Here is a 64,859-nt window from a genome sequence, read left to right as displayed (position 1 = left end):
ATTTGTTCAGACTCACTGAGTTTCTTTTCTTGATAAAGTTTCAAGCGATCATAGTAAACCATCATTTCGGAATCGATTGACACCTCCAGTCTGTACATCAAACACTGTATCAAGTGTGCCCCCTGTGAGTCCGAATTTTTCATCAGATAAGAAAGGTAAGGTGCTCTGCTTTTACTATCACAAAGTAGGGCATAACATCTCTGAATGTAACGCTTTAAAGAAGTTTGCTAAGCCAGTTGAATTGGTTGGGCTTGAACCGCTGGAGATTCATGTTCCTCAACAGAATTCTGAGATTAGGAAGGGGATCTCAACACAGGTAGATGTTAGGGACAATTATACAGAGTATGCTCAATTTATTACTAACTGCATTGTGTCACTGCCAGGACAAGAGGAAAAGGTTTCTGTGAAGATCCTGACTCAGGAGCTTCTCAATCGTTTTCGCTAGGAGTTCTTCCAGTCTCAGGTGCAACCGCAACCGGGAAGGATGTATTGATTAGGGGGATAGAAATGACCTTCTTAAAAGTCCCCTTACACAAGGTACATCTTACCTCTGATCTTGTTACTTGTGATGTTATTGTTGGATTACGATCTTCCCGTCTTGTGCCAGGTGTTTCTTTTATTCTGGGGAACGATCTTGCTCAGGAAAATGTCTGGGGAACATCAAAATCTGTACCATCTACTGTCGTAGTGTGTCTGCAGATGTTCCTAATGAATGTGGTCAGAAATTTCCCCATGTGTTTCCTTCCTGTGCTGTCACCCGAGCCAGAGGAAAACAACAAGTTAACCGACTGTGTGAAGGTGTAGTTTCTTTACATCCTGACAGTGAGGTAACCATGGAGAAGATGTTACCCATTCATTCTGAGCAAGATGTAAACGGGTTTGGTTTTGTTCCATCAAAACAGGTTGATGGTGGGACAGTTGAAGGTGAACCACTTGGTATGACCTTGGCAGATAACAGATTTATTTTCTGAGGAGTCTGTCTCTCAGGAGAAAGGAGTATCAGAGGATCTTTTATCCTGTATTTTTCATGTCTCTCGAGAGAACCTGATTCAAGAACAGTTAGCTGATGCAACTCATAAACCTTGTTCTCAATGGTTTGTGTCGAGGGAGATATTGAGATTCAGCTACCCTCTAGCTACTTCTTGCTAGATTGGATGTTGCTTAGACGGTGGGTCAGTGAATCTGAACCCATTACTAAAGTTTATGTTCAAGTGGTAGTTCCTCTTAAAGGCCATGGTGCAGGTTAAACACCACTGTCGATTAATGGGTAGATAAAGCAGTCAAGATATGTATATAAAGTCAGAAATGTCTCCAAAATGGTGTTAAAGTCTAGTTTTTGTAGTTTTTGGTTAGTAACGGTTATTTTTTACGCAATTCGGCGATGACGTCACATGAGGTAGACGCGGTGGAATGTAGCCTTAGCCGTTCTCAGCTACTTGAACTAATTCTAGCAGACTGGCACTGACTACTATGGCGTCTAACTGGGATGAGGAAAAGGTGGCAAGACCCACAGTTAACATTTATGATGGCCCACAGCCATACAATTTCGAACCGTTTAGACGTGAGAGGGCGAATGAGGAAATACCGAGAGCCGATGGCCGTCAAAGACAAATAAATGCATGGTCAGAGGAGAATGAATGGAGAGTTGGTGTAGTGTCCTGGTGAGTTGCTACCATTTAGAAACGCAGCAATGACCGCTGGAGCTAGTAGTCAATGAACAGCAGTGCATACAATAATTTTTTTTTTTTTTACTGTCAGTGAATGTCTTTTTTAAAACGTGAAAGTCAACGTTTTCTTTTTATCCAGTGACAGTGATTATGTCGTTGGCTCAGAAAAGTAACGTTACCCTAAACTTAGTCAGAAGATCTATAAATAGAGGCATATAATGCAAGCTTGACAGTCCCACCTGTGAGTGTTTATTTCTAAACTTTTACCTCTTTCTCCGGTGAAAATGTTGTTTCACCGTAGCCGACGCCGAGTAGGCTGGTCATGTCTTCAGTGTGATTTTTGTTGATAGTGCCAACTCGTTTTCCTCGCGATTAATTGTCATTGACACAGTCAGGCTTACCGGGAGAGGGAGTGAGTAGTAAGCGTCTGTGTCGCTGTGTTTGGCAGGTGTCTGTGTGGGCGGTGTCGTCCCATGGAAACTGTGGTGGAGAGCTTGCGTTTTGGTCGCTGGTCGAGGACCTCACCCCGCGGCCAGCAGATGTAACGTGCCTAACGCAGCATCCTGGATTTGAGGCATGCTGCCTAAATCCGTTTGTGCTACAAAAAGCATATTCACACTTCAGGCAGGATCATGGCCTCCTTCAAGCCAGCACGCACGAGTATGTTCATGGTTTATGTTTACTTTACCAATCTTTTTACAGGGAGTCCTTTGAACAACAGCTATAGGTGACAAGAGATGTGTTGCATGCACAAACATGCATAAGAGACAGGCTTCAAATGACGTTTCCAACCTACTAACTGAGTTTAAAACTTACGAATCTTTCCTACTTATCCCTAGGCAATACCGGTACACTGCGTACAGGCAGGCTATACGCTGGGCTTATGGAGTTTTAGGGAGGAGTATAAGGAAGCCTCTACCCTCTTGTGTGGTTTCAACCATAAGGCAAAACTTCCAAAGTGGTGACCAGACCTATCAGGGCTTTCAATGGCCTCGTTTGAATGAGAATGAATAAAAATAATTCTGTAAATAAATATTAATAAATAAATATTCTGTTGTGATCGCCCAATTGCCCTTAAAATGTTATAAAGTACACAGAACACATGAATTTTAATAAGTAAAAACAGTTTATTGGCATTGCTTGTAAGGGTTACTAAACATTTATTGAACAAGGACAAAGATTACTGAACAAAGACACAGGTTGCAAGTAAACAAATCTATATAAAAAAGCCCACTGATGAAGGGCTAGACCTGATACCTTTCATAAATAATAATAATAATAAACATTTATTTGTATAGCACTTTTCATACATGGAATGCAACGCGTCAATTTCATTAGTACTCTGGCAGAAGCATTATGTATCAATTGTAGCTTTGCTAAAGAACTCTTCGAAAGGCCAGTGTACATAGCATTGCAGTAATCAAGATGAGAGAAAATAAAAATATGTATGAGTTGCTTAGCATCATCCAAGGATAAAAATGGTCGAATCTTGGCTATATTTCTCAGATGCCTGCAAAAGTGTGGTCTTACCTGAGGGTCAACTGATGGTTCTCGTACTCACTCACACTCACTTACACACACGCACGCACACACAGTCACACACACAGTCACACTTTCATGAATGCATATGCAGTGATACATGCAAAAGCACATCAAGCTGACACACAGTGAGCCCAGACAACACCGCACACAGACGTTGACAAGGCACAGGTAAAATGATTGATAAATTATTTTGAATTACATACAACAAATTTCATGCAAATAACAGACAGAGGAGCAGACATGCAGCATGCAGGACCCCGTGAATGGGGTACAGCGACAGTTATTGCCACTTACAAAGACGAAGAAATGTAATGATTTAGTGCAAAGTAAAACCAAAGCAACAGCACACAAAGAAAAAACAAAACAGGCAGAATACAGGAAACCACCACCAAATGAGATGACAGGGACAGAAGGAAAGAAGATAACTAAATAAATACTTACTAAAATAAATTAAAATAAAATAAATAATTACAACTAAATCATTGGAATTGTCTGTGGAAAAAAAAAATAATAATAATGTGAATTTAGGTTCTCTTGTAGCGTGACTGCCGGGCTAGGAAGAGGCTGACGGCCTCCTCCTTAGGAACCTGTTCAAAGGATTTGGCGATGGGGGCGGGTGCATCGGAGGACAAATTAGCGCTAACCTCTCGAAGAGCTGCAGGTGAATGGGTGTAGCTTTCCTGAAGGGCCTTCAACAATGATGTTGCATAACCTGCAGACATAATAATAATAATAATACTTAATAAAGATGATTGCCAGTGATCACAGATGTCTCGTGAGCAATCTCAAAATATGATAGAACTGCATGACACTGCTTACCGTATGAGGCTGCCTCTTTGATGGGACGCACCACATGGGCACCTTTTCTGAATCGCGGATACCGCACGCAGTACTTCTCCGTCCCATCACTTCTCCGTGCTGTCTCCCGGTTGGCATTGTGATTATAATGCAGCGCCGCTAAGAGAAGCCTACAAAATAACACACTTGAGAATTTTTTTTGAAACTTGGTTTATGTATGACAAAATACTAGGCAGGATAATAGGTACTATTATTACTATAAAAGGCATAATAATTGGCTGTATTATTCCATTGGATAGCACTGACCTGCTAAACATCCCAAGGTATGAAAACCCTGTGTGCTTGGGCGCGAAGTGCAAGATGAGGGAGTGGTAAGCCTCAAGGGAGAAGGTCTGGTGCTGTGGAGACAGCTGTCGAACATCTTTCAGTAAGGCAGTCCTCGCGATTATGTTCTCCAACTTTACTGCTGCCAATGAGCCTGCAAAGACCAAGACAGGTAGGCAGGGAGGCAGACAGACAGACACACACACAGATGGAAAACGTATAAATAGACAAGAAGATAGATTCAGACAAAAAAAAACAATGGTCCTGCATATGAATTATAGCAAACATAAACAGTAAACAGAATGTTATGAGATTGCCAGGGAATGAAAAAATTATTTAATCATCATAGGTCACATGTCAAAGCACTCAGACAGCAAATACAACAAAACTGTAGAGCGTACATAATACCACATGCTGTGTGTGCTGTACCTGGGTCCAGCCACTCTTTAGCCCCTTTCACACAGCGCTTTGAACCCGGCAAATTGCCCGAGTGCCTTCTGTGTGAACGCAAACACGACCCGGGATTGATGCCGGGATCGATGCCGGGTTGGGGACCTAGTAACATTGCCGTGTTCAGACCCGGAACGCGCGCTGTGTGAACAAAAGCCAGAACCAATGCCGTATAAGGGGTGTGTCGTAGTGATGATTCACGAGCCTTTGCAATGACGTAGTTATCGTGCGACTCAGTTACTCTAGAAGAAAGTTTGTGTTCGTCATCGATACAAGAAAGAACGAAAAAATGTCTGCAAACTGGACTGAAGTAGAGACCCGTCACATCCGACGTCACGCGTCTTTCCGGAACATACACGGGTTGTGTGTGAACGCGCTCTCTGATTCCGGCAAATCACTGGCAGTATGAATGAAGCAAAATCAAACGAACCCGGGTCAAATCATCCGTGTATTTTCCGGAATCTCTGTGTGAAAGGGGCTTTTGTTGCGCTGTTCCCCGTCTAGAGAGCCATGAGCACAACTGGAGAAGGCAGGGGTGTCATGGTCATGGATGTCCTGGATGTGGTTGACTAAACTTTTCCATTTAGCCTCCATGACTGCTGGGTTGCCGTCTGGGGTTGAGGCTGCAGTCCAATAGAGGTGATTCACTATAGCAGGCCTGCACAGCTGTAGTTGGTCACACTCTTTTGAAGCTGCATCCAAGGCCTTCCCCAGACCTGTTTTAGAACAAATGGTATTAATTGATATGCACTAACAAAAACTGCTTCAAGGTTCCAACAATGGATACATACTTTTGGCAATGTGCCACACATCAAAATAATGCTGTGTCCCTTCAGGGCACAGCTCCTCTCGCACCCATTTGGCAACCTAAGGAGAAATAAACAAACTTTTGTGGATGATTGACCTGTGTGGCCCTCCGTGTATCAGCAAACCACAAACATCCAGCTTCAGTGCAATTCAGATGTTTACATTCTATACTGCATTTTTATTGTAAATACCTGGCGATGACGGTCCGTGATCAGCGTTGCCAAATGCAGGTCCTTTCCCCTCAGCAGGCCAACACTGCGCTTGAGCCCTTCAAGCTCACACCATGAGCTGTTGGGGACCTCTGAGCTCTGCAACATGACATAACAGTGTAAGTGTAGAATGCTGGTGTTGTTGAAGGAGGCGTGAATGAACCGACGCGTTGCTGGTCCAAGCATTACGATACACTGCACTCTAGTTAGGCAATACACAAAGCTCTAAGGATCGTTGTACTAGTGGAAAGATGTTATATTAATATACAATCAGTTTACTAAATTGCAGAGTTCATTTCTTTGTCTATTAACATCAGGTTTACCTGAACAAGCTGAACATCCACCACCTTGTTCACTCTGTCCTCGATCAGAGAGTAGGATCCATACTTTGCGCAGTGCCCAGGAGAATCTGACCTGGAATTAATTACAAATTTGAATTAGGTTTCAAGTTTTTAATAACCAAGGTCTGTAAAGACCATCCACCATGTCATCTGCAAATGCCAAATAAAGCCACCCTACTGGATAACAAATAACAAAATCAAAATGTGCAACTGGTCTATGAGCTCTCACACTGGTTTACCTGCAGTCACCAGCAAGAACTAGCCCACCATCCATTGCCCGTAGGTCACTAAAATTCTTCGCTTGATCGTTTTGCCAGGCCTGAACGATTACTGGGATGGTGTAGCGGCGCTGATGGCGAAAGTAACTGCTCGCACTGATGCACTGCAGGCCAAACAGAGTCAACATTCTTAATGTCTGGGTGGCCAAACATCCATTGAAATGAATGGCCCCGCTTAACAGGAGGTTGCAGGTTGGCATGTTCCTCTGCAGCATTGGCTGGTTTTGCCAGAATTGGTGGTAGCCACATGATGCACAGACCTGGATATGTCCAAAAAAAAAGAAAAAAGAAAAAAAGAGTAATCAACAGTATATCAGGATTCAATATAGATTAAGTACTGTACATTACTGGTCAAAGATTTCATGTTTTCAATGAAATACACATGACCAATACAGTATAACACCCAAATATGTTGCCATCACAAACCAATAGACTAAAGCCAGCCTGGTACATACATTGTAAATTAACTGGCAAGACAGTCAGAGCTATCAGATTGTAATTAGATATTCTGATTTTCTAATCAGATGGCCTGCTGCGTAAACAAAACCGTACCTGCTTGATCTTTAGAAAAGTTCCTTCCTGCTGCACGATGCTCCTATCTGACCTCTCACAACAGACCGGACAGATGTCAAAAAGACACATCAGCTCCTCTTGGCAAACAATGAATTTGTCAATGCCACTACAACAACAAAAAAATTTGGGGGGGGGGGTGCATTCAAAAATGAGCATTCAAAATAGTCTATGTTGGTTTTAAATGATCTCACTTGTGGTGGGGGTCACACGTGTAAGGTTGCTCATCAAACAAGTCCTCCTCATGCTCCTCATGCATCGGCTCTTCGAGCACCCATGATAAGTCACTGATGACAGAGGCATTATCATCATCTTCATCTGTCTGTTCAGGACTAGCGAGGGGAGTGGAGGTTTGTGGGCAGAATGATGTCTGTGTGCCCACACTGTGCCTACACAGCTGTGGAGAGGCAGTAAACACCCAAACATGTGACAATCATGGCAAATCTAAACGGCTATGTTTTTTGGTGTAGGCTATGTATTAATTTAATCAATGTGTATGGAAATGTTCTGATTGCATAGATACTGGCAATGTTTTAGACTATATGATAATATCTACCCCTTAAAATACCCAAGTTTTACCGTGAGACCATCGGGGCGGCTTCAAAGAACACTGTGTCCCAGCGTCAGAAGTGGAGGAGGGCAAGGGCTGATCCCCAGTATAGACACTCTCCACAGTGTCTACACTGTCCACAGTCTCCTGCTGTGAGGCGTCTATCAACATCTTGCAAAAACAAATAGCAAAATGCAAGGGTGTAGTGGTGAAATAAGAGGTGGGTATACTATGAATACTTAGAAGTGATTCGCAAACACATTGGGTGCACAAGCACATTGCAGGAGCACATTAAACATTTAATCATTTATTTTCAACTTGGAAGTATTGAGAATTATTTACTTATCTTTGAAATTCCAAGACGATAAGTAAATATTCCCAGTCATTTCATAAGTCCATCAATAAAATGGGACGTGTGTGCTACAACTAACGTTAGTTTCCCAGTGGAAACAATAACCTATAGCACAGCCTTACCAAAATCAAAACAGTGCGAGTGAGTGAGAAAAATGCTAAGAGGGTACACAAGAGAAAAAAGGTTGGGAACCACTGACTTAGATTACAGTACAGTGGACCCAGATATGCGATACTAAATTTTTATTCGTGAATCACGAAATATGCTCTTCTAATGTCAGAGTGATCGTGCTTGTAAATTAGTGGAGGCTGTGTCAAAGGGAGCACGGTATACAAAATACACACAGAGCTAGCTAACACGCAGCTTGTAAACATTAACGTTAGCATGATGCTTACCGTGGCAATTTCTCGCTTGCGGCAGACGGTGTCTCTCGACCTCGGGACAGGGCAAGCAAAGAGGTTTGCGTTCACAGACGGCACGGCGGTAGGAAGTAATTTAGAACTTCTCTCACTCTTTAAACCAAGTGAGACCATCTTGGCGTCCCCTGAGTTGTAATCCTCCTCTTTGAAATGCGCGCTGCATATTCTCGAGTAGGCGGTGACAGAGCTAGCTGAAAAATCTGCCCGCCTAATCTTCACAAACTGCACCCAGCTTCGGAAGATCCCTTTGTCCTTGGGGAAGGAATGGACCCTATGTCCAGTTTTGCTGGAGTTCTTGCACCCGCCACAAACACAAAGTGACTTATAAATCTGTCACTGTCACTCTTTCACTAGCTAGCTACTCCTCCTCGTATCACTCTACCTCAATGGTAAGGCGGGCCGCGGGCTTTCGTCTGTCGTCCAACAGTCAGCGAGTACCTCATGTGACGTCATGGAATGCATCGTGGGAGAAATAAGAATCATCGCTAAGCTGTAGCTAAATACTTACATATCACCTAATTTTCCGTAGTATATTTAAATTTTTGCGTACCCTACAACATCAAATACAATGGATAACTGTTTAAATATTTATTACCAACTAGAAAATTGCCACAAAAAAAAAAAAAAAAAAAACCTGCACCATGGCCTTTAAAGGGTTAGTTCACCCAAAAATGAAAATTCTGTCAGTAATTACTCACTCTCATGTTGTTCCAACCCCGTAAGACTTTCGTTCATCTTCGGAACACGAATTAAGAAATTTTTAATTAAATCTGAGAGCTGTATCACTCCATAGGCTTCTTAAGGCGTCAACCAGGTACTCGAGCTGGAGTATTTACGTGCCATGTTATCATAACAGTCCTATTCATTTTAAACATCGTGGTTATCGCCAATACCGGTATATCGCCACACTCTAAATTAACACGATGTCGATATTTCATGCTTTGAATATCAACATTATCGTCAACACCGGTATATTGCGACACCCCTAATACTGGGTTACCTCCCTCCCCCATAAGGTCAGAATCAGATGGAGTTATCTTTCATGAGCACATACTAGTTTAAATATGGCTACTTTCCTTGTGTACTGGTTTGGCAAGTGAGGGTGTACCAGAAGGTATGTGTAGTTCAAAGCTAGACTAAAAACACATCTCTTTGACCTAGCATACACATAACACATTATAGACTTCTACAATTCAATGTTAGGCTGCATAGATTAGGTCAGCCGGAACCGGGAACACTTCCCATAAATCCTGATGTACTCGTTACATCATAAAGAAGAATGGCGTCTACGTTATAGTCTCTCTGTTTATCCCGAGGTTTACCGCAATCCGCCGGATTCAGGCCGTATCCAGATCTGATGAAGGATCTGCGCCTGCCGCCTGGATACGATGACAATGCAGTCCTGAATTGTCAACTAGTTTCTCCCCTGTGAAGGCCTCTATCCCTTCCCTTTACCTCTGGAATTATTTTGACAGCGTTTTATCTGTACAGTTCACATGGCTATGTGGAAGCGATAAATAATTCTGTATTATAATTCTTTAAGGCCAGACAAGTAATTTGTTGAGGTCAATTTGTAAAGAAAGACTAGGTATGCGCGTTTGAATATATATCTGCGCAGACGTGTATAGACTAAACACGTAATGCGCATGTGCACGCTGTCAGCGTTTTCACGGGTTTGCGTTTTTAAAGTTTGCGCAGAGATAACTTTGTTATAATTTTTCAAGACTTGCACCTTGGAACCTATTTCAAGGTTTGCGTTCTCGAGCCACCAGGCACTGTTTTGTGCGGATGAGCGGGTCGGAGCGCGTTGAGGGTTTTCTGTTAGAATGGTGTCGTGTAAGCGGCCCTTAAGTTTATAACTAATGATCTTTGCAACTGAAGTGAAGCAATCAAAACTAATTTTAGCTAGACAATAACTTTACTCTAGAGCTGCTGTAAAGCCAAACAAATCTGTTACTTTAATTTCCTATTATCACTGTAAAGCTGCTTTGAAACAATCTATATTGTTAAAAGCGCTATATATATGAAGGTGACTTGACTTAACCATTTTCCCTTGACATTAAACACATCCAGGGCAGTGAAAATGTCATTGCTGATGCCCTATCCTGAGCATGAGGTTGTATAGATTGCTTTCTCTTCTCTTCCAATCATGTTTTCTAGGGCCCAGGAAGCTGGAACCAAGTGGAGTGGGATCAATGGTGGAAATGTCAATTTGTCTTTTTTTCTCTATTTTTTTTGCATTCCTGGCTTAGAGGAATACTTTTGTACTTGTTTTTCTGTGCAGACGTTAGCTGGGCAACAGGTGCATTCAATCTCAAATTAATTTTTAACACAGGCCCATATATGAGCTCTCTCACTTCTCTCCCATTCGTCTCATTTTATTGAAATTTATTGAAAAGATTTCTGGTACAGGATATACTATCCTCTATTCCAGACTCTAAAAAACACAACAAATATATATTTACATATAAATTCACATTTTAACATTTTATAAAAACACATTAATTTCATAATTTAAGTTTTTTTTTTTTACAATCATAAATAAATGACATAAAATTAATTACATTAGTTATTGACAAGCTTTATAATTATACATAACACCTTTTGACAGGCAAAATGCATCCAACCTGTTCTTAAAGGAATTAATAGAAGGGGAACACACCACTTCTTCAGGAAGTTCATTCCATGATTTTACCGCACGGAGTGTAAAAAAGTTCTTTCTCTTTTCAGAAAAAGTTCTTACATATTTATTTTCAGTGCCAGAGATTGTTTATTTATTTCCCACACGCACGTGTTTTCCCCCCTAGATGTCGGTTTTCTTTTGATTGTTAGATAATTGTTTGCTTCGTTTGTAAATAAATTGGTTTATTGTTAAAGCATTTGTTGTTTGCCTCTTTTATGTTGCGGCATATGAGCCAGCCGTAACAACAAGCCATGGTTAATTTGCTCTGCCTTAGGATTGCAATTGTCCTGGGACAGGTGAGGCTGTGAGTGGTAAACCCACTGCTGAAACTTGGCCCTGGTTTGTCCTGAGATGCTATACATAATTTAACAACAATTTCTGTGCAATGTTTATTTTTGTTATGCAACTTGATGTGGTGGGCTGTGAAATAAAAAGGAATTGTTCTGTACATTGCTTATTTTTTTAATGACAGGTGTAAATTGGACAAAATCGTCATTAATTTTTTTATTAAAATTTGTAAATAACGGATAAATAACTCTATACACAAAGTACGTTACACAACTATTTACAACATAACTTATGCTAAACATCTGAAAAACAACTTTCATTCAGCTGAGCAGGGAGACCCTGTTGGTGCTGCTGGACCTGGGTGGGCTCCACAATAGAGACGCTGGTAAGGCCTCTCTGCCGCTGGGACATCATCTAGGATGGTCTCCAGAGTGTTTGACTGCATATTTCCACTGTCCACTGCATTGTATACCAATAGGTTTGCAGGGCTGACTCAATCGACGGCTGCCATCTCACTGAGATCATTTCAAAAAGAGGGAAGAATAAAAGAAATGAACTCACATCCTCAAATCAAAGCGTAAAATATTTCAACATGGCAAACCCATTCTATGGACATTTAATTTTTGGTCTCGGGCATTGTAGCTTTACAGTTCTCTGACTTGCCTGTTACAAATAGTCGTGGTCAATGGGAACCTCCTCCAGGGCAGACACCTCTGCAGTCAGCTGGTCTCGCCAGAGGCCAAAACATGCTCCCCCTCATCCTCATCATGCTCATCCTCCGGGGCCATTATGTCACCAACCCCAAGACAGATGTTGTAGAGGATGGCACAGGCTGTGATGACCGGAAATGAAACAACAAAACAAAAAATTATTTTTATGTTTTTTGCAAATGTATTTTCAATTCACTTACATGTGGTACAAAGGTGTGGTGCATAATGATGGAGACTAAAGCGCTGGGCTCCCACACCTCGTACTGGCCTCTTGTAGGAAGTGATGAGGGGGAGTGGGTGTTGGAGACATGGGTACCCTCCGTCTGCGAGGATGAAGTGCCCTGGAGGAGGGTACACTGACCTCCTGAACAGTGGGCTGTAGTGGAGCACTCGTGCGTCATGCACTAACCCGGGCCAGCCCACGTAGATTTCAATGAAGCGGCCCTGATGGTCACAAACAGCCTGCAGGAAAATAGACAGGAAGGGCCATTTGGAGGCTTGTTTCGGACATGGCAACCGTCGATTGCTCCTGCAGCTTTCAAGAAAGCTCTGTCTGGCCAGCCCTGCAAACCCATGGCAAACTGCCTCCAGATCTTCTGGGGTGTTCGGGAAGTGAATGACTTGGTGGCGAATGGCCACCACTTCCTCACTGACAGGTTGACAATGCGGTGGACAGTGCAACGAGGCATGTCAAACACTCCGGAGACGACTCTGTATGATGTACCACACGCCAGCCAGAAAATAAATTCCAGGGTCTCTATTGTGGAACCCCATCCATGTCGCCGTTCACTTCTCAACTGGTAGAAGGAAGATAGGAGTGAGATTAGTGGATCACTAGATTTATGACATTTTCATATGTCATAAATCTGAGATCAGAATGCAGCTTTCGGATGGTATCAGTTAGCCATGGGTGACGCTTGTTTGGTAGATAGAGGACACAGCCTGTCCAAACATTGAGCTTAGTGTAGAGCAGAGGGACTCTGTGGCATCATTGACCTCTGAGGAAAATGTGTCAAGGGGTAGAGTGGAGGCGACCAATGAGAAGTGGGTGGGAGAAAGGTTGCAGTGGAAATAAACCACTAGTGGTGGAACATGGAGGCACACAGTGAACTGAATGAAACAGTGGTCAGAGATGTGTAGAGGCGTGACCATTAGGCATTCTGTGGCACAGCTTGGGTGAGAATGAGATCAAGTTCCTTACCTGCTTTGTGTGGCAGAGGGCTGCAAACCTGTTTTAGGTCAAATGAGCATATCAGCCACAGAAAATTGAATACAAATCATCATACAAATCATACATATCATACAAATTATGCCAGCTTTTAGGACATTTGTGTTGTCTACACGGTTCCCTTTATTCCTCAAAAGATCCAGATTAATCCTTCTTTCTTTAGACCCCCTTTGGAAAAGAAAGAGCCTTTGCTACCTCCACCTCATTCTTATGAACTTGGGCCAAGTGTCTTGCCATTTTGCAGAATGGTTTGGAGCAGTAAACACACACACACACACACACACACACACACACACACACACACACACACACACACACACACACACACACACAGGTAATTTATAATCTGTTAATTTTATTTTACTTTTTTAATCCAGATTGAGGAGGTTGAGCATATAGAGGAGGAAATTGAGGTTGTGGGGGTTACAGAAATTGACAACACCTGCCACATACTAAGCAACAATGACGAAATTTACAGGGTTCCCTCATAGCTGTACTCAGGTACCATTGAAGACATTATCAAGCAGCTTCCAATGAAAGTTTTCCTGCTTCAAAGCAGAATATTAATGATATCTGTGTGCCCTATTTCGTTGGTACAAACAGTAGGCCATTCTCTCATCAGATGCTTGAGTTGTGACCTGTATTCTGGAGATGTTTCTGCACTGGTAACAAGTTGATGGATAAATGTTTGCGTTTCAGGTGACTTCTGGTAGGGGTAAGGCAAGGTAGAAAGACAGCAATGCATTGGGGGAATTGGATGACATGAATGGGAATGTCTCTTCTTGGCAATAGTTTGAGGTAGGTAAGATATATTGAGCTTTATGGAAATTCAAGTTGATTCCCATAGTCATCAGAGAATCCATACCCAAGATGACAGGTACAGTCAGATCTTCGTCCTTCATTACATACAAATTCAAATCATACCTCCTTCCTTGCACTTCACATTCACAGTTCCACATCCCCAAAGATGATAACACTTGGCCATTAGCTTGTTTGAAGGTGACTAGAATTCAGGTGTATTCAGGTGTATTCATAGTCAAGGTGACCATGACTAGAATTCAGCTGTTCTTTGCGACTCAACTGTCGCAGGATTCTTGTATTAGAGTCAGGGAACTACCCGCATCCATCATAACTTGAAAATATCTTCCTCGGCAGGGCGTGGCCACAAGGGTGGCACGGGGTGGCAGCTGCCACCCTAAAAAATAGCTTTGCCACCCCAGATGACAGCTCGGATACGGAGGGGCGTCGGCTTAACTTCCCCCCATCGGCTTAAAAAAAAATGTTTATCTTAGGCTACTTCAATCGATTGGGTCACGAAAAGTACTTATCAAATATGATCTATAATTCACAATAGTTTTAGTTTTAAGTCTGATGTCTTTATTATGTAGATAAAGTGCATTTCTGCCCCTGCAGCAGGCTAGTGTAAAAGGCAGATCGGTGAATCCACGGGTGAGTGCGGACTCGTCTCGGAGGAAGAATGCGTTCGTCTTGTCCAGACTGGACTCCAGAGACGAGTAGCATAGTTGTGAGAATCTCCACGAATACGAAAGCAAACTTTTCATTTGAATAGCATATTCTGACAGGTGTAATGATATTGACATTGTCATTCAAATCACAGTGATTTCAGGAGACAAAACTTGACAAAAAAAGCATGTGGAGAAATGATATGTGTTAATTATATAAATGTTTTTAAATTAATATATTAAAAGCTTTTTATTTAATTTTACATAAACATAATTAAAACATATATTCAACATTTAACATATCTCCAAGATGATCTTACTCGGTTTGGGATTAATTACTAATTGCTATTAAAATGTAAATGTATCAAAAGCAAATATAGCCTAAGCAAATATTAAAATGGCAAAGCAATAAAATGTCTGTTCAAACTAAATAATATTTATTGGGACAGTGTTCGTCATATAGTGATGTCACTGGCATATCTTCACCCCTCCCCCATTCTTTAATCTTTTCGCCAAAAATACCACATGTGGCAAGGCCCGTGACCACCAGGCTGAAGCTTAAGTTTAGACTTTTCTCTTTTTAACAGTGGGTACTGAATCTCAGTACTTAAGTAAAAATACAAATAACCAGATACATATTTACTTTAGTAAAAGTATAAGTACCACAATGACAACTCTACTTAAGTCAAAAGTACCTGATTTTAAATGTACTAAAAAAGTAGGCTATAAGTAGGCTACCACAATGGCATAACAATTTATTCTCTTAATGTCTATATTCTAATGATTAATAAAACATTTAATTAAACCCAAATTGTCCCGTAAAGTCAATAGTAGGCTATGTATGGCATACGCAGGAATATGAATACAGCTTTAAAGGGATTTTGCGTATGGCCAGTTTGGCCACCTGAATATGAGAGATCATAAGTGATATCAACACTTCTGTTCGCGGAAGGCTATAAGCAGAATCCTCAGTCGGCTGATCGCTGATCGGAACTAGCAAATTAGTCTCGAGCACCACCAACATCCCATACTTCTCTAAAAATATCATCTTAATTTGCACCATCGGTTTCATAAACTCGACGTTGCGTTTTAAATCCGAATTTTTTTATTTTACGTTTTTCAATTAATACATTATAACATAAATAATGGTTTAAAACCCTGAAAGAAGCAGTTTTTTGTTGTTGTTGTTGTTGTTGATAAACGACATCGTTATGTTTCGCTCCTCTGTCTGCGCTTCAGAGAGCATCTAAAGCCGCTAAACTTATGGAAAGTTTTCAGTCAGGGAAACTGTTTCTCAAAGATGCGCAACGATTTATAGATTTATTTGGAACTATTTTCATTGGCGATATATAGAGCAAAATGTAAGTCATGTAATATTAACGACTTGTTTATTTTAATTGTATAAAATCAACGTCCTGCTGATGTTCGGGACAGCACTCTTCCTCATCTGATAATGTTGTTTAACTAGGCTATTGTTAGAAATAGATAAACAAAACAAAAAAAACAAGGATAGCCTAGAGGAACTATTATATTCTGAACTTTTTATTTATTATATTAGAACTTTTCTTATTTTCTGTTTCAGAAATGGGCTTTTATTGTAGTAATATCTGTTGATTATTTTTGTTTCAGTGGTCTGTTATGCTTCATAATAAAATGTATAGGCTACCCATCCGCAGCTTTACTTTGTCTTGTTTATGCACCAGCTGCAAATGCTAAAAATAAACAGCGCTAGTTTTTGTATCAGCAATCATGAATTAAAAATGCTAAATCAGTCTTTGTTTGTATTGCATGTTTACTTTTAACTCAACGAAACAGCCTATATGTCTCCCATCCCTCACAAACTCGCGGTCAATTACGCCATAATGATCGCCGCGCATTCCTCAGAACGTTCGGTGACGTTATAATGAGTGCAGCGGAATTATTCTTCTTGTAGCGAGTCGGCGATTGTGTGAGTATGCTTTTTACACTGTTTGGGGATCTGAATTTTAATATTTTCATAATTTGCAGAAGAATCTGCTTAAACTGTGGAATGTTATTGTCTCGATTTGCTGTAGCTACATTTAGATAAATAAATAGGCATGGCTACACTGGTGGTTTGTGTGGAAATGAGAGCATGATATGTGAATCAATAATGATCAAATCTTTTTATATATATAATTGTTGATAATTTATATTCAAATGACAAAACGATAGCAGATCTGATGACACACTGCCTTAAGCTGATTTGTTTAATCAATCAAATTTGCCTCGACAACCGGCATAATAAAAATGACTACATTTACATTATGTGCATCCGAGTTATGCACATTAGTAGGTATATTGATAAAAATAACAATTAACTTTTTTAGCTTCATTGTTCATTTTAAATACATTTTAAGGAGGCTCTCAGCCTCCCTTGCCTCTTCTGATGGATCGCCACTGGGCATACACTGTATACATTTTTATTTTTATTTTTTAGAAAATTAAAGGCCCGGGTATAGCCTACTTGATTTTCTCGCGCACAGTCGTGTCCGCACAGCTATTAGTTGGTGGACCAGTGTGACACTGCACAATTTCTTATTTATACTCTGCCAGATGTCAAAGAGCAGTACTGAGTCGTGTCAACATTCTTCTTAACAATCACCTAGCGTATGCGTTAGTGCGAACACAAAAATTGGCCTACACATGGATGTCTGTTGAACTTCAGATAACAAAATGTGGAATGTGGACGACATAAGTTTACATTGGGTTTAAGAGAACAAGCTTTCAGGTTCTTGTACTGTATGTTTACTCAAATTATCTCTTCCCTTTCTCTTTCTTTCATAGTGTTTCACAGATATAAATTGCAAAAAGTATTGTTCACTTCTAGTTCTTTTTCTACATCATATCCAACATCAATATGAGTTTGTCAACCATGCCCACCATTTTTGAGAGTGCAGAGCAGTCCTCGTCTACTGAATTCTCAGATGAGCTCACTACGGCCCTTGCTGCGGGACGGTGGTGGGCGATAATGGAAGTTTCAGACCCCATACCTGAGGATTATGAGCATGGGGACTCCATCTCAGGCCATTGGGGGGAAACAGTGGAGGCAGGAGAAACATCATGTCCCTCATCCCTGGTCTTCAGTAATGCATCTGAGAAGGCTCATTTCCAGCACTGGGGTTTCTCAGATGTAACACGGAAGACCACTCCGCAGTGGAGGCAGAAAACGATGCAGGGAGAACCCTTCTCTTCCAGGTCCACACAGGAGGAGCACCTGTGCCCGACAGATCCACACAGCGAGCATCTGTGCCCGACAGATCCACACAGCGAGCACCTGTGCCCGCCAGATCCACACTGTGCCCGGCAGATCCACACAGCGAGCACCTGTGCCCGCCAGATCCACACAGGGAGCACCTGTGCCGCCAGATCCACACAGGGAGCAACTGACAGATCCACACAGGGAGCACCTCTGCCCGCCAAATCCACACAGGGAGCACCTGTGCCTGCCAGTTTTGAGAAGGGGGACCTCACCTCATCCCTGGTCTTTAGCGATGCACCGGAGAAAGCTCAGCACTCAAATTTCTCTGTAACAACAATGGCCAAGGACCAGTGGAGAATGTGGAGGCAGAAAAAGATAACATCTGTGCCTGCTGGGTCCCGAAAGGAAGCACCTGTCCCCATAGGGTCCCAACAAAGAGGAAAACTCAGATCCACACAGGCAGAGGTGCCCGACAGATCCACACAATGAGCACCTGTGCCCGACAGATCCACACAGGGAGCACCTCTGCCTAACAGATCCACACAAGGAGAACCTGTGCCTGACAGATCCACACAAGGAGCTCCTGTGCCCGCCAGATCCACACAGGGAGCACCTCTGCCTGACAGATCCACACAATGAGCACCTGTGCCCGACAGATCCACACAGGGAGCACCTCTGCCTGACAGATCCACACAGGGAGCACCTGTGCCTGACGGATCCACACAGGGAGCACCTGTGCCTGACAGATCCACACAGGGAGCACCTGTGCCTGACAGATCAACACAGGGAGCACCTCTGCCCGCCAGATCCACACAGGGAGCACCTGGCGCCAGTTTTGAGAAGGGGGACCTCACCTCATCCCTGGTCTTTAGCGATGCACCGGAGAAAGCTCAGCACTCAAATTTCTCTGTAACAACAATGGCCAAGGACCAGTGGAGAATGTGGAGGCAGAAAAAGATAACATCTGTGCCTGCTGGGTCCCGAAGGAAGCACCTGTCCCTATAGGGTCCCAACAAAGAGGAAAACTCAGATCCACACAGGGAGCACCTGTGCCCGCCAGATCCACACAGGGAGCACCTGTGCCCGACAGATCCACACAGGGAGCACCTGCGCCTGACGGATCCACACAGGGAGCACCTGTGCCTGACGGATCCACACAGGGAGCACCTGTGCCTGACGGATCCACACAGGGAGCACCTGTGCCCGACAGATCCACACAGGGAGCACCTCTGCCTGACAGATCCACACAGGGAGGACCTGTGCCTGACAGATCCACACAGGGAGCACCTCTGCCCGCCAGATCCACACAGGGAGCACCTGTGCCTGCCAGTTTTGAGAAGGGGGACCTCACCTCATCCCTGGTCTTTAGCGATGCACCGGAGAAAGCTCAGCACTCAAATTTCTCTGTAACAACAATGGCCAAGGACCAGTGGAGAATGTGGAGGCAGAAAAAGATAACATCTGTGCCTGCTGGGTCCCGAAAGGAAGCACCTGTCCCCATAGGGTCCCAACAAAGAGGAAAACTCAGATCCACACAGGGAGCACCTGTGCCCGCCAGATCCACACAGGGAGCACCTGTGCCCGACAGATCCACACAGGGAGCACCTGTGCCTGACAGATCCACACAGGGAGCACCTCTGCCCGCCAGATCCACACAGGGAGCACCTGGCGCCAGTTTTGAGAAGGGGGACCTCACCTCATCCCTGGTCTTTAGCGATGCACCGGAGAAAGCTCAGCACTCAAATTTCTCTGTTACAACAATGGCCAAGGACCAGTGGAGAATGTGGAGGTAGAAAAAGATAACATCTGTGCCTGCTGGGTCCCCAAAGGAAGCACCTGTCCCCATAGGGTCCCAACAAAGAGGAAAACTCAGATCAACACAGGGAGCACCTGTGCCTGCCAGATCCAGACAGGGAGCACCTGTGCCCGACAGATCCACACAGGGAGCACCTGTGCCTGCCAGTTTTGAGAAGGGAGACCTCACCTCATCCCTGGTCTTCAGCGATGCACCGGAGAAAGCTCAGCACTCAAGTTTCTCTGGTACAACAATGGCCAAGGACCAGTGGAGAATGTGGAGGCAGAAAAAGATAACATCTGTGCCTGCTGGGTCCCCAAAGGAAGCACCTGTCTCCATAGGGTCCCAACAAAGATGAAAACTCAGGATCCCTAAATATTTAACATTTAACTAATTGTACATGTCTTAAATGAGTACGTATTTTATGAATGCATGTATATATATATAAAACATTTTTATATATATATATATACACTGTGTATTTATTTATTTGTCAATGACAACACATTAATTAGTGTTATTTAAACAGATCATTTTCATCTGCTGTCACTGGCCTGATTAAATTCACACACTAAGCCAAAGAATAACATTGTAACAACATATATAAATAATATTTACCACAATTTATGGCTAAAGACAATGGCTATGTAATACAACTGATTCACTATTTCAGTATATACATTTTCTTGCAACAATAGCCTGACATCATCAGATAAAGGTTTGTTTTATTTTTATGACAGATTTAAAGGAGCTGTATGTAAGAAATTTATTTCAATTAATCATAAAATGGCCCTGAAATGTCACTAGACATTAAGAAATCTTGTACATTTCAAATACTTATATCACTGACAACAGTAGTCTGGCCAGGATATTGTCATTTAAAAAGTGCAGTTGCAGCCCTCAACTGATGTTGATGTTGTCATGTTGTGTTTTGGTCTGATGCTCCACCCTCCACCTATCTACCAATCACGAAGTCAGTAGTGTTGCGGCATCCGGGTTGCCAGCTCTGCTCTAGTTACCACAGCTGCAGCTCGTCACGTTCCTGCTGGATCCTGCAGCTAGATCTGGCAACCTCGAGTCAGGGAGGAGGGGGAGGGGATACACCACTCTACGGTAATTTGACAGTGATTGCAGTACCAGTTTTGGCCAAAATCTTACATACAGCTCCTTTAAGTCCAAAGACTTTTACTATACTTTAATCAGTGGAACTTTTGTATACAAAAAAAAAATCATATATTTTGAAGCTTCTGGTGCATTTATTTGGTGCATGTTTCACTAGATTTGCTTTTGCTATGTATACTTAAAGATTCAGTTTTTCTGGAAATTGTACTTCATTCATAAATATTTATTTCTATAAATTATGCCATATATTTACATAGCCTATAATAAACTGACTTTCTGATACAGTGTAATAAAAAAAAACATAATGTAGGCCTAGTTTACTGAAGATTTTAATTAATATTTTGCATGGCCCTGGAAAAGAAACAATATATGAATGAATCAGAATGCATGAAAAAGTTGCAGAATGTAACTGCAAACAGAATTGCTAACTGCATATTACTATGATACATATTAAGTATTCTAACTCATTCAACCTTATACTCCTTTAATGATGTTCAATAATGATGGAAAAAATTATTCTCACCATTTCTGAACAAGCTTGCAATTAGGCAATATACACATCAAGGTTATATATCCGTACTATATGTTAAAACGCCGTATTTGACGGTATTTGGCAGTAAACGCGATTAATTTATGGCGTAAAACTGAGCCTCTTGGCTTGCCATTATCCTAACCAAACGTGTTTTACACACCCACCCCACACCACTACTAAACCTACCTATGCACGTAAAAACAAATTTTCGCGTATAAATTGCACGATAAACATACTGCGTGCTATAGAGACGCATATAGTGTTACCGGGTTGATATATCTATGGCAACCAAACGTCACTGGCGAGACAAACGTGCGACGAACAGACGGTCAGGATTACGTTTTGGCAGGGGAAAAACTGATCAGAAAATGTAATGAAAATGTAACAGAACGTTGTAGAAATGTAGTGGAGTAGAAAGTATAATTGCTGCAAAATGTAACGAAAATGTAACGAAGTAAAAGTAAAAAGCATGCACTTATTGATTCTACTTAAGTAAAGTACAGATACGTGAAAAATGTACTTAAGTAAAGTAACAAAGTATTTGTACTTCGTTACATTCCACCGCTACTTTTTAATGCACAGAAACAGGTAAAGTCAATCATGTGTCTATCTTACTCGTTAATCTAAAAAAGTTACCCGAGTGGTGGTTGTTATAATGACATGTTTTCAATCAATATTTTCAATCAATGCAAAGTTGCTATCGTTAGCTCATTAGGCCTACGATGACAGCCTAGTGCCTAGTGGCTGAATGTGCTCTATAAATGAAGTGAACTCTCATTATCAGTTACAGTAGTATACTGCATCTTGCAGAATATGCATAATTTAATTTAATTTAATGCAAGTTTTATTGTTTGGTAATCAAAATATTCTGGATTGCTTATCTTTTTTATCAATATGAATAAATAAATGCACTTTGAGTACAAATTAAGGAATCAATTTATTTTATTTACAAGTGTTTGTTTCTACCAGTAATCTCCACTAAAGATGGAGTACTGTTTTTTTTTCTCCATGATTACTCCATTAATATGCGTACACACACATTTTTATCCACACACATTATCTCTCTCTCTCAATGTTAGAAACAGATTGAAAACGATTGTACTTTAAAGATTTCTTATCCAACGTTAGTATTACAGCCTTCATCTTTCAGTTGAAATGGCTGATGTTCAGAATTTACTGTTAGCCCTCTCTGAACATCAGAAATTCATGAAAATATCATGGGAAGCCTAGTTGCCACCCCTCATTCTGCTCTTTCCCCCCTTTGCCACCCCAAATATAAAATCCTGGACACGCCACTGTTCCTCGGATCAACATTGGCAGGGTGAGAAACTTGAAGTTCAATATGTTGGCATTAGGAATGGACTGCAGAATATGTGCATGCGAGGGATTGGATTTGTGATGGGCATCTCTGTCAGTTTGGTTCTTGTGCTTCTGCATTTCAGTGTTGGCCTGACTCCAATACCTCTTAGCTTCCTCAAAATCTCTCAATTTGCGTCCCCACTCTTTGTAATTCACTCACCTCTTTCACAGTGCCCCTTAACAAACTTGTGAGTCGTGGATTGCAATTCCTCAAAATTGACTGTACAATCTCCTTCTCAGACATCTCCTTCTTCCATCTTAAACATAAGGCGCGATAATGGTATGCAAAGTCTAATTGGTTCTTTTGGACCTGGTTTCCTCTCCAGTAAACGTTTGGCAGATTCCGCTTCGTAGTCATCAGTCAAGAAAGCATGCAAGAAATCTTGTTTAAACTGGTCCCAAGTGAAAATGTGTCTTCTCTCTGCTAGCCACCAGTCCTTAGCTGTCCCCTTTCAGGGTTCCTGCACACTTTTGAAAGTCAAATTTAAGGCTTTTTAAGACCTTTTTAAGACCTGAAGAAATCAAAATTAATACCGTACATTAGGGCTGTGCAGTATTGACAAAAATATATCTTGATATTTTCAACGTTTTGTTGATAATAATTAGATGATATTTTACTGATTGTGTTTTTGTGCTGGTGCCATGGCTGGTTTAGGTCTGTTGTTGACAGCTGACTCACGAAGATATTCATATTTTTCATATTCTATGCAGTGGTCAGTTCACAGCAGTGACAGAAATTAATATTTTAATTAAGGGGCAATATTTGCCACCTTAAATTGATTTTTTCAGGGGCATTTTCACCTATATATGGACATTTTTTCTAAACTTATTTAGAGTTATGCTTTAATGTCAAATACTATCATTCAAATTAAATTATACAGTAATTATACAATAATACTTAATTATATAATAATCATACAGTACCACTGTTACAGTCAAATTAAATCATTCAATCAAAATCCATCTTTGCAGTGCAGAGGTGACAGAAGCGGCATCAGAAGTGGCATTAATATATTTACACTCCATTTACAACTGCATAAATAAAGCTTTGAGATATATATTTTTAAATCAATATTCAATATTTAAATATGAAATGATTTCTAATTTTAACATTTTATTTAAAGGGTACTTTAAATATGAAACCGCAGCGGCAAATCACTGTCTTAATAAGTGAGTTGAGGGAGTCATTCATTCAACCGATTCGTTCAAACGGCTGATTCATTCGGGAAAGAAGCAAGTGATTCGTTCAAAACGCGGATTTCAGTCAAGAAATCATCGCTGTCGGTTGCATTGAGACTCTGCTACGGTTTCATTTTGAAATTATAGTCGGCGAAATAAAGGGAAAACAAACAATATTGACAATATTGTGTCTAAAAAGTAACTCAATGTTAACTTATTGTTAATTTAACTGTTGTATAACATAAATATCACAATTGGAATTGTGCACGGGAAAACGGCACTCTTTCTGATATGATATTCTAATATAAGAACATAATATGATATAAATATAAGACAAAAACTAACTTGGGGACATAACAGTTACACTGCACACATCACGCAGTGAAAGCACGAGAGACAAATGCGATGTCAGCTCGCAGTGCCTCGTACATTGTTAAAACAATGATTACAATATCATAAAAGACAATACACATCGCACACCATACGCACATAAAGAATGAACTTACAACTGAACTGACATTTACGACCTTTCTTCTCCTTCTCTGTTCTCTCCTCTCGCGTGCAGGAGACAGTTATGCTGCCGCGACTCGCGAGTGACGCGAAATGTCACGTGAACTAGCAAATCCACAAAGATAGAATAATAAATAAATAAAAATTCGTACGCTAATTAGATGGTTTTAATTTGGAAAGCTTTTAGATATGTCTAAGTCAAAGTGTCATCTAAAATTTAAGACCTTTCATAAGTAAAAATAAGACTTTATAAGACTTTTTATGGCCTTAAATTTTAAAAATCTAATTTAAGACTTTTTAAGACTTTTTAAGGATCCGCGGGAACCCTGCCTTTAACACTGAAGTGAGCGAAGCTAGTATTTCTGAGTCAGTGAGTGGCCTGAATGCAAAATATTCTGCACAACATTCAACAAAGGAAATCGGATCATTGTCTTCGTCTGCACCAAATTGTGGGAATTCAACCTTTACCGGAAGTAGATATGGAGCAGTTGACGTGTTATCAGGTAGGTTGTGAGTACGGTGATGAAACTGCTCAGTACGTGATCTATGAGAGTCTCTTGGCAAGGCTGGGGTGAGCAGAGGAAGAGAAACTGGAGTAGACATGACATGAGCATATGACTTAAGCTTAGTGTCGATTTGCACATCTCTCCTCTTCAAACAATCCACCATAGACTTTCCCAAATCAGCTATACTCAGCTCAAGTACTTTTTTTGACTCTTTCACATTCCCTTTCAATCCTGTAGTGCAGCTTTTCCTCCAACATGGGTCCTTAAACTCAGAATGTGAACAACATTGACTCACTTTTTGGGTGCAGGCTTGTACTTCATCTTCCAAATCTGTTATACGGTTGGTCAATGAATCCATAATTTGTGTTGATAGGTGAATTTCAGGAACTACCTCACCAGGAGGAGGTGGTGGAGGAAGTTCATCAAGATGAATGTTGGAATCAATATCTTCATCAGAGTTAAGATACAAGTCACTGAAAGTATGAATGAGTTCTTGAACAGGTCGTGGGTCTCTTCTGGTGACAAAGGGACCAGCAGTGAAATCAGGATTGGGTTCGTACTCATCCTCTGCATTTTGCGATGTAACTGACATTACTGAAACATAACAGAAAACAAATGATAAACAAACAGAAAAGCATAGACCCTGAACACTTGATATGCAAACAGTCCCGGTTCGGGCGCCACTCTATAACTGTCCCGGCTATTTCAAACCAGGCCTGCTACAGTAGAATGAGGGGGAAATCAGTCTTGCATCAGATACTGTGTTCAGGGTATGCATGAATCAACAAAAGACAACTAAATGAAAATCTTCTTAATTCAAATCTATTGAATTTTACACAAAACACTTCATCATACACCCAAACAAACAAAATATCACAGAAGAAAAGTCCTGGTGGGAGTGGATGAATGTGAAATGCCCCATAAAAGATGTTGACGGATAATGATGTTGATGAAGTGAGCAGTCTTTAGAATTAACAGTTATCAGAAATCGTATCAAAAATCTTTGATAAGAATTGCAGATGAGTACATCAAATAGAAATGAAGTATATCTGAGTATGTGTATGTGTGCTATTGTGTAGTTTGCAATACATGAATGTAAGTAATGTAAATAAATGTACATAAAGTAACTAAATATAAATACTATATTTTATTTGTCCATTAGAACTTTTGAAAAAAATTTAGGAACATTTGAGTTGGATAAAAAGCTTAATATGTGTTAATAAAGTAAATAAAGTTAAGTAAAGTGTCAATACTTAACACTTCAGAAAATACATCAACATGTAAGGTAGTATTGAGCACAAACGACAGAGGTAATGTGAATCTTGTCTGGATGTTACAGGGACAGATGAGCACACTCGTCTGCTCATCCAGTGGAGAGTGGCTCATGAAGCCCTCTTCACTGGAAAGCGGAATGCTGCCATCAAAGGCTTTGAGTGAGTATACTACGGGAATGAATAAAAATAATTTGAATGTTAATGTAGTTTATTTAATTCTTGTACTTTCAAAACACTTTTTGATTCTTGATTTCTGTGAATTTACTGCAGAGCTTTTGTGGTGGAGCAGGACCTGCAAGGCAGGGTAACGGCAGGATTTCTAAAAAAAATAATGGGAAAACCTAAAACAAAAATATAAAGTAAGATAATTTTGATAAAATCAAATTACATTGTGATATTACAATTATTGCTTTTGTATTATGCTTGTGTATTTGTGCTTTTTGCAGGATCTGAAATGTCCGCAGACGGGGGTGAGCACTGAGAATGGAGAGCCCACAGCAGCGTCCTGGAAATGGTATTCCGCCATGGATGAGGCATTGGGGGCAGACCCTCCCTCACTCCTCCTGCCCTCGTTGCCACATGTGGGCCGGATGTTGCTGTGGCCTCTTCATCCTCAGTGAGGCCAGAGCCAGCGAGAGCCCGGAAAAGGCCTTCAGATATAGAGGACCTGATCCGGGAGATGGAGGAGAGAGAAGAGGAGAGAGAGCGGAAAGCAGCTGAGAGGGAGGAGAGACTGTGGAGAGAAATGGAGGAGAAGGAGGACAGAAGAGAACGAGAGAGACAAGCGAGGGAGGAGAGGCAAGCAAGAGAAGCAAGGGAAAGTGAAGAGCAAAGGCGCCGGAGGCAAGTGAAAAAGAGAGAGCGGGAGACAAAGGAAAGAGACGAGAGATTTCTTTCAGTTCTTGAGATTCTTGCCAAAAAATAAATTAAAGTAAAAAGTGTTTTCTGAGATATATATATATAAATCAATTTAGATGTGTGTGTGTATATATAATATATACACACACACACACACGCAGAGTGCTGTGCAAAAATAGTAGGCCACCAACAACTTTGTTTTAGCTATGCTTTAATGACCATCCATATTTTTCTATCATTATTAGGATAAAAACAGAAAATAAAGGAGATATGAACTTAAAATAAAAACAAATCTGTACAAAATGGCTTCTTTAGGCAAACATCAGTGAGAATAAAGTGTCAGTACGAATAAAAATGATACCTTTACTACAACAACATCAAATGGTGGCCTAAGACTTTTGCACAATACTTTGTTTATAAAACAAACCATTTCTAGGCATCAACCATACATTATAACAATAAGAAAACAATCATTTTATTGTAGTGTATTATGTGACTTATAAATGCATACAGAGCTCATGCAGGGATATTCAAGGCAGGTCATGCAGGGTTCAGTTCCAACACACCTGTCTGTAATTTTCTAGTAGTCAGATATTAATTGGTTTAAATAGATTCAGGTGTGTATAATTAGGGTAGGAAAAACTCTGCAGGACAATGGCCCTCCATGACCTAAGTTGGACTCTTCACACAAATTATCTTAAGTTTTGCATTACCTAAATCCAGTGAAATAGTGACTGAAGGGTTAGTGCACCCAAAGACATAAATATAATCAGTATTTACTTTCATGTTGTTTGATTCCTCTGTGTGTGTTATTTTTCTCTCTCCTCTGAACAGAAAAGGTGATTTTGGTCAAGTTTGGTCTGATGGTTTAATACAATATTAGTCAATGGACTTTCAGAAGCTTGAAAAGCAATAAATAATGCCAGGAAGCTTCTGAAAGTTGGGCTCCATTGATCGATATTGTATGAACCGAAACCTGCAGATTTTTTTTATATTTTTTTTTACAAAAATCACATTTTGTGGTTTAAAAAAAAAATAGTAATTGAGGGATGTGATCACATGAAAGCAAGTAAAATTGTAAATAATGTAAAGAATATAAAGAAAGTAAATAATGGCTAAATTCATATGTTTTAGGTGAAGGTAACCCTTCAACCCACCAGGAAGAAATGGTAGTAAATATATATATATACGCATTTTTGTTTTTATAGTAGTACCTAAAAGAAATAAGCTAAGAAATTAGCAACTTTTCTTGTTATGGGATTCTATCAGCATAAAAAATGTAGTAAATTAAAGGGTCTCACATCTGCATGACTTTTCATGCAAGTGAAATGACCAAATCTGTAAGTTTGATGAACTTAATTACACTTTTTACAAAATTACAAAATCAAATGTCATCATCCAGAGTGAATATGCAAGTGATTTCTGAAACCGCTGTATTTAGTAAACCTCTTACCACATACAGAACACTATAGTTGATTTCAAGAATGAGTTTGCAAATGCTGTTTCAGGTCTCTTTGATATGTGAAACTCTTCTCACACTGAAGACACGTGTAAGGCTTCTCTCCAGTGTGAAGTCTCACGTGAATGTTAAGGTTTCCTTTATGTATGAAACTTTTTCCACAGTGAGGACAAGTGAAAGGCTTCTCTCGAGTGTGAGTTCTTATGTGAACCACAAGGATTGATTTGGTTTTGAAAATCTTTCCACAGTGATCGCACATGTGTGGCTTCTCTCTAGTGTGAGTTATTACATGATTCTTAAGGCAATTGCTGTCGGTAAAATTCCTTCCACACTGATGGCATGTAAAACTGTTTACTCTCAAGTGAATCTTCATGTGCTGATTAAGGTTTACTTTACATCTGAAACTCTTTCCACACTGAGAGCATGTGAAAGGCTTCTCTCCAGTGTGAATTCTCATGTGATTCTTAAGATATTCTTTTTGTGAGTAGCTCTTCCCACACAGTTTGCAGGTGTAAGGCTTCTCTCCAGTGTGAAGCCTCATGTGGGAATTAAGGTTTCCTTTATGTGCAAAACTCTGTCCACACTGTTTACAGGTGTAAGGTTTCTCTCCAGTGTGAATTCTCATGTGGGCTTTAAGGTTTTCTTTGCGCGCAAAACTCTGTCCACACTGTTGGCAGGTGAAAGGCTTCTCTCCGCTGTGAGTTCTCATGTGGACAGTAAGGTTTTTTCTTTGAGTAAAACTCTTTCCACACTGATGGCAGATTAAATAATTGTTAGATATGTTTTTCTGAGCTTTTCTATTTTGTGACAAAGTCTTTTCAGTCTCTGTGGATTTTTCTTCAGTCATGACACGATGTTCAACACACCTATCTTTCTCTTCTTGACTTTCTTCTTTCAGTGCCATCAGGTCTAAAGCAAAAAACAAACAAACAAACAAAAAAAAACCCCAAATTAACACCAATTTAATAGCACAAAACAGACATCAAAATACTGCATATAAGCCAACAACATCTATACATCCTATACCTAATAAGCTACCGAAAGTGGAGTCACCTTATCTCAGAATCTCTTCTCAATTTTGTTAACTGTTCGCTTTCTTTAGGACACAACCAAAAAAGCAAGACAGTCAAAGAAAGCTGGCAGTTATGAAACCCCTTATCACTTGACCCAAGAGAATTGGTTTAGTATGGGCCAATCTGCCATTCATGTCTAAAATATTCAAAAAATAGTGTCCTCTCAACTATGTCCAGTTTTAAAGAGAAACTGTTCTTCAGTCAGGATAAACCAAAATATAATCTTGCATAGCTTGAGAATTATGTTGGCATTAGTGGAGAAGCATTAGCATGGTTTAGGTCTTATCTGCCTGACTGCTACCACATTTGCCTGAATGAAGATGTGTGGAGTGCCACAAGGCTCAGTATTGGGTCCTCTGCTTTTCTCCGTATATACACTTTTTCATTAGTTTTTATATGGCAATGATACTCAGTTTGATATTTCCTTACAACCTGAAAAAAAGCTGTACATCTCTTAAAGTTAGTAGTATTTTGAATATGGCAATCCACAAAAGTGGGTGAATTGTTTTCCTGCCTGACTCCTAAACTTTTTAAAGGGAACATTAAACATGCTAAATAGCTATTGTTAGTTAAATTAGGCTGTAAAACTTTCATTATTGACATGGCAAAATGCAGAAGGTTTAATTCATTAAGTTGACTTATGACTTACTAAATATCGGCTGTCACCATCTGACTGATAAAAGCACTTCATTTTGTAAGCTAGTAGTTCTTACAAACTTGTTCTAGCTAGCAGTAGTAGGCAGATAAGACATACTGGACTAATAAAAATATTATGTGAATATTTCTTCCACTTAAAATAGTGATGTGTCGTTCATGACTCGGGACTACCGAGTTGTCTCAGAGAGTGATTCGTTCATTTTGTGTTGACCACGCATGCGCATTGCGCAACATATGGGTTCTGTATCTGTACTGGAAACAGAAATGATTAGTTCATCTCTCTCGAGTCTTCGGGTTCGGCCGGGTCCGAGACTTTCGTTCTTCCTGTCAGTTCCATAGAGGCTATGCTGTCAGTACCGGAAAGAGAAATGATTAGTTCATCTTTCGAGTCTCGAGAACGAAGGACTCAAACCCGAAGACTCGAAGAAAATTAACTAATCATTTCTCTTTCCGGTACTGACAGCACAGCATTTGGGACTGACAGGAAGAGCGAAAGACTCGGACCCGGCCGAACCCGAACTCGAGACTCGAAAGATGAACTAATCATTTCTGTTTCCGGCCCTGCTGTATCACACACGGCACGGCCCAGCCCAGCAGACAGATCAGAGTCAGACACTGACGAGTCGACAACTAACGTCTCGAGACACGAGCGGAGGAGAACAAACATGATAAATATGAAGTTGCAAAGGAAAGAACGTCTCGGATGAGGAGGTGAGGTGAACTAACAGAATCAGACTGCAATAGCCTGAACTTAAGACCCAACAACTAATCAATTAATCAAACATTTCGGTTTCTTATAATTTGGCTATGGCTGCATTACCCTATAGTTTATTTTTTATTCTTTTTACAAATGTAATCAACATTTTCGTAGATGTGTTGGGATATTTAACATGCCATTTTAATTATATTATGCTGAAATGAACTAAATAACTCGAAAAAAGATTAATTCATTTTGCTGAACGAGACTCAAAGATCCGAGTCAGTAAAATGATCCGAACTTCCCTCTACTAACTTAAAAATGATCTATGAGGTATTTTGAGCTGAAACTTCACAGACACATTCTGGGAACACCTGAGACCTATTTTACATCTTAAAATGGGGCATAATAGGTTCCCTTTAACAGTCCCTCCAGTTTTTCGCGATTCTGCGATCGCTGAATACAACGCAAAATCAACAAAATGTCGCATTTTTTTGCGATCCTGCATAATTCCTAATTTGACCGCAAAATAAATCACAAAAATTAAAAAAAAAGTCCTCACAAAACATTTAATTATATTCACCCAATTGAAATATCTCTAGTTAATTAAAGTTTCAATGCATTTTTACGTGGGTACAGAATAGATGTTGCGCACGCGTGATGTCTGTGAGCGGTCTGTCAGAAACATGGCGAAAGAAAATGCGTCTCTCTCCTGCCCTCTCACATAACCGCCCAGGTTTTCATTGGGCAGTATTAACGCGTTTAACATGATTGAATGACATGACAAAAAGTATGATATGCTCGATGGTACTAAAAAGAATTCTTAAAAGCGCAGTATACCGTGAAAGAGAACTAATTTCAGCCAGTCGAGTGACAGTCTGTCTCTGACTGCAAGTGTGTGTGTGTGACTGACTGACTGCGTGTCACCGCCTGTCGGCTTAGTTAGAATATTGAATTCTCTTTATAGCTCTTTAACAAATACACATAGCTACAATTACTTCAAAATATTAATCTTGGCAAGTATTTACGTAAAACAATCAGTAATAACTGATTGGGACGTTTGTCATTACTGTAGTAGGTCTTAAAGTGACAGTAACCTAATTTACCTGCTGTTGTTAATGTTAATCAAGCAACAACAATAGGCTACAGCACAATAAAAAAAAAAAAATTTGATTAGACCAAATAAACAAGCTTTATGCATTTTGTTTGTGATTTGTGTCATGTATGACTATTGTGCATCTGACATAATACTATTATGGTAAATGTGATATCCTAATTATAAAATATAAAAATCGCAAATTTTTTCACAAATTTCTGGAAATTACCACCACAAAATCAGTCATTTGATCGCAAAAATCACATTAAAAAATCGTGAAATCCTGGAGGGACTGCTTTAAGATGCTACATGTACAACTGAGTTTAATGGAAGATGTGAAAGTCACAACAGAAGTTTATTTAGTGCACAATTAGTGTATTTGATCGGAACTGTTTGTGTTGCTTTGAAATATTCAAACAGATTGATTTAAAACTATTATGTTCAAGTTTGTTGTAAAGTTATTGTCACTTTACCAAGCTGTGTCAGCGGGAGAAATGTTTTATTTATTTCTTGTTGTGTGCTAATGTTTTTGACGTATGACTAATTTATTGCTTGATTCAATGAATATTTACAGATATTCACACTACTTATGTTCAGGTATGATAATGTTTTGTTTGAAAACTGTTTATGACCCTCTGTATTTGATGTTTGATAGAGCGAGTGCTCCAAGACTGGTTTGATACAGATGAGAAGAAAAAAATCCCTTATTGACAACAACTGAAAAGTTGATCACTAACATTTACTTTATTCAAACATGTTCAAAAGAAAACCAACCTGTTTGTTCCTCATTTTCTTCTTGTTTCACACTGAATACTTCTTCAATCCTAATGTCTTCACTCTCTTCTTTAATAAACGCCATCTTTATTATAGTGTCATGTGGATCTCAGTTGCTTCACCAGGAGCTTTTCTGTGTGTTTGTCCTGTTTAAGATGAGAATAATTAACAGAAAGAAAAATAAATCCACACTAAATCTCTAAGTGTGTCTCAATCAGCTCTAGTTCAGTAGTCAGTTCACTGGTAAGAGTCAGTCAGAGTGAGAGTTAATGGACTTAAATCACCTGATTAGACCAAAAACTTACTAGCACTAAAATGCAATAAAATAATACATATTACACAGGCACTTAATATTATTTATATTTGGTATTTAAATAAATACATTTAATATATTACTTAATAATCACAGTTATCATTACACATGCTTTGTTTCTCGTTGCATTTACACTGTTTTGACCAGCATGTGACGTCAGACGACGGTAGTTCGAGCGCTTTGAATCAATGAATCATTTTTTACAGTATTTGGTTCAATTGACTCGGAGTTTCAAAAATCTCAGTTTCTCCATCACAACTTTTCATTGAGAGAATTCGTGTTTACCATAAACTGACATAGAGAGCTAAATGAGCCGCACATTTTCTGTTACTCATGTGTACGTTCGCTTTACTCATAAATAATAACGTTCATTAATGGTAAATAAAGCATTACATTGTTACATTCAACAACTATTGAGCCATATTACTTAAAAATAAAATGATTGCCTGACCGGGTTGCATTGATTTAAAAACTAAATGTTTAAGAACACAAACCTTTCTTCAAATCCCAACAGATACATGAGAGTGGCGCATACTTATGACGTCACATCGCCAAAATAAAAGTCCCGTTCAGGTGCTGCTGTCTAAAATCACAAAAGTGGATAAAAATTAACATACAATAAACAAATAATTAAAATGATGTCAGAAAAATTCAGAATTTATTTATTTGTGAAATACATAAGGTTGTCCAATGATGTGTTGACAATATTAAGTATATAAATATTTTGCATTTTAGACAACTGTAAAAACAGCAGGCCAAGCAGACTGTGAGCTTGTAGACTCACTTGATGACAGTCTAGGTGTATCCACTGTTTCACTTGACAGGACAGAAGAGTCACTTACAGAGGAAGGACTGAATGCTTGGGGTTTTATGACTGGATTGCAAACATTAGATCACTCTTCATCTTGCAGCAAAGTGGTGCTCTGGTCATATCAATGATTTAAGAGTCCCTTTATCATCTACTTCTGAAACTGAGGTAAGCTCAAGGATCTCATTTCTAAACATGAAATTAATATATTAATGTCTAAAATGGACCCCAAGTCGACATTGTTTTTTTACTTCAACTATAAGGTCATAAATGGATGCAGGGAATCCACCTCTGAGAATCTACCAGTGAGAGATGCCATCAGTCAAGATGATCTTAACCCGCTGGGGTCGGTGGAGTTGCCGGCGCAATCACTTGCATTTTATCCTGATAACAGCGAAAATAACTTAAAATACTTTTATTTGTGTACACTCACAATAGCAACAAAACTTTGTGCTTTTGTTCTTTTCTTCTCAATCTACGAACCTCTGTTCACTGAAGTGAAGATGGTGGTATTAAATGTAAGATCGATCTCAAATAAGAAATTTATATTATTAATGAACTAATTTTATCTCATGGGTTGGACCTTTTGTTTATGACTGAGGGTACGTTTACACGACAACGATTTGCTTAAAACTGAGAAGGTTTTCCTTTGAGTTTTCTGTGTACAGACAACACCATTATCAAAAGATCCCCATTCACACGGATCCGCAAAAACGACTGAAACGCTGTATTCTGCTGCCAGGCCATCAGATGGTCGATGAAACACTATCGACTAGAGCCCTGCACGGGGCAAAAACTCCACCCCTAACCCGGCCCTGGCCCGTGGTGTTCAATCCCGAACCCGGCGCCAGCCCGACAACGAATGCAATTTTTCAGCCCGAACCCGACTTGAGACCAACATCAATATCACTCAATAAGCTCTCTCTGACGCGAGCTCTCACACACGCTATTAAGAGGTAAACTTTTGTTATAGGCCTCAAACATAACTACCACCACCGACAATCATGCCCACAAATATTAATACAGACTGGCCATTACAGAGAAGCATAAGCATGCAGTGGAGAATATTATATAAGCTATGTGATCCCGCAGCAAATAAGTAAATAAAGATTTACGGCCTACCTTTTTTTGATGTTAAGTAACTTTACTGAAAAACAATGTTTAAAAGAACTCTTCGCCAATTGGCTAACGTTAAAAAATAAAAATATTAATAATATAAAAATCCGTTGAACTGAATAACATTAGGCTACATGTATGTTGGTTATCATTCACTGTTTATTTGCGAGTGTTGTGAAGAAAAAGAATAGCATCCACTGTTGAAGGCTTCAGGCTCATTGTTGGTTGTGGTCTTCAAACCAAAATGCAGCTTTTCCCGAAGAATTGGGAGGTGGGGGTTTAGCTATTATTTATAGAAATAAATTCAAATATCGTCCACTTGCTACAGAGCCGTTTTCTAGTTTTGAAGTAGTCAAGTATTTAAGATGGATGGTAGTAACCCAGTTCTTTGCATGCTTGTTTATAAACTCGGGCTACTAAACGGAAATGAAGGAAAGTGGAAAGAAAATGGAAGAGGGCAAATTACAAATCTCTGATTATCAAAAAGCTGTTAAGACTGCAAAGCCAAAATACTTTTCAGATATATTAGCAAAAAAAAAAATGCACATAGTCCAAAACATATTATTTAATACCATAAACTGTGTTTTTAATCCAATGCCTAATCTCTATCCTGATTCTCTAACCTACAGCTTGTGAAAGCCCACACCAGTTTTATCATTATTTGAATTTACCCCAGTTACAAACTCTCCAAAAAATGAAGACGTTGGACGTTCATTGGACGTTGTCCATCCTCACTTTTTACTAGATACTCTTGACATTATAAGTCGCAGTCTATTATCAACAATTAACTAATTAAATTTAAAATCATAAATATACTTTATTCTTATGAAAATATCCGAAATGACTTCAGAAACACAGATTGTCTTCAGATTTAATAAGTCAAAGCGATTCTATCTTTTTATTCAGCAACAGCTATAGTACTGTGTGTATCGTTAAGATTTATTTTTAAAAAAAACTATAGTTGCATTTGGGATTTCCTGGAGTGTCATAAGTTATTTTACTTCTGTGAGGCATATTCTGACTTTCTGTGCAAGGGCGCCCTCCGGCTTCTAGTATGAACATAGCACTCAATAATGCTCCAACCTCCTTATTTTTTGTAAAAATATGAAATTTAAAGTAAACATAATATTCCATGTTTTTCTCTAGTGTAGTGCACTGGAGTGTTACTTTCTAATGATTTATAGGTTGCATTTTCCCTATAAAATAAAGGTTTCCTGTAAAGTAATATTATCTTAATTACTATATTGTTATGTTATTAAATATTGTATTTAAGAAACCGGCTTAATGCTTCCGACTCAAACTTCAAACTGTTTTTCTTTGAGAGCGCTGTACCCACATCATAAAGCTTATTTTATCATGTTCATGTAGAAGCTTAAACACTGACTACTGATGGCAGGGAAGTTTTTTTTTTCAGTGCATGGCAAAAGATAAAGCAAACACCTTGGAAATGACAGGTATGTTGAACAGGAACTGTCAGGAATTGCACCAATGTATGTAACTGTTCAAATCTCTCTGTTTAGATCAATGTGCTCAATAATGTGCCTTTTTGTCATTTGTGTATATTTGGAGTATGTTGTATTGTAAATAAAATACAAAAAAAATCGAAGAAGTCATACTTTTATTCTCCTCACTTTTATTCTCCTCACATTCATTTGGTTCCCTCACAGTCCCACCTGATAAGGCCATTGGGGGAGGGGTTATTGTCTTCCCAGGCAGACTGATCTCATGAAATGGCGTATGTATGACACGCCAATTCGTATTTCCATTTTTGGCGTGCTATCAACACGCATAATCGCTTTTCAGCGTGTTTATCAACGCCTTTGACTTAACGTTATATTACTGTATTATGTATATATAAATATATGACCTACCCCAACCCCGTCCCTAAACCTACCCGTCACTGGGGTTAATACCATTTATGAGTCTTCTCCTACCATCCTAGGAAAAGAAATATCGCTCCCCAGATGTAGATATAGATTTTGCTTCGTTTCGCTCGGACATTTAACGGCGTACGCATACACGCGGAATCACTCGGACATTTAATGGCGTAGACATACACGCAAAAGATTTCGGCGTGGACATACACGCGGATAGCTCAAAATGCGTATAGATAACACGCCACTTGAATTGAAAGTGGCGTGTATGTTTACGCAAAGTCATGATGTCATGTTGTCCCAGGTGTGAAACATCAATATTCATAATGATTCACACCCTCCACACATACAGCTTTCCTACACAAAACATGTCTTACAAATTTTAAATCAATATTTTGTTTTATGTGAATAAGTGGGTAGGATGAATTTCACATAGTTTTGAAGCAAAACATGTATGATGTAAGATCCAGTTTTCAAAAGTCTTATTATAGTGTGTTTTCTGGCCTTATTTCAGTGACTTCAAAATATTTCTTTCACTAATCATGCATACACGTAATTTTCTCAAAACTACAAACTTTTACATACATGCTGTTTCCATATTATTGTAGCAGAGTTTGTGCTGAATACAGTGTAATCAGACTTTAACCATAATCATGTTACAAGTAACAGAAATAAGCAGAAATGTCAGGGCATGTCAGAACACCTCAGGTCTTTCGCAGCACTTTTACGTCATCATGTGACAATTCCAAACGAGTCGTTTTCTGAGCTTGGATTCAATAAATCTGTTTTTGTACTAACAAGGAAGTTTTGAAGTTCTGAAACTTACAGGATGTTAATACAGTACAATGACCTCTTACATGTTAAAAGATCAAGGAAATTTTGATTTCTCAATTTATGACCCCTTTTAATAAATTCACTTTCTTCACCCTGCACTGTTAAGCATTACTCAAGGTATTCAATCAAAATATGTAAGGTACAACTGTTTGTGTTATTACTGTAGTCATGTGCGTTCGTTTGTAATTGACTTAAATTAAGATCAGACCACATTTTATGAGTAATCAATGGAGAAATCCAGATACATTCAGTATCTCACAACGATTCATTTTCACTGAAGACAGATAGATGGATAGATTGTCACCAGAAAAATATGTCTCTGTGTGAATCTCTTTAAATTTCCAGGGAATTAAAACTCTTTCCACACAATCTGACCTTTCAGGTGTATCTCTAATGGCAAAAGAATCTTTCTATTAGACCACAATTAAATGGTCTGCATAGGTGATTTTTGAAATTGCTCCTTTTCCTGCAATTTTTCTACAGAATGAGTTTGCAAATGACGTTTCAGGTCCACTCGATATGCGAAACTCTTTTCACACTGAAGACACGTGAAAGGCTTCTCTCCAGTGTGAGATCTTATGTGAGTCCTAAGGCTTTCTTTAAGTGTGAAACTCTTTCCACACTGAGGGCAGGTGAAAGGCTTCTCTCTAGTGTGAGTTCTCATGTGAACATTAAGGTTTGTTTTGTTTGAGCAAGTCTTTCCACAGTTAATGCACATGTGTGGCTTCTCTCCAATGTGAGTTATTACGTGATTCTTAAGGTGATCACTGTCTGTGAAAATCATTTCACACTGATGGCATGTAAAACAGTCCTCTCTTGAGTGAATCCTCATGTGGGTATTAAGGTTTACTTTATGTCTGAAAGTATTTCCACACTGATCACATGTGAACGGCTTCTCTCCCGTGTGAATTTTCATGTGGGAATTAATTGTTGCTCTATGTTTAAAACTTTTTCCACATTGAGGGCAGGTGAAAGGCCTCTCTCCAGTGTGAATTCGCATGTGGCTTTGAAGGCATGCTTTTCGAATGAAACATTTTCCACACTGTTGGCAGGTGAAAAGGTTCTCCCCATTGTGAATTCTCATGTGGACTTTAAGACTGTCTTTTTGAGTGAAACTTTTTCCACATTGTTGGCAGGCGAAAGGCTTCTCTCCATTGTGAGATCTCATGTGGGCTTTAAGGCTGTTGTTTTGAGTGAAACTTTTCCCACACTGTTGGCAGGTGAAGGGGCTCTCTCCAGTGTGAATCCTCATGTGTTTATTGAGGTTTCCTTTTTCATTGAAACTTTTTCCACAATGTTGGCAGGTGAACGGCTTCTCACCAGTGTGAATTCTCATGTGGACTTTCAGGTTTCCAAGTTGATTGAAACCCTTTCCACATTGAGTGCAAGAGAAATAACTTCTAGTTGCTGTCTTCTGACCCCTTTTTTGTGAGCAAGTCTTTTCAGTCTGTGAGCAACTAAAAGATTTTTCTCCAATTATGAAATCATTATGACTCTCATCCTGATCTTCCTCTTCCTCTTCATTCAATTCTTGACTCTCTTCTTTAAGCACCATCAAGTCTAAGTTGAAAAAAGACAAATACAAATGAACCTCGGTTAAATGGCAATAAGCAACAGACATCAAACCAAAGCATCAAAACCAACAGCATGTACTTCTCAATATTGTCAGCTCTTCACTTTCTTTAGGACACATCCCCAAAAACTTTCTAACTAGGAATTTTAAAACCCCTTATCAAAAATAATAATAATAATAATAATACCCAAGATAAATTATTAGTTAGATAATCTCATTTATCCCATTTATCTGCTTCTCCATTTATGTGCATTTATGTGCTAAATATTAGAAAAACAGTGTCCTGTCACCAGAGGTGTAAAGTCCTGGGATCAGAAAGTAAAAGGCCTGCGAGGCCTTATTCCACCCACGAACTCAGCCAGATGATTTCACTAATCAGGTGCTAATAAAAACTGTGCTAATTAGTAAATCCAGGTGATTGGAACAAAATACTGAGGAGGACCTTTACTTTCAGAACCTGGACTTTACACCTCTGCCTCTCACCTATGTTCAGATTTGCAGAGAAACAGTATGGATAATTGTGGAGAATTTCAGTTTTCGTTTAAGCCAGATCACAGCACAGAATCTGTGCTTATTAAAGTTACAAATGACATGTTTATGGTATCTGATCGCAGCAAGCTACATCTCTCTTAAAATGCTATTAGATCTTTTGACAACAAAGACAAAATATACTCTTAATAAGTGGACAAGAATTAGCATGGATTATGTACCATCTACCCAACCGCTTCCTATATGTATGGAGTGCCCCAGGGCTCAGTATTAGGCCCTCTACTTTTCTCTATGAATGTTTCCCCTGATAGACATAATTAGATTTTAATATATCATGCCAGTGATACTCAGTTTTATATTTCTCTACAACCTGAAGAAGCTGCACAATTCTCCAAGTTAACAGTGTATTAATGATATCAAGGACGGGATAACTAGTAATTTTATTCTATTCAATTCTGACAAGACAGGGCTATTAATTATCAGATTAAAAACATTTGCACATAAGATGCTAGATCTCAATGGATATAGTGTTATTTCACTTTCTACAGTTAAGGTTGTGAGTGACCAAGGTTTTGTTGATAGCAAGTGGCTCTTTGATTATAACGTTTCCTGTGTTTAATAATTAAGCTCTAGTTGGTTCAAAATGTAGTGGCTAGAGTGCATACTAGATGAAATAAATATGATGACATTAGCTACTTTTACAATCTCTACACTGACTGCTTGTTAAGTTTTGTATTACAAGCGCCACTGGCCCAACGACAGTATGCAATGATGTGGCTTTTATGTCTTAAAACGATCAATAATACTTAAAGTATTGAAATTTAAGTTAATACCAATTAATTTATTATGATGCCAAATGATTACTGAAATGCCAAATGATTGGTCATTTACATATTTTTTGGCAACGTTTGATTTTAGTTTGTTTGAATTTTATTTTGAAGAGCGACACCTGCGTGACGCACCGGTCTCTTATCTCTCACGGAGGAGCGGAAGTAAAAGGAGGAGCGACGACAGTGGAGATCGAGAGAGGCCAGGCTTGAACTTGTGTTGTGTTTGTTTTGTTATATGTGACAGCAGTCGTCCGTGATGGGGCTGCTGTCTTTTACTTTCATTTTGTATTTGTTCCATTTTTGATATTAAAGTTTTTGAATGTTCGCCGGTTCCCGCCTCCTTCCCGTAACATCTAACCTTGTTACATAATCCATCTTTTTTCTCTCGTACGTTCTCGGCATTTGCATCAATTTAGATACTGCTTTGGATGTGTAACCCATATAGAATATGCTGTCACTAATTTGAGTGTCAAATTACATGATGCCAGTAGAGGGCGCGCAGCGACAGTGAAGATCAAGAGAGGAACAGGCCTGGGTTTATGTTGTGTTTTGTTTTATTATATGTGTCAGCAGTCGTCCGTGAAGGGCTGCTGTCTTTTACTTTTTGTTGTAAAAGTACAACAAAAAGTTGTTCGTTGCCACTTGCAACGTTTTGTTGTTGATTTATTTTATGTCATCAAAGTCTTTAAATGTTCTCCGGTTCCCGCCTTCTTCCCATAACATCTAACTTCATTACAGGGAATTTTTAAAAAGTTGTTTTTTTAAGACTTTTAAAAAATATATAATTAGCTGGGCCATAAAATTATAACGATAAATGTAGCGAAATAATTTCTTGATAAATTGTTAACAGTTCGATGAATGCTAATGTTTACACTCTATGCGTAAAACTGCTCATGTGTTTAGCAGACCGGGCTTCCGGGTGCCGGATGTGGTATTGTTTATAGTTACAGTGGCCGACAGGCTTAGAGGAGTGGAGCAAGAAATTACCGATAGTGAAGAAAGTGCAGTGCCCACAACCAGCTCGAAGGACACCGTTGCTTTGTAACCTTAAGGCTAACATATTCACACAAAAAGTTAAAAAACTTCAGGGGGCCTTTAATTCCAGAGGAGATATTTTGGCTATTTGCGATCTGACATAAAACAGAGCAACGCACACTGCAAACTCTGTGGACGACTCCTGCCATCAAAGACACGCAACACCACAAACCTGTTTTATAATTTAAAACAATGTCATCCTTTAGAACATGAAGAAGCTACGAAATTACAGTCCCAAATGAGTGTTAGGGAATGTGGACAATCTAAAAGCTCTAATGCGACTAACCAGCAAAGTATTATATCGCCATTTTCCCATGCGTGCCTTACGCCAAAAAAAGAAGAAGAAAAATAAGACATGAAGACATCACAACCAGTTGCATATTGCATGGCAAAAGACATGCTTTCCATTGGCGTTAAGAAGCCGACCTTGACTCCAGATACGAGCTACCGAAAACATTTTGCGCAGACGGTGATCCCGACTGTAGGGAGAAGGTAAAGCGGCAGCTGCAAAATCTACAAATCCTCTACTTCACATCCGATCCTCACTATTCAAGGGTGGAAAGTTCAGAGCAAATGCCTCCAAACGGCTTACTTTCCAGAAGCCCACACAGGTGAAGTTATTCCCAAACGATTGAAGCACTCGCCTCCTGGGGGGACCAGACCAGTATTTATCACAACTGATAGTGGCACAAACCTGGTAAAAGCCACTTCACTCAACAAATAGACACAACTTCAGTGTTTTGGATGTCGACTACACTTGGCTATTGATAAGTTTAAGGTTGCTTTCACAATGCATAAGGTGGCTTTCTGCTGCCTGCAAACAGGCTCTTTAGAGGAGGCTGGATTTCCTTTAATTTGTTGTCCTAATTCCACACGCTACACATGAATACACTGCAGGCTCACTCTCGCTCCTATCCAAGGTAAATCATCAACACTATCATCCCGTACATGTGTTTTATCTAAATACATCGTAATCACCTAAACCCATGCGCAGGTCACTTTACTTCCTGAACAAGTGCGCACCCGAGTCTGCTGCTTTATCATTCACACGAATCGCAGCTTAGTTCGAGTGACACCGAACTCAGACCGCCTCCTCCAGGTAGTCTCAGGTTCGGTACCCCAGTGCGCACCCGGGTCTGCATGACAGCGTTCACATTAGTGATTTTTCATGCGAACCGTGCCCCGTTCCAAACTGCCAGTGTGAAAGCCCCCTTAGTCTTAGTTCTCCATTTAGTAACAAAACAGCTGTAGTAAATAAAGTATTGATTTGATCTATTACATTTATTGTTTTATCATCATCATCGTTATTATATTACGCCGCATTACAACCATAGGTACTTTCCCCGGTGTGTTTCGACTGCAGGGCCCAGGGTCTCAATGATGTTGCAGGTAAAAACGTCCCCCTCTAAAAGTCCCTGCTGGTGAGGTAGTACCTTTAGAAAGTTCAGAAACTTTCAGGGGCGGGACTTGGGCGCTGAACATGCTGATTGGTTGTTTTCGCAGCACTTTGATTGGTTGACTCCACGCAGCATTTTATTTCAATCACTATTTTTAACATTATGTTGCTGTGCGTGCACAGTAAGAGTTGTTTGATATTTAAATAAACATTTGAGTTTAAAAAATACGACCGATAGACCAACGAAGAGGTTCAGGTGTTATTAAGCCTAAATTAACGTTACATCCCAATGTTTTCAGTTTAGCATAGCGTAGCATTTTACTATACATGTTAGCTAATCATTTTGTATTTAATTTAATTGAACAGTAGCTTTTATATAAAATATTCTTTAACTTCATAATTGTCATTTTGTCAAAAATCTTATTAGAGCACCTCAATATGTTGCTTGTGAAAACTTTTTGCCTCAGCCATTTTAAGGCACGATTACACGTGCATGTGTACATGATAAGGATGGCGCAATTAATCCTAAAAATAAATGTAGGCTATGCGTACAACCATGAGAATGAAACCAACCTTTTTGTTCCTCAGTTTCTTCTTGTTTCACCCTCAATGTTTCTTCAATCTTCAAGTCTTCACTCTCCTCTTTAATAAACGCCATCTTTATAATAGTAAGTGATGTGGATCTCAGTCGCTTCACCAGTTTTTCTATGTGTTTGTTCTGTTTAAGATGAGAATAATTAAAAGAAAGTTCAATAAAATCCACACTAAATCTCTGTGTGCCTCTCAATCAGCTCTAGTTCAGCATACCTCAAAACATACACTTCAAATTATTAAAAGAGCACAAACATAATTTTGTTATGATTTAGAATACTAAATGGATTATATTTAATATATAACACTTTCAGAAAGACAGTTGTTAATGGTAAGTAAAAGTCAGCATTACACAAGTTTGTGTTTTTTTTTTTCTTTTTTTTTTTTCTTCACTTTTTTTACCAGAAGGTGACGTCAGTGCGCGTTGATTCGAGCGAATCGAATCAGTGAATCGTTTTTACTAGCAATTGATTCAGTTGACTTTTGAGTTATAAAAAGCTCCGTTTCTCTCATCACTACTTGCCAGTGACCGAATTCATTTTTAAGATAAACGGATTCACGATATAGGGAGAGAAATAAGACGCACCTTTTCTCACGAATGGTTGCGCTTGACTCTCAGAAAAATCACGTTCATAAATGTATTATAAAGAATTAAAATGTTACATTAAATGTTGAAATATTCATTTTAAAGTTTTTGATAAAACTATACAATTACCTGAGCGATTAAAACACTTTAAGTGCTTTGAACACAAACCTTTCTCCAACCGAATCACAACAGCTGCAGGAGCGCAGCGCAGCCTTGTGACGTCATATCGCCACTCCAAAATAAAAGTCCCTGTCACACGCTAAAATCATAAATGTGCATAGAAATCCACATAAAAGTAATACAACATGCCAGCGGCGTTCAGAGTTGAAGTCTTGTTGAAATACACATTTAAATGCATGTTGTGAAAACAATGAACCACATCTAATGTGAGATTGTTTTTTTTAAAGAACTATCAAAAACTGAATATTATTATTTTTTAAATTGTTTTTATAGTTTTTTTTTTTTTTCAATTATTATCAAGTTTTCCCCCTCAGTTTTATTTAACACGGACAAGTATCTCAACATACATGAACAATATTTATTTATGTTAAGAATAAAACAAAAAAGGGGGAAAAGCCACCAAAGAAGAAAGTGGCGAAGTTAACTTACCTTGAAGTGATCAAGAAAATCACATAGAAACAGGGCTGCCGTCAGATGGAGTCAAATTCAAAAGACGAAGAGTGGTTTCACTATATTAAGTAAATATAGTGTGGACCATGTAACAAAAATGTAAATATTTTTAGCAATAGTTCTGCTGTTATTTTGTTCTCAGTTTGTAGATTTTAAAGGGATAGTTCACTCCAGAAATGAAATTTCAGTCATTAATTACTCATCCTCATGTCGTTTCAAACCCGTAAGACACAAATGAAGATATTTTTGATGAAATCTGAGAGCTTTCTGATCCCTCCAATGACAACAACATAATTGCAACTTTCAAGGCCCAGAAAGGTAGTAAAGAAATCGTTTAAATAGTCCATTACACTACAGTGGTTCAAATTTAATGTTAAGAAGTGACGAGAATATTTTGTGAGCGCAAAAAAGAAACATAAATATAGACATAATTGAATAATTTCTTCTCATCTGTGTCAGATCTGCTATGCTGTTTATGTTGTAAACACACTTTGCAGCGTTTCCGGGTTAAACATTGTAGAATCTTTTATTCTGCGACCACCCTGGGGCATATTTCAAGCAAACAGCCACAGCAATGTTTGCCTCCGTCTCTTCTGAAGTCCTCTGGACACTCTCTGTAAAAAAATATTTGAAACGAATTTATTTGATATTTGAATATTTTAAATCAATGGGGAATATGGGATATAATGCACCACAGAGTTAGTGTAGGGGAGTGCAATGCTTTCAGATTACCTCATGTCTCATTTACTAGTGGGACATTACAATAATAATGAATGTAAAAAAAAAAAAAAAAAATACAGTTATGGTAAAAAAAAAAGGATACAAAAGGTAAAAACATCAGCACATTTTACAATAAAATGTGTTTTTTAAAAATCTTTTACATATTGATGGTTCAGGAGGAACAAGATGAGATAACAGTAAAGCAGTAAATTTCATTTAACAAAAATAAAGAAATAAGGTGGCATTCAATGCCCTCATAAGACTCAAGGCCCAGAATACATAACAAAACCAATCTAAGGAAATTGAATATCAACAAAAATAACCTATCACAAGGTAGAAAACAATACAATCAACCTCACCTAACAGAATAAATGAGTTTCAAACAAAAGGGCAGGTCTCTCCTACATTACTATCACATTCTAAATGAAACAAACGAACGAAAGAAACACTAAGAACATATTGTTCTGGCAGCTGGCAGGAAGTGTGGACCAGTGCTACCGGCCTGGAGTCACGACAGCTCCTTCTGACGAGTTGAAGAGGAGTTTTTAAAGAACCGCCCACTGATCGCCCAATTACAGCTGCACACTTGACAAATCAGCGGTGATCTGAAACTTAACAGATTTAAAGCTTGTGACATGAACGCTAAATAAAGTGTTCAGGTTGACGTTTATGTAAACACTGCGTTCAGATTCATCGATTGGAATTGAATCAAGAATTCATTCTGATTGAAACATTGCATGTAAACACAGCCAGTGTTGCCTACTTCACTGCTTACTCGTGACCAGAGTTGGGTATAACGCGTTACAGTAGTGTAATTACATTTCGTGATAACGCAGTAATGTAACTCATTACATTTAAAATTTATGTAATTTGATTACAGTTACTAATGTCAATAAAATTAAGTTACTTACGTTACAAATGTATTGTTAAGTAAAAATATTAAGTAAAATGCACTTCTAATCACGTTTGGCGCGGCTGCGTCAGTTAATGAGCATGCGCTTTAATGAATTACCAGAGAACGCGTGCTGCTAAAATGGACGCAGACGAGCGTGGTGGTTGCTTCTTCAAGTGGAAATATAAACATTATTTTGATTGCATTGAGCGTAAAAACAAAAATATAACTGTTAAATGCAAACTATGCGTAATTTCTAAAGAACTTTCAACCGCAATTAACTCAACCAGCAATTTGTTGAAGCACTTGAACAGAATACATTCTACGACAAAACTTGTCGCCAAGGAGGATAACGTTACCCACCACGCCCGAGACGAGAGCGGTGCAACCTCGTCTAAGCAAGCTAAATTGGATTTTTGTTCAGGATCGAGAGGGAAGATAACTTCTGGACAGGTGAAGAAAGCTGTAGCAGCGTATGTGGTGGAGGAAATGCTGCCCTTGTCGACTGTGGAATCGCAGTCATTTAGAGACTTGCTCACGATGATACCCGTGACGGACAGGTCTGTACCCTTGCAGGACCGAAAGACATTTGCAAAGTATCTAGATAAATGCTATGCGGATATGGAGTATGAACTTAAAAAAACATTCGAGCGTTTGGAGTATGTCTCCACAACCGCAGACATTTGGACTTGTAATAATAAAAGCTTCCTTGGAATGACCGCCCATTGGATTAATCCTGTGAATTTCAGACGTGAAAAAGCTGCCTTAGCCTGTAAAAGAATCAAAGGCATACATATGATGTGATTGCAAGTGAAATAGAGCAGGTGCATTCAGCATTTGGACTGTCATTTAAAATCACAGCGACCGTAACAGACAATGGGTCAAATTTCCTTAAAGCCTTCAGAATGTATAAGCCAGCTGAAGATACAGAATCTGATTCTGAAGACGAATTGGATGATGATGAAGTGACATTCACAGATGTCGGACAGGCTCTCTCCTCTGAGTCAGATGGACAATTTACTCTTCCCCCTCACCTGAGCTGTGCTTCCCACACGCTTAATTTGGTGTCGCGTAATGATGTAGAAAAATGGCTAACAACCAAAAGTGAATCCAAAACTATATACAGAAGTGTCATCGGCAAGTGCTCAGGTTTGTGGACTAAAGCCAGCCGCTCAACAGTGGCCGCGGAGCTGGTTGAGGATGTAATTAAAAGAAAACTCGTTGTCCCCACCGCAACGAGATGGAATTCATTCCATGATGCACTATCACTAATATCTCAGATCGCACTTACAGATTTAAATACCCTTTGCAATCAAATGGGAATAAAATGCATCACAGAAAAGGAATATCATTTCCTGAAGGAATATTGCGCAATATTGAAGCCCCTCGCCAGTGCCTTGGATATTTTACAAGGTGAAGATCACTGCTATTATGGCACCATCTTACCAACCCTAGAAGTTCTCATCTCCAAAACCTTGGCACTTCAGAGTGGACTTTCAGCGATGACTTCTAGTCTGCCAGATGCGATTGTAAAGGTAAGTCTCTTTAGCCTGACTACGTCAGACTTCCTACTTCCGCTAATTTCATTTCGCTCCTGTAGTCAGTCTGAGATAGCAGCCTATCTTTCTGTTTTCCACCGGCCTGAAAACAGCCTGGCCAATCAACGAACAGAGGGCGGGCTGAAAGCCGTGACGTAGTCGGTAAGCGCCGTGTTTAAGATTAGGTCAGGGAAGTCGAAAACGACCGCTGATATGGAGACGCGGATGCAATTCGCTCTGTTGTGGAGAATATTCCCGCATTAGCAAACTGAAGCCCGAACACGAAGAGTGTGTATTAAACATTTTGAATGGAGGTGATGTTGTGGCCCTACTCCCTTTGGGAAAAGTTTAATTTATCAACTATTACCGATCGTCAGCGAGAAACTGGGGAGCCTTTTGACAGGTCAGTGTCTCTTTTCTTTTCCAGGTCTTAAATACCGTAAAACTTCAAATAATAGCCCGGGCTTTTATTTGCCCAAATCGTCGAACTGCACCGGCTTGTACTTGAGATAGGCGTCTAACTTATATGAGACAGGCCTTTATAGTTGAGATGTTGTTCATTGAGATGTTGTTCCTAGAGTCTATAATCTCTAAAAATCTCCAAATGCTCCACGTGAAACCGCGGTCTTCCGACCTCTTACTATCTTGTCGATTGATTTTTATGAATATGCGCGAGGGAGAGAGAGCAAGACAGCGCTCGTGTTGTTTGTAGACGTGGGAGTGCGCGCGCGCGGCCGGGACTCTCTCTCTCTCTCTCTCTCTCTCTCTCTCTCTCTCTCTCTCTCTCTCTCTCTCTCTCTCTCTCTCTCTCTCTCTCTCTCTCTCTCTCTCGTTTGTGCCCTGTCAAGCGCAGCAGTCATTCTATTACATCACTCACAGATCAAAAAAGTCGTTTACAGCCATGTTCACTCGGGTATTTCGCTCGCATCATCAAGTGTTTACAGTGGAAGTTCGATCATAGATTTGAGTTCGATGCATGATGTCTGTGGTTCGATGCAGCTGTGTCGGCGCATAACATACGTCATAAACAAACTTATCTGATTGGCTTACGGGTAACCAATGATTTTAAACTTTAGTACGCGCCCCCTAGCGAGAGAGAAAACACTTCTCTATTATGCTATCCCAGACTCTGTGTACGAAGCAAAGTGAAGTAGCAGAGTCTGGTATTACCAGGCTAAAGTCTCTTATCTAAAAAGTGGATTCTGTAGCTACATTTAAGTTGTAGTTTATTTTACTCATTCTAAACCTTTTGGTAGTGCCACACAGAATGTGATTTGTGGGGGAAAATCCCCTCTCTATTCTGGAATTTATTGCTCGCTGTCAGATTATTGCGTGATCATAATTATTGTTTCGATGACTCGTTAAACCTCCGCGTTCTGTCTCCGCCCAAAACTAGCACAGATTAAAGCCTATAAATAATGTTACCCAGGTGCAGCTTATTATAAAAAGCAAAGAATAACATATTTCTGCATTTTTGTTTGATCAATAATTGGAAGGGGGAAAATCACACCCTGGTGTAACCTAATGTATGTAAGTGTATTAGTCATTAAATATTTGACTTGGCTTAAAGTTAATTCAGTTGTTGAAACTACAAAGAAGGAATTATATCAAATCTAATTGTATTTGTAAATACGGATTAAAATAAGGTTTTTTTTTTCTTACAGGCCATACAAGTGCGATTCAGCTCTGTCTTGGACAGTAAAAATGCTCTTTTGGCGGCTGCCACTTTACCCCGGTTCAAGATACGCTGGATTAAAGATGAGGAGAGAAGAAACCATGTGAAGTCACTGCTGACTGCGGAATGTCAAGCTCAACACTCTGAGGACCACATTGTAAATCCTGTCGAGCAGAAACCTTCTAACTCTAATGACAATGATTTTTTTGTGTTTGAAGAGGAGGATATGTGTTAGTACTTGAAGTCTTCAGGATCAGAGCTGGACATTCTCAACAAATTCCCAAACATTAAAGTCATCTCACTCAAGTACAACACTGCAACACCATCGAGTGCTCCTGTAGAAAGACTTTTCAGTTTAGGGAGTCTTGTGCTGACCCCAAAGAGAAACAGACTTTCCAGCAAGCGATTTGAGAAACTTCTTTTGATGAGATACAACCGCTATTTTACTGACAAGTAAAATAAATGAATTTGTACCCTGTAGTGTAGAAGAAACTTTGACTTTGTAGTTGAAAAACAACTGCATTTCAGCATTCAAATATGCAATGTTTTTTGTTTTTTTTATAAATACTGTTTAACTGTTATCAACTGTTATCAAACACAGTTAAGCTACAGTAGCACACACATACAGTGCATGTTACACCCCGCAAGGAATGTAGATAATTTAGACTTTAAATACTGTAGACACATTTAAAAATACTAGAGTTGCATTGTTAGTCAGGTTTATGCTAAGAATTTTCTAGAAATGCATTGGATCATTTAGTTAAGTTGCTGTTTTCATATTTCTGTAATATATTTCAGTCAATATTAAATTACGGAAAGAACTGAGTTTCACTTTGTAGTGTATTTTTGTGTAGTTTTAATAGGTTTTCAAAGTAACTTGAAAGTAAAGTAATTAGTAATCAGATTACTTTTTACATGTAGTAATCAGTAATGTAATCAAATTACAATTTTAAAGTAGTAATTGGTAATTTGTAATGGATTACTTTTTTTGAGTAACTTACCCAACTCTGCTCGTGACACATAGCAACACGGCTAAAATAGTTTTCCTCGTGTGTTGGATCCTTTAGTGTCTATTGACTTTTAATATAGTCAACTTCTACATGTTGAGACATGGCTTCTCAAGCCCCCGCACGAGCTGTGTTTGTGTTGTTTGAGTCGGGAGAGGCTCAGGCTTCGACACGTGGAAGGGACGTTTGCAAGGTTGGTGTATTTTTGAAATTCCGCTAGTGTTGCCGAAACAACATACTTCACCTTAATAAAGTGCCATTGCACAGGAGAGGGGGAGGCTGCAGACCTGGAGCATTCACGCTTTGCGCAAATTATGGGTGTAACTTCCATTAAGCTGTAAACAATCAGTGAAAAGGCTCAATACGTTAAAAAAAGGTGTCACAATGAGATGACATTATCCTACTCACCCTTCAACCATCAAACATTTAAAGTGTAAAAGCATCAACAAGGTACTTTCAACAGACCAAATAACCCCAAAAGCGTGAGTCTTTCCACAGAAATAACGGACGCGTTAAATATCACTGTAGTATTATATATATATATATATATATCTGGATTATGTAACTTATGTTGCCTTAAAGATGAACTGAACTGAAAAAAATCGACGTTGATAACGTGTTGTTTATGACAATTAAAAGTAAATTACACTAAAATCTTTAATTAAAAATATCAATATAGCTTTTTTTTAAGCAACACAAAAATTGCCGCTTGTTACGCTGGCAGTTTCGATGACGTCACTGGCATGGTAGGACACGCAAAGGTGCATAGGCACAGCTGCAGGTCCTAATACACAGACGAAAATGAGCACTTTTAACGGCATGGGTTACGCATTTGAACCTGTGAGGGACAGTCCAGTAGTTTCTGACTACCACCATCACATGGAGGATCAGTTTCAGGCTCCACATAGCCTACAGCACAGGATCGTTTGGGGCGAAGTGACTGGTGTGGGTGTGTGAGCTGCCGGAGCATGGACACTGCACCGGAGTCAATCTGTTGCAGAGAACAGTCTCTGTTACAAAAAATGCACTTGAATAAATACCAAAAAGGCAGTCTATCTTAAATGATTTCTTGAACGCAATGGCCGATCATAAGCAACACATATAACTGTGTGATTGGCTACATCACTCAACGCGATGTTATAGCGTTGTTATGAATAGAATGTTATGAATAGAAACTCTGGCTTGTAAATCGTTTCTATTTTGTTTTAGTTGTTCTTGTTGCTTTTCTGCAACAGATGAATAAAAATCTATTATTTTTTATTCATAGATATTTCTAGTTCGCGGGAGCGGGTTTCATATTTAAAGTACCCTTTAAATAAAATGTTAAAATTAGAAATCATTTCATATTTAAATATTGAATATTGATTTAAAAATATAAAACTCATAGCTTTATTTATGCAGTTGTAAATGGAGTGTAAATAAATTAATGCCACTTCTGATGCCGCTTCTGTGTCACCTCTGCACTGCAAAGATGGATTTTGATTGAATGATTTCATTTGACTGTAACAGTGGTACAGTATGATTATTATATAATTAAGTATTATTGTATAATTTAATTTGATTGATAGTATTTGACATTAAAGGTGATGCATAACTCTAAATAAGTTTAGAAAAAATGTCCATATATAGGTGAAAATGCCCCTGAAAAAATCAATTTAAGGTGGCAAATATTGGCCCTTAATTAAAATATTAATTTCTGTCACTGCTGTGAACTGACCACTGCATAGAATATGAAAAATATGAATATCTTCGTGAGTCAGCTGTCAACAACAGACCTAAACCAGCCATGGCACCAGCACAAAAACACAATCAGTAAAATATCATCTAATTATTATCAACAAAACGTTGAAAATATCAAGATATATTTTTGTCAATACTGCACAGCCCTAATGTACGGTATTAATTTTGATTTCTTCAGGTCTTAAAAAGCCTTAAATTTGACTTTCAAAAGTGTGCAGGAACCCTGTATATGTCAATAGATAGGTCTATAATTTATTTCGAGAGACAATAAAAGTACTTGATGGTCAGGTTGATGTTCTGTCTGGCTCAGTCTTAGCTAACCATGTGTAGGTTTAGCTGTCCCCAGTCTTCTCTTTACCCACTCTCTCACTCACTTTCAAATTTAATTACATTTTTTATTTAATTTTGTTGTCTGTCTTTAGCTTGCGTGAGATGGCCTCTTCTGGTAAGACCCTGTTTACTGCTTGCATTAAATCATTCTCCACATGGTTTCTGGAGCAACACTAGAGTCGATATTGGAAATGTGTGAACTTTTTTTATAGTCTATGGTGTGAATACATAAAAGACACATTTATGACAGGCATGTAAATCTCTCTCCAAGTAAAGAATTAAACCCTCTCTCACTCAAATATGTTTATTATTTCTGACGTCATACATGATAAAACCCACATTAAAAACTTTGGTCCCATATGGTTTGAACGTAGATTTTGATTTGAGTTGTTTCTTATAAATTAGATATCTTAATATCCATTTTTCTTAAAATAGCTTAATGTTCCCTTTAACTTGTCTCAAAAAGGTGTGTGTTTGCTTTAGCTACTTAAGGAAATGTTAATCTCTCGGTCTCTCTAAACTTGTATAAACTATAAACACCCATCTCCTCTTTCTCTCTCCATCTAACGTAAACTGGATTCTCTCTCAGGTACAGAAATTACATCAATATAGAGAGGTTGCAAATTACCAAAGCTTAACAGATGCACCTCCTGCTGTTCCCTGTGCCACTGTCCGTTCTGTACTACTACCTTTACAAACCCTCAAAGAGAAGTCAAATACAGACTCATCTTCAGCTTCACTTTTCGAGGGCAGTCGTCCATAACGGTAACATCATTTGTGAATGTTTTTTTTTTCTTCTAAAAATGTTTTAATGGAATGTTGATGTTAAATTCATGCATCAAGAATGCATTTTTTAACTGCACTCAAACCAATAGCTTGTCTAGTAAATAAACAACTTACAGAGACGTACATGGAAATGTTTTTAATGTCATTTTCGTTTTTCTCTGCACAGTCCATCATCAGTGACCAAAAGAAATCAAAGTGGCTTGACACGTTTCCAAGTGTTCCACCAAGACAGTGCCCGTGCTGTTGTACATTGAAGATCAGGAGCAAATTGATTTTATCCACACTCACCTCACCTGACTTCAATTCTGGACAGCACACCCACTATGGATGTCCTTTTTCCAGAGCTTGGTCTCGTGTGTTAGCTGTGCTCTGCATGGTGTCAGATTCACATTGTGTTTAATGTCAAATAGTTTATCCATAATGTGAGACCATTGCTCTAAAAAGAATCGTTTTTGTGGTTAATATATAGAAAAGGCACTTTTGATTTTGTTGTAAAAAACTAAACATGCAAAATGGTGCTTGGCCTATTTGGGGTGTGATCAATCTCAATTCTTTCTCTGGTAGTCCATCATCTGTGCCCTCGCTTTTGTGGAAAATCTGTCCATCCTGGAGGCTAAGGAGAAACTTCTGCGAGGGCCTGTCATTGACATAAGGTACTAAAAGGTTCCTACTATAATGGAAAAATGGTCAAACGTGACATCCTGGCATCATTTAAAAACAAAACAAAAAAAACAAACATTTTTTTCTACCACCATCCAACTTTTGCTTCTTCTTTTTTCCTTTTCTTTTATCAGTGAGTGGGAGCACTTGGACAGTTAAAGAAGAGTGGCAAGCCATAGTGGAGTCATCCCGATTCATAAATGGGCAGATGACGTGACGCATGTTCTTTCTGTAATTAAGTGTAAATGTTTACTGAACTGCATTTCTCAACTAAAACAACACATGCCAGTGAGGCATAGAACATCATTTTATTTCAATATTATGATTTTGGGACGTAAAATGTATTTGGTGTTGTTCATATTTCAAGGTGAATAGCAAAATGTCCTGCGGTGTGACTGTAACATTGATGACTCATCAAATTTAAATATTAGTAAAATAAAGCAGATATGTTTGGAGCAGCTAATAAATGCCTTGGCATTATTTTGTATGTATTTACTTAATTAACTTAAGTTTTCAAAATGCTACTAGAATAATATTTACACTACATTTAGTTTTGAAACACAAATGCTGTCCTGCAGTTTGACATAGGATATTAGATTTTTGTACTGGCAGTTACATGGACAGCCAAAGGGGTCCTTTACTCAAGCCCCCTACCAAGAAAAGAGAAAGATATTAAAAAAAAAAGAATCATATTCAGGTTTAAAACAATGAACTTATTCAGTTACTGTAATGACCAAGGTCAGTCTTGTATAGCAATGATTCAAAATGTCTGCCAAGGTGAAAGAGTCCTGTGGTGTGACATAATTAAGTCAGACAGACGTCTAGATAGATTCTCGTCTGTTATGTTTGCGATATTAAACACATAAATATATCTCTGTCTCTATATATATACCGTAAAACTTCAAATAGTAGCCCGGGCTTTTATTTTCCCAAATCGTCGAACTGCTTGTATTTGAGACAGGCGTCTAGATGAGACAGGCCTTTATAATTTAGTGTTCAGATGTTGTTCATTGACTGTATAGGCCTGTCTCTAACCTCTAAAAATCTCCAAATGCTCCACGTGAAACTGCGGTCTTCCGACCTTTTACTATCGCGTCAATTGATTTTGATTAATATGCGCGAGGGAGAGAGAGCAAGACAGCGCTCGATCGTGTTGTTTGAAGACGTGAGAGTGCGCGCGCGCGGCCGGGTCTCTCTCTCTGCTCGTAACGCGCCCTGTCAAGCGCAGCAGTCATTCTATCTACATCACTCACCGATCAAAAAAGGCTTCGGACGGATAAAAATTTGCTTTGGCGGCCGCGAAAAAGCGGACGATCTGACGGGTTTAGAGCATTAAATACAACCCGAAACTAAAAAACAGACCCGGCCTCTATTTGAGACCGGCCTTTATTTACCCAAACCTGCAGCCACACCAGGCGTGTAAAAGAGACAGGCGTCTATTTGGGACTCGGCTATTATTTGAAGTTTTACGGTATATATATATATATATATATATATATCTGTAGTAGAGTCAAAGGCTGCCCTTCAAATTGGGGATATCGTGGGACAGGTACAGCATGGAAGAGGGGGTTTTGGGCTCAGTTTAGCTCCTCCTAAATGGCACAAGGCAGGCCCAGCTCACAGGAGGAAGCTGTTAGTCAACGAGGTGCGAAAGCAGGAGGAGAGGATGAGGTGTATAAAGGCCATTTCCCAGGCCAAGCAGGGAGAGTGGATGAGATGGGAGAGTGTGGAACAACGCAAGATGGGCTGGCAAGACCTTTGGTCAATGGAAGAGAGTAGGATCAGTTTCCTTATCAGGTCAACATATGATGTTCTCCCATCACCGCAGAACCTAAACCTCTGGGTAGGAGAGGATCCCTCTTGTCCTTTGTGTTCATCACCTGCCACATTAAGGCACATTTTGACAGGATGTAAGGTGGCTCTTAGCCAAGGTCGGTTTACTTGGTGCCATGACCAAGTACTGCGATGTTTGGCTTTAGCATTGGAAGGCAAGCGTAGTATGACCAATAAGTTGCCGCCTGTTCTAGCAAAACATTACACGCAGAAGACAATATTCCTCCGCCCAGGCGAGCAACCACCAAGAAAAGGTGCTAACACCAATTCTCGCCCAGGACAACTGGAAGCTGCTAGGGACTGGAAGATGCTGGCTGATCTTGATCAACGGCTTATTTTTCCACCTGAGATTGCCACCACTAACCTACGACCAGATATTGTTTTGTGGTCTGGATCAGCACGCATTGTTCAACTGATAGAGTTAACAGTGCCATGGGAGGATGCGGTAGATGAGGCATATGAGAGGAAGAAACTGCGGTATGCTCATCTGGCCACTGAAGCAGAACAGCGAGGATGGAGAGTCCAGGTTTATCCAGTGGAAGTGGGTTGTCGAGGTTTTATGGCACACTCTACAACCCGGTTCCTCAGAGACATCGGATTCAGCGGCCAAGAGTTGCGTCGCACAGTAAATAACTTATCTGAAGCAGCAGAAAGGAGCAGCAACTGGCTGTGGTTGAGACGGAAAGATTCTAGCTGGTTGTGTACAGGCCGCCACGCTACGGTTTCGTAGAATTCTTGAAAACTTGAAGAGTCTGTTGGTTTATTTGTATAGGTTGTATTGTATTTACAGTCATTACGTTCCTGTGTATATTGCGTGAATGACGGGTGGTTGGGCAGATATTGTGTTTTGTGGTAGGTGGTATGCCATACGGAACCGTTGCCACTGAAACTGCATATTAACGCACCAGTGGGGCTCGACAGCCTTAGTCAAACGGGTTGGCGCGAATGGTTGGGTTGCGGAGAGATTGTGAGATTGTGGTTAGGTCTCAGCAGCAGGAGGGATGTAGAGGTCAGTAAGCTGGGCTGAGTTGAGTGGGGATCGGAGGGGGGTGGCTCTGGGACACCAGAGTCACTGTCGAGCCCTCTTGAGGTGTCGTGGGCTAGTCGACGAAACACTGAGGACGGAAGGTGCCCACTTGAAGACCCTAGAGATGTCCCCTAGTACATCTGCAGCCGTTAACGCCGGACAGAAGGTGAGTCACACCACCATATGGAAAGAAGCGTAAATGGATGGAGAAGCATAGTTTACTGTAAAGCTACGTCTTAGGTTTGCTTATCTTGTCGAAAGCCGAGTACAAATCAGCATGAAGTTTTAACATCTACTCTCGTGTAATGGAAATCATTAAACAAATATATTATATATAATATACCTATATTATACATATATTAAACATAAATATATATCTGTCTTCATTATACATAATATACCTATATTATACATGTATTAAACAAATATACACTCACCGGCCACTTTATTAGGTACACCTGTCCAACTGCTCGTTAACACTTAATTTCTAAGCAGCCAATCACATGGCGGCAACTCAGTGCATTAAGGCATGTAGACATGGTCAAGACAATCTCCTGCAGTTCAAACCGAGCATCAGTATGGGGAAGAAAGCTGATTTGAGTGACTTTGAACGTGGCATGATTGTTGGTGCCAGAAGGGCTGGTCTGAGTATTTCAGAAACTGCTAATCTACTGGGATTTTCACGCACAACCATCTCTAGGGTTTACAGAGAATGGTCCGAAAAAGAAAAAACATCCAGTGAGCGGCAGTTCTGTGGGCGGAAATGCCTTGTTGATGCCAGAGGTCAGAGGAGAATGGCCAGACTGGTTCGAGCTGATAGAAGGGCAACAGTGACTGAAATAACCACTCGTTACAACCGAGGTATGCAGCAAAGCATTTGTGAAGCCACAACACGCACAACCTTGAGGCGGATGGGCTACAACAGCAGAAGACTCCACCGGGTACCACTCATCTCCACTACAAATAGGAAAAAGAGGCTACAATTTGCAAGAGCTCACCAAAATTGAACAGTTGAAGACTGGAAAAATGTTGCCTGGTCTGATGAGTCTCGATTTCTGTTGAGACATTCAGATGTTAGAGTCAGAATTTGGCGTAAACAGAATGAGAACATGGAACCATCATGCCTTGTTACCACTGTGCAGGCTGGTGGTGGTGGTGTAATGGTGTGGGGGATGTTTTCCTGGCACACTTTAGGCCCCTTAGTGCCAATTGGGCATCGTTTAAATGCCACGGCCTACCTGAGCATTGTTTCTGACCATGTCCATCCCTTTATGGCCACCATGTACCCATCCTCTGATGGCTACTTCCACCATGTCACAAAGCTCTAATCATTTCAAATTGGTTTCTTGAACATGACAATGAGTTCACTGTACTAAAATGGCCTCCACAGTCACCAGATCTCAACCCAATAGAGCATCTTTGGGATGTGGTGGAACGGGAGATTCGCATCATGGATGTGCAGCCGACAAATCTGCGGCAACTGTGTGATGCCATCATGTCAATATGGACCAAACTCCCTGAGGAATGCTTCCAGCACCTTGTTGAATCTATGCCACGAAGAATTGAGGCAGTTCTGAAGGCAAAAGGGGGTCCAACCCGTTACTAGCATGGGGTACCTAATAAAGTGGCCGGTGAGTGTATATCTGTCTTGATTTTTTTTGTTGTATGTGTATGTTAACAGTCACTGATCATTTGTTTTTAAAGTGATTTTTGTCAGTTTTTAGGCATGAAGGACAAGGAGGTACCGGGAAAGGTTAGCACAGGATGAAGCCAGGCATGAGGAGATCCTTAGGGAGAGAAGGAGAAAGTAAAATAAGTTTATAATAGAGAAATTGAGTTGGTGAAACATTCTCTAAGACGTACACTTGTAAAGAAAACATGTGACAGCTGTCTCTGTTCCATCAACAGATATCAAGAAAAGAAAGCTAAAGGAGAAATTCAACCACGAAATATAACCAGCCTCCCAAAACATAAGAGAGCAAAGCTTCGTGAGGAATGGAAGAAGACAAAGGCAAGGAACAGGAAGGAGGAGGATCTGGCAGCCATTTTGGATATTACTCCCCCATCACCCGAAGAACTTGATGTGTCCTTCAGTCCAGTTCATCTTTCTCCTGCTCATGGTTCTATTTCTCCAATTCCAAGTCCCCCCGAAAAGGTTTGTCCACCCAAGTTGACAGCAAAAATTAAGAGACTGGAAAGAGAAAACAAGGAGCTAAAAGCAATGCTCGATGGCATGAAAAAAGCTAATAGTAAAATGAGGGTTCAAAAGCATCGCTGTAAAGCCAAGAAAGCACGTCAACCTACCCTCAGATCTTCGACGAAAAGAGCTGCGACACAAAAAAAACAGAAAGTCACCAACTTTCTTTCCAGGGATGAAAACAGCAGGCTCTTGGCAGGGAAAAGGGATACTGTGGGCCGGAAACACAACAAAATGCAGCGGCGGATTTTGACTAAGTAATAAGATTGTACTGATATGTTCAAATAGAGATGCAAATTCATTTGTTTGTTACTAAAGTATTCAATAAATTTCACCATAAATGTTCATACAGTGTCTCATTTCGTCCTGTGGTGTGACATCACTTCAAACACAATTAAACGACTTTTACTATGTTAACTAGCTTAAATAATTATATCCATTTGAAAACATTGCATAATATAACTATATAAAATAATAATAAACATTTTCAAATATTTTTTTCTCATTTTACACAATATTTCCACTGGAGTGAGTGGTAAAAGATGGCTCAAGCAAAGAATATAATCGAAAAACAGCTGTGAAAAAATATATGCAGAATTTTAATGATCATTCTTTAAGAATACACGTTAAACTTAAAACATACCTGATTTGTATTTGAAAGTAATAATATTTCAATATTTGAATTTTATAGTAATGTCATGTCACACCGCAGGACATATTTTGCCTGGAGCTGTGAGAAAAGCTTAATAAATTACATAATGAGAAAAAAAAAAAGCTAACCTCTAACTGTGTGTTCACACCGGACGCGAATAGCGCGTCTAGTTTGACGCTTGACCACTTTGTGTTAGTTTGCGCGTAAAACAGACGTGAAAACAGTGAAACAGACGCGCGTAAAAAAAAAAGTTTGAAGCGAAATTTACGCGCGCGAAAGTTTCAAAAGTTTCGAACCCCGTTGGCGGCCATCTTTTTACAAGATGTCTGTTGTTGATGGGTCATTTATCAGGGAACGTTCTCCATCGTTCTGCTTGCAGTTGTGGATGCGAAGTATCGCTTCCGGGGGATCGATGTTGGGGGGTATGGCAGGACCAGCGATGGTGGGATTCTGGCAAACTCCGCCTTTGGACAGGCTCTCCGGGCTGGCACTCTTCATCTGCCTCCTGACCACCCTCTACCTGGTGCTGAAGACAGAGGACCCCAGCCTCATGTCTTCATGACTGATGAGGCGTTCCCGCTGCGGAGGAACCTCATGCGGCCCTTCCCTGGACGCACCCTTCCTCCAGAGAGGCGTGTCTTTAATTACCGCCTCTCCAGAGCCAGGCTGGTGGTGGAGAACGCCTTTGGCATCCTCTCCTCACAGTGGAGGATGTACCGCCGCCTCATCGAGGTCCACCCTGAAGTTGCGGAGAAGTGTGTGAAGGCGACGTGTGTTCTCCACAACTTCATGCGGTATTCGGAAGGGAGAGAGGCGCCTGCTGTGAGGGGTGCGGGACATGCTGGAGAGGAGCCATTGACATGTCTGGGTCGAGTTGCGGCAAACAACTCCTCCAGAGAGGCACTCCAGGTGAGGGATGCTTTCATGGAACACTTCTCGGCAGAGGGAGCAGTACCATGGCAGCTGACGGAGTAGCATTTGAAGTCCTCCTCATGACTTCCCCACAACGGCTCTTTTAAGAAGGAGCCGGGGTTCCAAATTTTTCCAAATTTAGCACAGTATAGCTATTTTTCCATTGCATAAGTGTATAATTTAAATTAAAAATTTTCCTTAAGATGAGGCGGCATGCTCTGTACAAAAGGCAGAAGGCATAGGAGGAAGTGCTCGTGTGTGGTTAGTGCGAGTGGCGGTCGGGGTGGGGGGTGTTGGAGGTCGCGTCGGAGGTTGCGACAGGAGCGCAAGAAGTCGCTGCTCCACCTCCGACGGACCATCCGGTGACCGCTCACGGGGCCGACGACGAGCTCTCCTCCTCTGTTGGCCTGTGAAAATAAAAAAATACAACACATGGTGCAATGAGAAGGCAGAAAGATGATACCTGATTTTCATTTTCACAGTGAAGGTTTAAAAATTACATTTAAACGACAAAATTGTCTAGATATTGTGAGAATAATATCTGTGCCTGTGTGAGTGACAGACAGTGCTTAAATGCAAGTGTGATATTGTTTTGAACTTGCTTTAACATATATTAAGCGCCTAATATATATATATCAGCGCCTTGGTTAACCCTCTGGGGTCCAAGGTGTTTTTGGGGTCCTTGAGATGTTTTGACATACTCTGACATTTGTGCTTTTTTCAGTTGCTTATAAACAAATTACTGGCAAAGGTGTAATTACACTCTATTTAGCACAAACAGGGCTACCATAATATGTTATCAACATGTATGTACATGTTTGTATTTTTGAGAGAATATTGTTTATGCGTGGTTATTGAAAAAACTAAAACTTAAAGTTTCTGAAATAAGGCCACAAAACACATACTAAATATGTGTCCACAAGACTTTTGACTAATGGATGTTGTCGCCTAGAATTTTTTCTTCAAAATGATCTGAAAATCATCCTGCCTTATCATTCACATAAAACAATAGATTGGTTTAAATTTAAAAATGACACTTTTTGTTTGGAAAGGCAATATGCGCAGGGGTGTGACCTGCTGTGATTCACACCTGAGAAGACAATGGGCCCGCATAATGAGCGCATAATGGGGCTGCATACTAATGACCCTTTCATTCAGGTGTGTCACTGAGCCACAAGAATGCAATGACAATATATATATATATATATATAGGCCTATATAATACAAAATTGGTTCACAGTTCCAATTATTTATTTATTTTTCAAATTCTGCTTGCAAATTGTATAATATCAAACGTAAACATTTCTAGTAATTGTGCAGTTAATTCTCATACTGTTTTTACAGAAAGTTTGGGAATATATCCCAAATGTGTCACTAATAAAACACAATACAAATAATTTAAAGAGGAGGCTTATATTGAGCTTTTAAGATTTACCTAAGATTTATTTATATGTAGCCTACATATATTTTTGCTATTTTTATAAAAAGGTTACAATTACAACAACAATTAAAATTTTAACTATATTTCAAATGTAATCTTTCTTTGTATTATACTAAAGTATACATTTTATCATACATATTTCACAGTTGCGGATTAATTAGTTTGAATATAGCCTACAATCGAACAAACACTAATAACATCTTAGCAAACAAGCTTATTTGATGTGGCAGTATTTTACAGTAAAAACGACATCTTGTCTTTCATATGTAACATATCGTTTTTATGATTAGGACATATAAATGTTAATTTGCAGTTTAATACGTTGCTTATACAAAAATATTTTATTTCAACATATTTCAGTCGATTTTTACTCATCTCAGTATTGGAATATAGTTAGGTAAAAGCTGTTCATTCATTCACACACAAAAATGCGATTCATATTCAAACAGTCTTTTTGTTTACTGACACTATTTCATATTGCGATTAGAACAAAGCACTTGAAAATAAAGAATGTACCTATTCCTCAGCTGGATCCGTTGCTCCTCCAAATGAAACTACCTGCACTTCTGAGGTAATTTTTCCCAGGATTATTATTAAGATAGTATTATTCCTCACAGCGTCGTAAATATGAGTCTCTTTCGGTGGGTTATCCAGCTGATGTGGGCGTGGATCGCCTCAGAGCATTTGTGTTTGAATAGAGCGTGCGCTCCGTGGGCGTGGTCAAATTAACTTTAATGACCTGAGACGAGAACGACTATCATCTCTCTCTTTTTCGTACAGATAAAATGAGAAAATTTGTTTTTTATATAAATTACTTCATTTAAAAGAAGATAATTCAGGCTTCATGCCTGTGTGCCTGTATAACTGTTTGACTGAGTATTTGCAGAGTTACAGTTTTCGGACGCGTTTCAGAATGGACTTCACTGACAGAGAGAACGCAGAACGCACATCATGTTTATTTTTCTTTATTAGGCGAAAAGCACAACACTTTGTATTTTTTTTGTGGAACCTCACAATAAAAACAAACTTAACAGGATCGAATGATGTACAACACTTATATGTAAGATCAAAATCAACAGAGTAATTTGAGTCTCTTTTGCACTGATAAGGAAAAAAGTGAGCTGGTATCGCCGGCGAGACCGCCGACCCCAGAGGGTTAAAGGCGCTATATAAATAAATAAATTAAGTAATTAAAGTTATACTTCAGACATATACATATATAAACATTCAAATGAACAGTAGTTAAAATGTATGCAGATGATTGGTATCATAGACTGCAATGGATTTGTGTCTGCATTCACAAAAAACGTGCATGTAACATGTTGAAATATTGTTTGTACTATTGCCTTCACACACCTGTAGGTTCAGCAGCAGGGGCTGAGGGACCAGGGACTGGGGAGACAGGAGCAGAAGAGGGGGTTATTTGACCATCCTCACTCTGATATGGCTCTGTCAAGACAATATTAAATGTTAATACGACACGTTGGTAACAACACTCAGAGAGATTACATTTTTTCATCTGTAAACATGACAACATACAGTATATGCCTTGTAATGTGTCTATATTAGAAACACACCTGTCAGTGTCTCCCCTGATTGTTCGGGGTGTCCCTGGTCCTCAAGGTGGTTGTCCTCTCCGATCCGGGCCGAGGAATCCCAAGATCTGAGAAAACTTCCACCTCTTCCCAGACCCTGCTGCTGAACCACTCCTCTTCTCCATCTTCTTCCTCTTCTCCTTCAGGTACGTGTCCCTGAGGGTTTTCCACTTTTTACGGCAGACATCCTCTGAATAAACACAATGTCTTGTTAGTGAAAAGTAGTTGTATATTTGCGGGAAAATAGTTGTAAACTAGCAGCACGGCAGCTTGCTAACTGATTAGTAACGTTAGGTCAATAACGTGACTTAAAAGTGAAATTTGTATATCTTACAACTTACCAGGTTGTACAATCTCCTCACTAATCTTATTCCAAGCGAGGTCCTTTTTGTTCCTGTCTCTATAAAAGTATGAACTTGAGTCAAATAACTCCGGGTGACCACTTACAGCTAAAATGAGTTTCTCCTCCATTTGGAATGAATGACTTTCGAGCGGGAGTTTGTTATGCTATGTCACTTTATGCCACGTGAAGCAAGCAGGCTCCTGATTGGTTAACGCGGCGCGAATTGACGCAGAAGTTCAGATTTTTCAACTCGGGCGGCAGACGCGAATTCGCGTCAAAAGCATGAATGCACAAATAGCACTAACTAAATCATTCGCGCTTAACGCGCCAGACGCTTAATTCGCGCGTCTACCGCGCCGCGCTCTACGCCTCATTCGCGCCGCAGGAATTTTTTATGCGCATAACGCGTCTTTGCATTGACTTAACATTGAAATCACTCGCGCCTGACGCGCTATTCGCATCCGGTGTGAACGCACCATAACAGTTTCAAAAACAACAGTATTTGAACTTTACAAATTCCTAAAATTCTCAAGCAATTTAGTAGCCTGGATGCCAGCCCGAACCCCGCCCACAACATTTATTGGTCGGTTCAGAAATCGTCGGGCCAATCAAATTGCCAGGGTGGGCTTTATACGATGATGGGCAG

The 64,859-nt window shown here is 39.6% G+C and overlaps 1 protein-coding gene across 1 annotated transcript; it reads right to left on the bottom strand.

Moving 5' to 3' along the window:
* Positions 1 to 28,288: 28,288 nt before the first annotated feature.
* On the bottom strand, positions 28,289 to 43,768 carry LOC130071665 (oocyte zinc finger protein XlCOF6-like). The gene is made up of 4 exons (XM_056236525.1): positions 43,632 to 43,768; positions 38,163 to 39,295; positions 32,791 to 32,875; positions 28,289 to 29,402 (listed from the first exon to the last, which is right to left on the bottom strand). The coding sequence occupies exons 1-4, from the start codon at positions 43,714 to 43,716 to the stop codon at positions 28,513 to 28,515; spliced, it is 2,193 nt and encodes a 730-aa protein (XP_056092500.1). The 5' UTR covers positions 43,717 to 43,768; the 3' UTR covers positions 28,289 to 28,512.
* Positions 43,769 to 64,859: the final 21,091 nt, after the last annotated feature.

The sequence above is a fragment of the Rhinichthys klamathensis genome, unplaced genomic scaffold, assembly GCF_029890125.1.
Source record: "Rhinichthys klamathensis goyatoka isolate OS25496 unplaced genomic scaffold, OSU_Roscu_1.1 h1tg000452l_1, whole genome shotgun sequence".
NCBI lineage: Eukaryota > Metazoa > Chordata > Actinopteri > Cypriniformes > Leuciscidae > Rhinichthys > Rhinichthys klamathensis.
This window is presented reverse-complemented; position numbering and strand designations above follow the sequence as displayed.

What these genes read in the sequence shown, in the direction of transcription:
- LOC130071665 (XM_056236525.1), bottom strand. Translation starts at nt 43,716, where the DNA reads ATGGCGTTTATTAAAGAGGAGAGTGAAGACTTGAAGATTGAAGAAACA. An exon ending in AATCACCTATGCAGACCATT is followed by an intron (nt 32,876 to 38,162) that starts TAATTGTGGTCT and finishes ACTATAATAAAG; the next exon opens with ATGGCGTTTATTAAAGAAGA. An exon ending in AGAAAATGAGGAACAAACAG is followed by an intron (nt 29,403 to 32,790) that starts GTTGGTTTTCTT and finishes TTTTTGCTTTAG; the next exon opens with ACCTGATGGCACTGAAAGAA.